At 48.9% G+C, this 71,628-nt stretch overlaps 1 protein-coding gene and 1 non-coding gene across 3 annotated transcripts; one reads left to right on the top strand and one right to left on the bottom strand.

Moving 5' to 3' along the window:
- Positions 1-13,156: 13,156 nt before the first annotated feature.
- Positions 13,157-13,263, bottom strand: LOC134932491 (U6 spliceosomal RNA). The gene has a single exon (XR_010179370.1). It is a non-coding gene; the product is annotated as a U6 spliceosomal RNA (small nuclear RNA).
- A 232-nt stretch (positions 13,264-13,495) lies between these two features.
- LOC134902310 (mediator of RNA polymerase II transcription subunit 16) lies at positions 13,496-67,948 on the top strand. 2 transcript variants are annotated; one of them, XM_063914378.1, is made up of 15 exons: positions 13,496-13,600; positions 13,793-13,950; positions 36,742-36,849; positions 38,625-38,794; positions 38,946-39,377; positions 39,945-40,050; positions 40,171-40,326; positions 41,596-41,804; positions 54,422-54,628; positions 54,753-54,963; positions 55,049-55,182; positions 55,320-55,512; positions 55,938-56,151; positions 66,478-66,561; positions 67,610-67,948. In XM_063914378.1, exons 2-15 carry the CDS (start codon positions 13,815-13,817, stop codon positions 67,734-67,736), a joined length of 2,487 nt encoding a protein of 828 aa, XP_063770448.1. In that variant the 5' UTR covers positions 13,496-13,600; positions 13,793-13,814; the 3' UTR covers positions 67,737-67,948. The 2 variants fall into 2 exon arrangements, with proteins under 2 accessions (XP_063770448.1, XP_063770449.1); XM_063914379.1 differs by lacking the exon at positions 38,946-39,377.
- Positions 67,949-71,628: the final 3,680 nt, after the last annotated feature.

The following is a 71,628-nucleotide window of genomic DNA, read 5'->3' as shown; positions in this document are numbered from 1 at the left end:
GGCGTTCCACATCGTGTCCGTGATCCTGTCTCCTTGATCCTGCCGACTACGCCAAAATGTAAGAGGTGCGGCTGCGGTGCGTGTGGTGGTGCCTGCTGCCGTGCAGATGTAGCTTCGGTACTCACCAGGCGCCGCTCTCTCTCACCTTCAGGTACCGGAACCTTCAACGGACCTGGCAATCTTCAATCGGATCCGGACACAGCGATTCCCTCTCGGAGCTGACCGATGACCGAGCTGAGGAGAGAATAGGTTACCTCAAGGGGGGTATCAACCCTTCTTCCACCGGAAAAGGGGATACCCCAGGGGTGACGGCGACCTTCACTGGTTGGGTGAAAGGTCATCACAGGCACAAAGCCTCAACCACCCAGATTTCACACACTCGCGCTCTCGCACGTAGTGTGATGAAAAGGATTCTCACGTCCGTGAGCAATCCCGACTCCGGCGCTCTGGGACAGACAAGGGACAAACGTACACGGATGCTACTCACCGTCACAAGTCTTGCACTCCGATCTTCTCCACTTACAGGTCCCTGTAAGGAGGCAAAGAGAAACAGCCGTGCAGGGCCAAGAACTACCCTAGTGTGCGTCCGCTATACTAGCTACATAAACAGAGCCCTCAAACTAGCTTGTTTGGGTGGTGCGACACAACTATGCACAACTTAAACAAACAGACACTTTGCCCTGCACGGTAACAACATACATCACAATATCGGAATACAAGATCACACGGTGCTGTCCCTTTAAATCCCTACCTGCCGCTGGAAGGGGGTGGGCGCCGCACGGCCTACCCACCTCCTGTGCCTTCCCTTATGTGGGCCTCAGGCCTGCCTACCTAAATACCTCAGGGTGGCCTGGGCCTAGCGCCCAGTGCCATCTTTATTCACCTCGGGGGTCTTATTCACTGGGCCTAGCGCCCCCTACCTGCACACAGGCCGGAGGCCTGACTTCACCCACGGGCCTAGCGCCCGCCTAACTTGTCGCCCTTTTGGTGACCTGGGCCTTGTGCCCAGGGTCACCTTATATATACCTACTGCCCAGAATACACTAGGGCCTAACGCCCTCTAATGCCCCACAGGCCTATTGCCTGATCTGCCCCTCGGGCCTAATGCCCGCATACAGCGCCGTCGGGGTGGCTTGGGCCTAACGCCCAAACCACCGACTATGAAGATGACCCCCCAACCTCCTATCTGCGCGACAGGTCTAGTGCCTGAATTGTGCCCCTGGGCCTAATGCCCGTCCCTGGTGGTCGAGGGAGGAAAAGGGAGGGGGTGAAGTTGCCTCACTGAGGCCTCACCTGCTCCAGGGATCTCCAGCGCCCTCTTCTGCCGCTGACCCGTCCTGGCCAGTGGCGTCGCCTCCGCTGCTCCGCGTCCAGCCGCCGCTGGACATCTTCCTTCAGGAGCCCAAGGTCTTCTGGCCTCTTCAGCGGCCACCGGAGCTCTTCTACCCACGGCCGCCGTCTTCTTCTCCGCGCCGGACTCTCTTCTCCGCTCCGGCGCGCCGACCCTCTTCTCCAGGACCCGGCTGCTTTCTGCTTCGCGCTCTTCCGCGCGCGCGGTGTCTTCGGCTCCCGCCCGGCGTCTGACGTCAGACGCCGGGGGCGGGGCCTATGACGCGGCGAGCGCCGATTGGCTCGCCGCGTCCCTCTCTGATTGGCCGCCGCTCCGGGAGCCGCGATTGGCTCCCGGAGGGCGCTAACATTCAAAGCCCTCCGCAGCCTCCGATCCGGTGCAGGGAAAAGGGTAATCCCTGCACCGGACACCCGCCGCCTCCACGCATCCAGCGCTGGGGACAGCCAAGCTGCCCCAGCGCTGTCCCCAGCCAGTGACAGCACCACTGATGTGCCCACAGGGCACATCTCTACATTTCCCCCCCCCTTTTTCCTTTGTAGTCCCTACAAAGTTCCTCACGATGTACCTTGTCCGCGGGTCAGGGAATTCCTGTCACGATCCGGGTATCTGGACGCCATTTCTTACCCATCAGATGCCTCCTAAGGCTGGCTCAGCGCTCCAGGACCGGATCCCATCTGTTATCCTGATGTGTACATTCCTGTATCCTCTCCTGTCACTCTGGGACGCTGTCACAGTAAACGCCACATTACACCTGGCATGGCGTCTCCCGCGGCCTCCGCCGCCGTCCCTGAACTTCTGCATGCAGAGTGTCTGAGTGGCGATTACGTCAGCCGCGGCCTCCGCTGTGTCCGCGTGGTTGGATGTGCATCTGTCAGCCTGGCGCCTCCTGTCTCCGGTGGCCGGCGCCGCCATTACTGTTTTCATTACCACATGGATTACAAACCAAACTTCCCTCCAAGTGTCTGCATGGGCGCAGCCATCTTGGATTCTGTCAGCTGATCATTTCCACCAATCTGTTCTCAGTATTGATAATCTGCATAATTGCCTAGCCAATCCCTTCCTTGCTGCGGGTATAAATACACTGTGCCTGAGCAAGGAAGGCGTCAGTGCTTTGGTTGTCAAACCTAGTTCCTGTTTGTCTCTCTCCTGTGATTGTCTTCCAGGTTCCAGCTCCTGTCTCAAGACTTCCACCATAGAGACCCGCACCAGCATTCCACCTGCGGTGTAGCCTGACTCTCCAATCCATTGTGGATTCATCTGTTTCCAGCTACAACATTACCTGCTTCCAGCTCAGCTTCCAGCAGAGTACAGCTTCCCTTAAAGGGCCGGTGTCCTTTCTACACTTTACCACTCTCCACCGGTATTATTATTTCTCCGCTCTCAAGTTCTACATTTCAGTTCATATTTCATCGCTCCCAAGTTCATTTATTATTTAACTGGTTCCAGCCAGTATCCACTCCGTGCTAACAACAGTCTGGTTCCAGCCAGTATCCACAGCAGCTGTTTTATCTTCAGCAACCCAGCTTTTCCTGGAACACCAGCTGGCACAATCCTGGGTTATCTCCATTGCTACAGTCGGGCCTGGTAAGGACTTTCCATCTAGAAGATCATAAGAACTATCTCACACTACCAGTGCCCTGTGGCTCCTGCCATCCTGTAGTACCCAGGAACTGTATTTATTCTTTGCTGACTTTTACGTTTTCTTTTACTGCTGCTGTGTTGCGGAGTTGTCATAATAAACATCATTGACTTTTATCCAAGTTGTCGTGGTCACGCCTTCGGGCAGTTATTATTCATGTTACTTACATGTCCAGGGGTCTGATACAACCTCCCAGGTTCCGGTACATCTCAGCCCCTACAACTGAGGCTGCCTCCCGTCAGCTCAGGCCCTCAGTTGTGACAGTAAGCACTGACCTAATGAATCCAGCCGGAGACCAGGATCAAGCGGCCAGGCCGATGCAAGAACTGGCAGCCCGACTAGAACATCAGGAGGCTGCACAGGGCCACATCATCCGCTGTCTCCAGGATCTCTCTACTCGGCTGGATGGGATTCAGACAACTCTCCGTGGATCAGGCGCGTCTGGTGCGTCAACCACAGTGACTCCAGCTATAACCCCACCCACCTTACCCATTTCTGCTCCACGTCTTCATCTTCCAACGCCAGCAAAATTTGACGGATCTCCAAGATTCTGCAGGGGATTTCTCAACCAGTGTGAGATTCAGTTTGAGCTACAACCTGGCAATTTTCCCAGTGACCGTACAAAAATTGCCTACATTATTTCTCTTCTCAGTGGCTCAGCCCTTGATTGGGCATCACCGTTATGGGAGAGGTCCGACACCCTGCTATCTTCCTACACTGCCTTCGTGTCAACATTCAGGCGCATCTTCGACGAGCCAGGCCGGGTAACCTCAGCTTCATCCGAGATTCTCCGTTTACGCCAGGGGTCACGTACTGTAGGACAATATCTGATACAGTTCCAGATCCTGGCATCCGAACTGGCATGGAACGACGAGGCCCTGTATGCTGCATTCTGGCATGGCTTATCTGAGCGTATTAAAGATGAGTTAGCTACCAGAGACTTACCTTCTAAGTTAGATGAGCTAATCTCACTCTGCACGAAAGTTGATTTACGTTTCAGAGAGAGAGCAACTGAGCGTGGAAGATCATCTGCTCCAAAATCTTCTGCTCCTCCTCCTCGTCAACTGTCACCATCTAAAGATGAGCCCATGCAACTTGGCCGTTCCCGTTTAACTCCTGCTGAGCGCCGAAGACGTCTCTCCGAGTTTCTCTGTCTCCATTGTGCAACTCCGTCTCACACCATTAATGCCTGTCCCAAACGTCCGGGAAACTCCAAATCCTAGCTCGCCAAGGAGAGGGCCGGCTAGGAGTAATGATCTCCTCTCCATCTCCTCAAGATTGTAATCTCCCAGTCTCGCTTCAAGTTGCTCAACGTTATCGGAACGTCATTGCCCTCCTTGATTCCGGAGCAGCTGGGAACTTTATTACCGAAGCCTATGTTAAACGGTGGTCCCTACCCACCGAGAGACTTCCTTCGTCCATTTCTTTAACTGCCGTGGATGGCAGCAAAATTTTTGATGCAGTTATTTCTTTAAGGACTCTACCAGTTCGTCTGAGAGTGGGAGTTCTTCATTCCGAACTTATTTCTTTTTTAGTGATTCCAAGAGCCACACATCCTGTGGTCCTGGGCCTTCCATGGCTCCGTCTTCACAATCCTACAATTGATTGGACGACTACGCAAATCCTGGCATGGGGTTCCTCCTGTGCTGAGACATGTTTGTTTAAAGTATTGCCTGTCTGTTCTTCCTCCCCCAGGTCGTCTGATGTTCCACCTCCTCCATATCAAGATTTCACGGATGTGTTCAGTAAAGCTTCTGCTGATATCCTTCCTCCTCATAGAGAATGGGACTGTCCGATTGATCTCGTTCCAGGGAAGGTTCCACCTCGAGGCCGAACTTATCCGTTGTCTCTGCCTGAGACGCATTCTATGGAGGAATATATTAAAGAGAACCTAGCAAAGGGGTTCATTCGACCTTCTTCTTCTCCAGCCGGCGCAGGCTTCTTTTTTGTAAAAAAGAAAGATGGTGGTCTGCGGCCGTGCATCGACTACAGAGGTTTGAACGACATTACCATCAAGAACCGTTATCCTTTACCCCTGATTACTGAGCTTTTTGACAGAGTTAGCGGAGCTACCATCTTTACAAAGATGGACTTGCGAGGTGCATACAATCTCATCCGGATCCGTGAGGGTGACGAGTGGAAGACCGCCTTTAACACCCGTGACGGACATTATGAGTACCTCGTCATGCCCTTCGGATTGAGCAATGCTCCAGCTGTCTTCCAGCATTTTGTCAATGAGATCTTCAGAGACATTCTATACCGTCATGTCGTGGTCTATCTAGACGATATCCTCATTTTTGCCAACGATTTAGAGGAACATCGTTTTTGGGTTAAAGAGGTTCTGTCCCGTCTCCGTGTCAATCATCTCTATTGCAAATTAGAAAAATGCGTCTTTGAAGTCAAGTCCATTCCGTTTCTAGGGTACATTGTGTCCGGTTCCGGACTAGAGATGGATCCTGAGAAACTACAAGCAATCCAAAATTGGCCGGTACCCTTAACCCTCAAAGGGGTCCAGAGGTTCTTAGGGTTCGCCATCTATTACCGAAAGTTTATACGAGACTTTTCCACCATTGTGGCGCCTATTACTGCTTTCACTAAGAAGGGTGCTAACCCGTCCAAGTGGTCTGAAGAAGCCATGCAAGCATTTCATCTTTTAAAACAAAGGTTCATCTCTGCGCCTGTTCTGAAACAGCCTGACATCGACTCTCCTTTCATCTTAGAGGTGGATGCCTCCTCCGTTGGAGTAGGAGCGGTGTTATCTCAGAGGGCTAAAGATGGCCATTTACACCCTTGCAGTTTCTTCTCCCGGAAGTTCTCCCCAGCTGAGCGCAACTATGCCATTGGCGACCAGGAGTTGCTAGCCATCAAGCTCGCTCTAGAAGAGTGGAGGTATCTGTTGGAGGGAGCTTCTCATTCAATCACCATACTTACAGACCACAAGAACCTTTTATACCTGAAGGGCGCACAATGTCTCAACCCTCGTCAGGCCAGATGGGCACATTTCTTTTCCAGGTTCGACTTTAAACTCCAGTTCTGTCCGGGCTCTCAGAATCGCAAGGCCGATGCCCTTTCCCGCTCATGGGAGCAAGAAAATGAGTCAGAGTCTTCAGACAAGCATCCTATTATAAATCCGTTGGCATTCTCCACGGTAGGGATGGACTCTACGCCCCCATCAGGGAAAAGTTTTGTGAAGCCGATGCTAAGGAAGAAGCTCATGCATTGGGCCCATGCTTCCCGTTTTGCCGGACATACAGGTATCCAAAAAACCCTGGAGTTTATCTCTAGGTCCTATTGGTGGCCAACTCTGAAAAAGGACGTCTTGGAGTTTATTGCATCTTGCCCAAAGTGTGCCCAACATAAAGTATCCCGCCAGTCGCCTGCGGGGCAACTGGTTCCACTATCCGTTCCCCGTCGACCATGGACCCACTTGTCGATGGATTTCATTACAGACTTACCCATGTGCAACAAGTTCAATACCATCTGGGTGGTAGTTGACCGGTTCACCAAGATGGCACACTTCATTCCTCTCACCGGTCTTCCGTCAGCTTCCAAGTTGGCTCAAGTATTCATACAAGAGATCTTCCGACTCCACGGTCTTCCTGAAGAAATTATCTCAGATCGAGGAGTTCAATTCACAGCCAAATTCTGGCGAAGTTTATGTCAAGTCCTCCAAGTCAAGCTAAAGTTTTCCACGGCTTACCATCCTCAGACCAATGGTCAAACCGAGAGGGTGAATCAGGACTTGGAGGCCTTCCTCCGCATCTATGTGTCCTCCTCTCAAGATGACTGGGTTCAATTACTTCCCTGGGCCGAGTTCTGTCATAACAACCAGTATCATTCTTCATCTGCTTCAACACCATTCTTCACTAACTTTGGATTCCACCCTAAAGTCCCTGAGTTCCAACCGCTTCCAGCAACTTCTGTTTCCGCAGTGGATATCACCTTGCATCAGTTTGCCAATATCTGGAAGAGCGTACGATCAGCTCTGCTCAAGGCATCATTCAGGTACAAGAAGTTTGCGGATAAGAAGCGTCGAGCAGTTCCTGCTCTCAAGGTGGGTGATCGGGTATGGTTATCCACGAAGAATTTGAGGTTAAGAGTTCCCAGTATGAAGTTTGCACCTCGCTATATCGGTCCTTTCAAGATTGAACAAGTCATCAATCCTGTTGCTTACAGACTCCAGTTGCCTCCCTTCTTAAAAATACCCAGGACATTCCATGTCTCCCTGTTGAAACCGCTGATCTTGAATCGGTTTCATTCCTCACTTCCTCCAACTCCGAAAGTCCAAACTCAACGAGGCGTTGAGTATGAAGTGGCCAAGATCCTGGACTCACGTCACCGTTACGGTCAACTACAATATCTTATTGACTGGAAGGGTTATGGTCCTGAGGAACGTTCATGGACCAATGCTTCTGATGTCCATGCTCCTGCCTTGGTCCGGAGATTCCATTCCAAGTTTCCTCAAAAGCCAAAGAAGTGTCCTGGGGCCACTCCTAAAGGGGGGGGGGGGTGCTGTCACGATCCGGGTATCTGGACGCCATTTCTTACCCTTCAGATGCCTCCTAAGGCTGGCTCAGCGCTCCAGGACCGGATCCCATCTGTTATCCTGATGTGTACATTCCTGTATCCTCTCCTGTCACTCTGGGACGCTGTCACAGTAAACGCCACATTACACCTGGCATGGCGTCTCCCGCGGCCTCCGCCGCCGTCCCTGAACTTCTGCATGCAGAGTGTCTGAGTGGCGATTACGTCAGCCGCGGCCTCCGCTGTGTCCGCGTGGTTGGATGTGCATCTGTCAGCCTGGCGCCTCCTGTCTCCGGTGGCCGGCGCCGCCATTACTGTTTTCATTACCACATGGATTACAAACCAAACTTCCCTCCAAGTGTCTGCATGGGCGCAGCCATCTTGGATTCTGTCAGCTGATCATTTCCACCAATCTGTTCTCAGTATTGATAATCTGCATAATTGCCTAGCCAATCCCTTCCTTGCTGCGGGTATAAATACACTGTGCCTGAGCAAGGAAGGCGTCAGTGCTTTGGTTGTCAAACCTAGTTCCTGTTTGTCTCTCTCCTGTGATTGTCTTCCAGGTTCCAGCTCCTGTCTCAAGACTTCCACCATAGAGACCCGCACCAGCATTCCACCTGCGGTGTAGCCTGACTCTCCAATCCATTGTGGATTCATCTGTTTCCAGCTACAACATTACCTGCTTCCAGCTCAGCTTCCAGCAGAGTACAGCTTCCCTTAAAGGGCCGGTGTCCTTTCTACACTTTACCACTCTCCACCGGTATTATTATTTCTCCGCTCTCAAGTTCTACATTTCAGTTCATATTTCATCGCTCCCAAGTTCATTTATTATTTAACTGGTTCCAGCCAGTATCCACTCCGTGCTAACAACAGTCTGGTTCCAGCCAGTATCCACAGCAGCTGTTTTATCTTCAGCAACCCAGCTTTTCCTGGAACACCAGCTGGCACAATCCTGGGTTATCTCCATTGCTACAGTCGGGCCTGGTAAGGACTTTCCATCTAGAAGATCATAAGAACTATCTCACACTACCAGTGCCCTGTGGCTCCTGCCATCCTGTAGTACCCAGGAACTGTATTTATTCTTTGCTGACTTTTACGTTTTCTTTTACTGCTGCTGTGTTGCGGAGTTGTCATAATAAACATCATTTGCTTTTATCCAAGTTGTCGTGGTCACGCCTTCGGGCAGTTATTATTAATGTTACTTACATGTCCAGGGGTCTGATACAACCTCCCAGGTTCCGGTACATCTCAGCCCCTACAACTGAGGCTGCCTCCCGTCAGCTCAGGCCCTCAGTTGTGACAATTCCGAGGCCCCTCCAGCGAGGTTGTGTTCGAGGGCCCGGCCTGGACCGGCCGAGACCCCACACCCTTCCTCCTCCAGCTCCGGGTTCCTCTTACGTCCTGACCTCCATCGGCGGATCCTCTGGGGGAGTGGCATCTCCTCATGGTCGCTCGACGTTGGCCACCAAGGGGAATCTTCCTCCATGGGGAAAACAGTCACCCACTCTTTACCCCCGATATCCTCTGTGGCTTCGTCCCTGTCTTCAGGGTGCGGTACCAACCACCACCCAACAGCGGAATCCTCCAGGGCATCCGTTTCCTCCCGGGCAACAACCACCATCTGTCGCATCTCCTCGTGGGGCATCTCCAAAGGTCCCATGTCTTCCTCTGGAACGGGTCCTCCCACGGCATCACAATCCTCTCCCCGTCCGTCCGTCCATTTCGGCACTTCCGGCAGGTCTTCTTGCCCCAGGACTATCTCCTCCTCTTCACGGAGGGCATTCAACTGGGAGCATGACTCCACCCGATCCTGCCAGTCACTCTCGTCGGCGCTTCCGATGCCAGAGTCCTTCATCTGTTCTTGGAGGGATTCGTCGGCGGACAGCTCACCGTAGTCCGAGTCTTCCTCCGATATCTGGACTGGGGAATTATTTTCCTCCTCAGCGTACTTAGTCTCTTCCGCTGGTACCTCTGCTTCCTCAGCGTACTCCTTCGCTTCCGCTGGCATCGTTACTTCCTCAGCGTACTCCTTCGCTTCCGCTGGCATCTCTAGGTACCCAGGACACATCTGTTCCGCACGTCCTGGACGTGGACGGTTCCATCGCGGGGAGATTCCGGACGTCTCCATCACTGGGTCTTCACGCTTCTCTTCACAGCGTGGTCTCTTCACCTCCCAGTCGCTTACCTCCGCCTTATGCGGGAAAGCATTCTGCCTAACTGGGGTCACTTTCTTGGGACAAAGTAGGTCCGCGGTATCTTCCCAGGGGCACTCACTGGCCGCATGTCCTGGTCGCCGACACTTCCAACAAGGGAGGGCCACTGCCACCTTCTCCAAGACGGGTTCCTTGTCCACCTCCTTCACTGGGGAATCTTCACCCGTTGGTTCCGGCTCAGAGGAAATGGGCACCTGCGAACTAACTTCAAGCAGGGTCTTCTGCTCCATTTCCCTGGTTTCCTTCTCCCATCTCTGGGCGTGACCATCCGCAATCATCCGGTCTTCATTCCACGGACAATCGGGAAGCGCATGTCCTCTCGCCTCGCAGAGCGCACACTCAGGCTCTGCAGCCACCCGGTCCCAAAGTTGCTGACGAGACTCCGTCATCTGCTTCACCGTGGCCTTGTAGTCCGTCCTGTCTTCCGTCCATGGACATTCCAGGAGCCGATGTCGGGGATCTCCACAGCTTTCACACCAGGAATCAACCTCATCTTGGCTCAACTCTTCGTCCCAGGGACAACTGTTGTGCTCATGCCCGTAGTTTCCGCAGAGCAAACACCAGGTCTCCTGCTTCGCTTGGCCCTTCTGACGTCTTCGGTCCGCTTCCTGGACCACCTTCTTTGGGGACGTCTCTCGCCAAGTACACTCGTCGGCAAAGTGCCCCGTTTGCCGAGATTTCTTGCAGGGCGTCACAGCGACCTTCTTGCGCCCTTTCTCCCGGCGCTCTTCTTTTCCACGCTGGACCGACCGCTGCACCATCTTCAGGAGGTCTGCCCCAGACACCGTCACCCAGTCGCTCTGGTCCGCACACATCCGGGGTTGAGTCTTCTCCGGAGCCGTCCGCAGGGAGGTCTTCTTGGTGGCGTTCCACATTGTGTCCGTGATCCTGTCTCCTTGATCCTGCCGACTACGCCAAAATGTAAGAGGTGCGGCTGCGGTGCGTGTGGTGGTGCCTGCTGCCGTGCAGATGTAGCTTCGGTACTCACCAGGCGCCGCTCTCTCTCACCTTCAGGTACCGGAACCTTCAACGGACCTGGCAATCTTCAATCGGATCCGGACACGGCGATTCCCTCTCGACGCTGACCGACGACCGAGCTGAGGAGAGAATAGGTTACCTCAAGGGGGGTATCAACCCTTCTTCCACCGGAAAAGGGGATACCCCAGGGGTGACGGCGACCTTCACTGGTTGGGTGAAAGGTCATCACAGGCACAAAGCCTCAGCCACCCAGATTTCACACAATCGCGCTCTCGCACGTAGTGTGATGAAAAGGATTCTCACGTCCGTGAGCAATCCCGACTCCGGCGCTCGGGGACAGACAAGGGACAAACGTACACGGATGCTACTCACCGTCACAAGTCTTGCACTCCGATCTTCTCCACTTACAGGTCCCTGTAAGGAGGCAAAGAGAAACAGCCGTGCAGGGCCAAGAACTACCCTAGTGTGCGTCCGCTACACTAGCTACATAAACAGAGCCCTCAAACTAGCTCGTGTGGGTGGTGCGACACAACTATGCACAACTTAAACAAACAGACACTTTGCCCTGCACGGTAACAACATACATCACAATATCGGAATACAAGATCACACGGTGCTGTCCCTTTAAATCCCTACCTGCCGCTGGAAGGGGGTGGGCGCCGCACGGCCTACCCACCTCCTGTGCCTTCCCTTATGTGGGCCTCAGGCCTGCCTACCTAAATACCTCAGGGTGGCCTGGGCCTAGCGCCCAGTGCCACCTTTATTCACCTCGGGGGTCTTATGCACTGGGCCTAGCGCCCCCTAGCTGCACACAGGCCGGAGGCCTGACTTCACCCATGGGCCTAGCGCCCGCCTAACTTGTCGCCCTTTTGGTGACCTGGGCCTTGTGCCCAGGGTCACCTTATATATACCTACTGCCCAGAATACACTAGGGCCTAACGCCCTCTAATGCCCCACAGGCCTATTGCCTGATCTGCCCCTCGGGCCTAATACCCGCCTACGGCGCCGTCGGAGTGGCTTGGGCCTAACGCCCAAACCACCGACTATGAAGATGACCCCCCAACCTCCTATCTCCGCGACAGGCCTAGTGCCTGAATTGTGCCCCCGGGCCTAATGCCCGTCCCTGGTGGTCGAGGGAGGAAAAGGGAGGGGGTGAAGTTGCCTCACTGAGGCCTCACCTGCTCCAGGGATCTCCAGCGCCCTCTTCTGCCGCTGACCCGTCCTGGCCAGCGGCGTCGCCTCCGCTGCTCCGCGGTGATCATGCCCCCCCTCGAATTGACCCTGGCTCAGGGATCAGGTATCAGGAACTGCACCCACCCCGCTTGGCACTGCAAAGATTTATTTTCTCCACTTTTTTCATAACTGGGCATGGCCACACCTCCCACGATTAGGGCACGCCCCCAAAACCTGTCGGCAGCATGGGATGTCGGCGGCAGCGGCGCTGTGTGTGGGCTGTGGCTGCACACTGTGTGCAGTGCAGTCTCTCTGGGAGGAGGAGGGGGGGAGCCGCGCTACAAGCTGCCAGTGCCGCTACCTGTCATCCAGTTTGACAGGCGCAGCCGGCAGCAGGGTAGAAAGGAGGAGAGAGCGCCTCTTCAGCTTGGCACCTCCCTGCTTTGCATACACTTGCTGAGCGGGTAGTGGCGGCTCTACGCGGCACCATGAAAGCCACATGCAGATGCCAGAGGGGGTGGTCTTCTCTATGCCGAATGTCGGGATCCCGGCGCACAGTATACCGGCGCCGGAATCCCGACACACAGCATACCGATAACTATTCTCCCTCGTGGGGGTCCACGACCCCCCTGGAGGGAGAATAAAATAGTGTGGCGCGCGTAGCGAGCCCGCAAGGGGCTCCATTGCGCTCGCCAAGCTGTCGGTATGCCGGTGGTCGGGCTCCCGGCGCCGGTATGCTGGTCGCCGGGAGCCCGAGCGCCGGCATACCATACTACACCCGCCAGAGGGTCTGTGCCCTGTGCAATAGCTCCGCTCTCTCACCCCTTGCTGTGGTCCTGCCCTGCACCAGAAACATACCCCACCGTGTGCAGGCACACCCCTATTCTATCTAAGGATGGCAACTAATGGTTTTGCAACCACTGATGGTCTGTGACTACTTGGAAATGTGAGGGGTCCCCCCCCACCCCCGTATTAATGACAGCGACGATGGACGACTGTATCGTTGAACAATATAGTGCATACACACTGAACGTTATTGTTCCACAGTAGCGTTCCGTGACGTCATAACCGCCATTCCTGGACATGCAGTTCAGCCCAACATGGGCTGAGCAGCTGCATGTCAGCTCAATATTGATGAACCTCCAGGAGCACGCATCATTTGACCCCCATACACACTGACTGATTACAAGTTAAAAATAAACGATAATGCTATAGATAAATGTCTTTAATGTTCATTTTGTTATGCAGAAAACGGCCAGAGTGTAGGCCCCATAGGACAAAAATATGGAACGCTTCACGAATTTGCGTGTCATCCTTGCGCAGGGGCCATGCTAATCTTCTCTGTATCGTTCCAATTTTAGTATATGTGCTGCCGAAGCGAGCACAAACGAAACTGTGGCACCAGCGATATTTATACTGCCTACATTCAGATTATTTACACTTATAGCGACCATATAAATACACTTATAGCGATCATATAAATTGTTATGGCCTAAACTCATTCTCCACCTGCACAGATGTATCACACAATGTGTTTAACGCAGATGCTTGATCAGAACTTTACAATTTTTTTTCAGTTTCTCCTATAGACAAATAACCCACCGCAAGGGATGCCGGGAAGGACGGACTACGCAAATTTCTTTGACATCATCGGAAGGAGACAATGCGACTTCGCAAAATGAGCCTCTGAGACACTGGACAGCGGCACTGAGGGAAGCACCGGTGTGTATGTGTGTTATATGTGGCAGGCATTGTTACGTGACGCGTATCCCCCTTGCATGCATGGCTGCTATTGCTCTGTCTCATCTCCTGGCCCAGATCCTGTATTACTCCGCCTGTATGCGTACCCCGGCTCACTTGTCTGTGCTCCCCCAGACTGCCCCGGTGATCGCTCTCCCACTCTCTGTCTTTCAGCTGTGCTGCGGCGGCCGCAGCCATGGACGTGGCGTACATTTGTGAGTGGGACAGGAGACCCCGGACCAGCCACTGCCCCTCCATCCCGCTGGTGTGTGCCTGGTCATGCCGCAACCTGATCGCCTTCACCACAGACCAGCGCAATGAGGAGGAGAAAGGTAACAACACAGCAGCCATTCCCGCCCCTGTCCCAGCCTCCTATCACAGTCACGCACATTATCACTGATTATGTCAAGTTGCAGCACTGATGTCATACGGAAATGCATTGGGAGTGAGGGGCAACAAGTCTGATTGCAAATTAGGCAGTGACCAGTGTGTCCTGTATGCTCATTATGGGTGGGATATATACTGTACAGTAACTGCTGTAAATTCAGGGCCCAGTATAAATGAGGGTGCTCGGGATCATGGCAGTCAGTCATAATACCGACGCCGGGATCCCAATGTTGGAAAGACCGGCAAGGTTGAGTGTGGGGTGTTGTCCCCACTCCCTAACTCTCTGTTCCTGCAGTCTGACCCTAACCACCCGCATGAGGTGCTGAAACCTGACCCTAACCCCTTCCCTGGGGGTTGCCAAACCCTAACCTACCCTCCCTATCCCTAAACCTAACTGGTGGTTATACTTACAGTCGGGGTGCTGGCATCGGTATCCTGGCCCTTTCAGAGTTCAGACGTCATGATTCTAAAGGGTGTCAGGATTCTGGTGTTTGTGTTATGGTTGCTGGAATCACTGAACCTGTGTGTTTACGGGTGTAAATGCACTTGTTACTCGGCGAGCTAATCAAATAGCCCGACCGCAGCACCCGAAGAAACAGTGGGGGGTATTTACGCCCGATGTCTCTTCGGGACATATTGAATATACCCCAATGTGTGGCCAGCTTAAGCGTCCTGTGTCCCTACTGCAGCAGCTGAACTCTCTGTGTTCCTCCAGCCCCCTTAACCTTCCTGTCTGCTGCAAGCAGGCTGGCAGGCACAGTGAGTGTGAGACAGAGGAATAACATGGAACCCGTCTGTACCTGAGAAGTGGGAGTTGGCCACAGCCTGATTGTGACACTAGTGCCTTCTGCATCATCTATTGATGATATCTGTGGGACTTATGGGCCCTACACATTGGCCGATCCGCCGGCGAGCTGCCCGACGGCGGATACGGGCGACATGCATGGGATAGACAGAAGGATATCCTTACAAAGAAATAAGGATCAAATAAGGTTAGAGATAAAAATAATGTAAAATAAAAAAGGGGGGGCAGACTAGATGGGCCAAGTGGTTCTTATCTGCTGACAAATTCTATGTTTCTCTGACGTCCTAGTGGATGCTGGGAACTCCGTAAGGACCATGGGGAATAGCGGCTCCGCAGGAGACTGGGCACAAAAGTAAAGCTTTAGGACTACCTGGTGTGCACTGGCTCCTCCCCCTATGACCCTCCTCCAAGCCTCAGATTTTTGTGCCCGGCCGAGAAGGGTGCACACTAGGGGCTCTCCTGAGCTTCTTAGTGAAAGTTTAGTTTTAGGTTTTTTATTTTCAGTGAGACCTGCTGGCAACAGGCTCACTGCATCGAGGGACTAAGGGGAGAAGAAGCGAACCTGCCTGCTTGCAGCCAGCTTGGGCTTCTTAGGCTACTGGACACCATTAGCTCCAGAGGGACCGAACACAGGCCCAGCCTCGGAGTCCGGTCCCAGAGCCGCGCCGCCGGCCCCCTTACAGAGCCAGAAGCAAGAAGAGGTCCGGAAAAATCGGCGGCAGAAGACATCAGTCTTCAACAAGGTAGCGCACAGCACTGCAGCTGTGCGCCACTGTTACTCAGTCACACTTCGGTCACTGAGGGTGCAGGGCGCTAGGGGGGGCGCCCTGAGCAGCAATGTAAACACCTTGGCTGGCGAAAATACACCACATATAACCCCCAGGACTATATGGATGTATTTTAACCCCTGCCAGAACTCACCAAAAAGCGGGAGAAAAGGCCGCCGAGAAGGGGGCGGAGCCTATCTCCTCAGCACACGGGCGCCATTTTCCATCGCAGCTCCGCTGGAAGGACGTCTCCCTGACTCTCCCCTGCAGTCCTGCACTACAGAAAAGGGTAAAAAAGAGAGGGGGCACTAATTTGGCGCAGTTCTAATAATAACAGCAGCTATAAAGGGAAAAGCACATTTTATAGTGGTATTCCTGTCTATATATAGCGCTCTGGTGTGTGCTGGCATACTCTCCCTCTGTCTCCCCAAAGGGCTAGTGGGGTCCTGTCCTCTATCAGAGCATTCCCTGTGTGTGTGCGTTGTGTCGGTACGATTGTGTCGACATGTTTGAGGAGGAAAATGAGATGGAGGCGGAGCAATTGCCTATTATAGAGTTGTCACCCCCTAGGGAGTCGACACCTGAGTGGATGAGCTTATGGAAGGAATTGCGTGACAGTGTCAGCTCCTTACGAAAGACAGTTGATGACATGAGACAGCCGGCTACTCAGCTTGTGCCTGTCCAGGGGTCTCAAACGCCATCAGGGGCTTTAAAACGCCCGTTACCTCAAATGGCAGACACAGACACGGATACTGACTCCAGTGTCGACGATGAAGAGACAAATGTGACTTCCACTAGGGCCACACGTTACATGATTGAAGCAATGAAAAATGTATTGCATATATCTGATAATACAAGTACCACTAAAAAGGGTATTATGTTTGGTGAGAAAAAACTGCCTGTAGTTTTTCCTGTATCCGAGGAATTAAATGAAGTGTGTGATGAGGCGTGGGTTTCCCCCGATAAAAAACTGATAATTCCTAAAAGGTTATTGGCATCATACCCTTTCCCGCCAGAGGATAGGGCACGTTGGGAAACACCCCCTAGGGTGGATAAAGCGCTCACACGCTTGTCTAAACAGGTAGCACTACCCTCTCCTGATACGGCCGCCCTAAAGGAACCTGCCGATAGAAAGCAGGAGAATATCCTAAAATGTATATACACTCACACGGGTGTTATACTGCGACCAGCAATCGCCTCAGCCTGGATGTGCAGTGCGGGCGTGGCGTGGTCGGATTCCCTGACTGAAAATATTGATACCCTAGATAGGGACAGTATATTACTGACTATAGAGCATTTGAAAGATGCATTTTTATATATGCGTGATGCACAGAGGGATATTTGCCGACTGGCATCAAGAGTTAGCGCGCTGTCCATTTCTGCAAGAAGAGGTTTATGGACGCGGCAGTGGTCAGGTGATGCGGATTCTAAAAGGCACATGGAAGTATTGCCTTATAAGGGGGAGGAGTTATTTGGGGTAGGTCTATCAGACCTGGTAGCCACGGCAACTGCTGGAAAATCCACATTTTTACCTCGGGTAGCTTCTCAACCTAAGAAGACGCCGTATTATCAGGCGCAGTCCTTTCGGCCCCATAAGGGCAAGCGGGCAAAAGGCGCCTCATTTCTGCCCCGTGGCAGAGGGAGAGGAAAAAGGCTGCAGCAAATAGCCAGTTCCCAGGAACAGAAGCCCTCTCCCGCCTCCGCAAAGTCCTCAGCATGACGCTGGGGCTTTACAAGCAGACTCGGACACGGTGGGGGCCCGTCTCAAGAAGTTCAGTGCGCAGTGGGCCCACTCGCAAGTGGACCCCTGGATCCTTCAGGTGGTATCTCAGGGGTACAAATTGGAATTCGAGACGTCTCCCCCTCGCCGTTTTCTAAAGTCTGCTTTAACGACGTCTCCCTCAGACAGGGAGGCGGTATTGGAAGCCATTCACAAGCTGTATTCCCAGCAGGTGATAATCAAGGTACCCCTCCTGCAACAGGGAAAGGGGTACTATTCCACACTATTTGTGGTACCGAAGCCGGACGGCTCGGTGAGACCAATTTTAAATCTAAAATCCTTGAACACTTACATACAAAGGTTCAAATTCAAGATGGAGTCACTCAGAGCAGTGATTGCAAACCTGGAAGAAGGGGACTATATGGTGTCTCTGGACATCAAAGATGCTTACCTACATGTACCAATTTACCCTTCTCACCAAGGGTACCTCAGGTTTGTGGTACAGAACTGTCACTATCAGTTTCAGACGCTGCCGTTTGGATTGTCCACGGCACCCCGGGTCTTTACCAAGGTAATGGCCGAAATGATGATACTCCTTCGAAAGAAGGGAGTTTTAGTTATCCCTTACTTGGACGATCTCCTGATAAGGGCAAGATCCAGGGAACAGTTGGAAGTCGGGGTAGCACTATCTCAGATAGTGCTGCGGCAGCACGGTTGGATTCTCAATATTGCAAAATCGCAGCTGATCCCGACGACACACCTTCTATTCCTAGGGATGATCCTGGACACAGTCCAGAAAAACGTGTTTCTCCCGGAGGAGAAAGCCAGGGAGTTATCCGAGCTAGTCAGAAATCTCCTAAAACCAGGCCAAGTCTCAGTGCATCAATGCACAAGGGTCCTGGGAAAGATGGTGGCTTCTTACGAAGCAATCCCATTCGGCAGATTCCACGCAAGAACCTTCCAGTGGGATCTGCTGGACAAATGGTCCGGGTCGCATCTTCAGATGCATCAGCGGATAATCTTGTCACCAAGGACAAGGGTGTCTCTCCTGTGGTGGTTGCAGAGTGCTCATCTTTTAGAGGGCCGCAGATTCGGCATTCAGGACTGGGTCCAGGTGACCACGGATGCCAGCCTGAGAGGCTGGGGAGCAGTCACACAGGGAAGAAATTTCCAGGGCTTGTGGTCAAGCCTGGAGACATCACTTCACATAAATATCCTGGAGCTAAGGGCCATCTACAATGCTCTAAGCCTAGCAAGACCTCTGCTTCAAGGTCAGCCGGTGCTGATCCAGTCAGACAACATCACGGCAGTCGCCCACGTAAACAGACAGGGCGGCACAAGAAGCAGGAGGGCAATGGCAGAAGCTGCAAGGATTCTTCGCTGGGCGGAAAATCATGTGATAGCACTGTCAGCAGTGTTCATTCCGGGAGTGGACAACTGGGAAGCAGACTTCCTCAGCAGACACGACCTCCACCCGGGAGAGTGGGGACTTCACCCAGAAGTCTTCCACATGATTGTGAACCGTTGGGAAAAACCAAAGGTGGACATGATGGCATCCCGCCTCAACAAAAAACTAGACGGGTATTGCGCCAGGTCAAGGGACCCTCAGGCAATAGCTGTGGACGCTCTGGTAACACCGTGGGTGTACCAGTCAGTGTATGTGTTCCCTCCTCTGCCTCTCATACCCAAGGTCCGGAGAATCATAAGAAGGAGAGGAGTAAGGACTATACTCGTGGCTCCGGATTGGCCAAGAAGGACTTGGTACCCGGAACTTCAAGAGATGCTCACAGAGGACCCGTGGCCTCTACCTCTAAGAAGGGATCTGCTCCAGCAGGGACCCTGTCTGTTCCAAGACTTACCGCGGCTGCGTTTGACGGCATGGCGGTTGAACGCCGGATCCTGAAGGAAAAAGGCATTCCGGATGAAGTCATGCCTACCCTGATCAAAGCCAGGAAGGATGTAACCGCACAGCATTATCACCGTATTTGGCGTAAATATGTTGCGTGGTGCGAGGCCAGGAAGGCCCCTACAGAGGAATTTCAACTGGGTCGTTTCCTGCATTTCCTGCAAACAGGACTGTCTATGGGCCTAAAATTAGGGTCCATTAAGGTTCAAATTTCGGCCCTGTCGATTTTCTTCCAAAAAGAACTGGCTTCAGTTCCTGAAGTTCAGACATTTGTCAAGGGGGTACTGCATATACAGCCTCCTTTTGTGCCTCCAGTGGCACCTTGGGATCTCAATGTAGTTTTGGGGTTCCTAAAATCACATTGGTTTGAACCACTCACCACTGTGGACTTAAAATATCTCACATGGAAAGTGGTCATGCTGTTGGCCCTGGCTTCAGCCAGGCGTGTGTCAGAATTGGCGGCTTTATCCTGTAAAAGCCCTTACCTGATTTTTCATACGGACAGGGCAGAATTGAGGACTCGTCCTCAATTTCTCCCTAAGGTGGTTTCAGCGTTTCACCTGAACCAACCTATTGTGGTACCTGTGGCTACTAGGGACTTGGAGGACTCCAAGTTGCTGGACGTAGTCAGGGCCCTGAAAATATGTTTCCAGGACGGCTGGAGTCAGGAAATCTGACTCGCTGTTTATCCTGTATGCACCCAACAAGCTGGGTGCTCCTGCTTCTAAGCAGACTATTGCTCGTTGGATTTGTAGTACACTTCAGCTTGCACATTCTGTGGCAGGCCTGCCACAGCCAAAATCTGTAAAAGCCCATTCCACAAGGAAGGTGGGCTCATCTTGGGCGGCTGCCCGAGGGGTCTCGGCGTTACAACTTTGCCGAGCAGCTACTTGGTCAGGGGCAAACACGTTTGCTAAATTCTACAAATTTGATACCCTGGCTGAGGAGGACCTGGAGTTCTCTCATTCGGTGCTGCAGAGTCATCCGCACTCTCCCGCCCGTTTGGGAGCTTTGGTATAATCCCCATGGTCCTTACGGAGTTCCCAGCATCCACTAGGACGTCAGAGAAAATAAGAATTTACTTACCGATAATTCTATTTCTCGTAGTCCGTAGTGGATGCTGGGCGCCCATCCCAAGTGCGGATTGTCTGCAATACTTGTACATAGTTATTGTTACAAAAATCGGGTTATTATTGTTGTGAGCCATCTTTCCAGAGGCTCCTCTGTTATCATGCTGTTAACTGGGTTCAGATCACAGGTTATACGGTGTGATTGGTGTGGCTGGTATGAGTCTTACCCGGGATTCAAAATCCTTCCTTATTGTGTACGCTCGTCCGGGCACAGTATCCTAACTGAGGCTTGGAGGAGGGTCATAGTGGGAGGAGCCAGTGCACACCAGGTAGTCCTAAAGCTTTACTTTTGTGCCCAGTCTCCTGCGGAGCCGCTATTCCCCATGGTCCTTACGGAGTTCCCAGCATCCACTACGGACTACAAGAAATAGAATTATCGGTAAGTAAATTCTTATTTTCTATGACCTGGCGGGGGGGGGGGGGGGGGGGGGGGAATTAAGTTACTTCGCCCCCCCCCCCCCCCCGTCACACTGCTCTGTAGCAGTGCAGAAGTATGTATGTATGTGTGTGTGTGTGTGTGTGTGTGTGTGTGTGTGTGTGTGTGTATATATATATATATATATATATATATATATATATTTATTTTGAAGATAACTAAATAGAATAGACCATTTTGGGCAAATCTGGAGTTCTATGGCTATTACATTGAGAACATAGGGGTCTATGTACTAAGCCTTGGAGAGAGAGAAACTACCAGCCACCCAGCTCCTAACTGTCATTTTTCAAGCACAGCCTATAACATGGCAGTTAAGAGCTGATTGGTTGGTGCTTTGTATTCATTCACTTACTTTATCTTTCTCCCAGGCTTAGAACATAGACCCCCCTATATCATTCTTTAGGTGTCACAACGGGGTGTTTATGTGGATCCGTTGGACTTTAGCCAACCGAAGGAGCAGATGCCCCAGAGTGCTGGAAGCAAGGAGGACGAAGATAATTCCTTCTCGTATATTTATTAAGATAATGCAGTGGTTCTCAAACTCTGTCCTCAGGACCCCACACAGTGCATGTTTTGCAGGTAACCCAGCAGGTGCACAGGTGTACTCATTACTCACTGACATATTTTAAAAGGTCCACAGGTGGAAATAATTATCTCTCTTGTGATTCTGTGAGGAGACCTGGAAAACATGCACTGTGTGGGGTCCTGAGGACCGAGTTTGAGAACCTGTGAGATAATGGATAAGAATGATACTTTTAGGAATACGGAGACTAAAGAGTTCTGGGTTTGTAAACTGCCGGAAAGGAAGTCACTGAATGATGCGAGGTCGAGACTGAAGAAGAATGATGAATATCCTTAGTTGGTACAAGACGTGGCCGAAGAATCGTGGTGTTGAGTTGCTGAGTTATACGAAGGTGAAGCTAAAGAACTGAGATGATTGTGTGCTGGATAATATAAAGACGTGGATGTGGAACTTGTGAAGACTGGTTGCTGGACGGTGCGAGGACGTGATTGGAGAACTTTGAAGATTAGTTACTGGATGATGCGAAGACGTGGAAGGAGGACTGTGAGGACTGGTTGCTGGATGATGCGAAGACGTGGATGAAGAGCATAGGCTGAAGCGAGAGAACCACCGCGGGAATCCTACGGTATCTGAAGGCACCTGGTAGGAGAGCGGGTGACCGTGCTGTGCTCTGGAGACCCGGCGAGATCCTTGCAGCGGGAGACGGCGGGCAATCACTGAGAGCGGAGATAGGACCAAACACTGGAGAAGCACAGATATAATCTGTAGGAGCACAGAGCTAGGGTACAGAGCATCTACAACATAGCACTGGCACAGAATGCAAAATTCCCAGCCTATTTATAGGTCACAAGAACGCAGGATTGGCTGACACTCCCCCATAGACGCTCATTGGTGCATACTCGGTCTCCAACATGGTCGCCCCCATGCCGCAGACGCACAATAGTGCTGCAGGCCACTGGATCCACACACTCCTGGCTCCCTGTAGCCGCGTTATCCCCGCCGATGATCGCGCCGTATCCCCCCGCGGGTGCACAAGATCCCCAGAAGCCGCATCGGTAGCGGACGGATCTGGGGACCCGCATAGGTAAGCGACCACTTCATGACATTAGGAAGGGGATAGCTCTTCTGCTTCTTATTCACTATTTAAATACAAGTAGTATGAATCTTTCTTTCACCTCACAATTTAGCAGATTTGCTATTAATTATGTACATGTAACCATCTCTTTGAGTGATGAGTCAACTTTAACAAAATATACAAAATCTGTAATTTTAGTCCCTATTTACACTATTGAAGTAGACACCATAATAGACCATGTATAAATAATCTGCAGAAGTCAGATGGGAAGCATAAGATGTAATTGTACCAAAGATGATGATGAATTTGAACTTCATGCAGAAACCTTGGAAACAAAATTTCTTGACAGTTGATTAAAGGAGTTAGATACCATTCTAATATGCATTTTGAAAAAAACTTTTATTTCTCTAACGTCCTAAGTGGATGCTGGGGACTCCGTAAGGACCATGGGGAATAGCGGCTCCGCAGGAGACTGGGCACATCTAAAGAAAGCTTTAGGACTATCTGGTGTGCACTGGCTCCTCCCCCTATGACCCTCCTCCAAGCCTCAGTTAGATCTTTGTGCCCGAACGAGAAGGGTGCACACTAGGGGCTCTCCTGAGCTTCTTAGTGAAAGTTTTAGTTTAGGTTTTTTATTTTCAGTGAGACCTGCTGGCAACAGGCTCACTGCATCGAGGGACTAAGGGGAGAAGAAGCGAACTCACCTGCGTGCAGAGTGGATTGGGCTTCTTAGGCTACTGGACATTAGCTCCAGAGGGACGATCACAGGCCCAGCCATGGATGGGTCCCAGAGCCGCGCCGCCGGCCCCCTTACAGAGCCAGAAGGCAGAAGAGGTCCGGAAAATCGGCGGCAGAAGACGTCCTGTCTTCAACAAGGTAGCGCACAGCACTGCAGCTGTGCGCCATTGCTCTTCAGCACACTTCACACTTCGGTCACTGAGGGTGCAGGGCGCTAGGGGGGGGCACCCTGAGCAGCAATAAAAACACCTTGGCTGGCGAAAATACATCACATATAGCCCCCAGGGCTATATGGATGAATTTTAACCCCTGCCAGAATCCATAAAAAAGCAGGAGAAAAGTCCGCGAAAAAGGGGCGGAGCCTATCTCCTCAGCACACTGGCGCCATTTTCCCTCAGCTCCGTTGGAGGGAAGCTCCCCTGGCTCTCCCCTGCAGTCACTACACTACAGAAAGGGTTAAAAAGGAGAGGGGGGGGCACTAATTACGCGCAGTATTAAAGATACAGCAGCTATAAGGGGAAAAACACTTATATAAGGTTATCCCTGTATATATATAGCGCTCTGGTGTGTGCTGGCAAACTCTCCCTCTGTCTCCCCAAAGGGCTAGTGGGGTCCTGTCCTCTATCAGAGCATTCCCTGTGTGTGTGCTGTATGTCGGTACGTTTGTGTCGACATGTATGAGGAGAAAAATTATGTGGAGACGGAGCAGATTGCCTGTAATAGTGATGTCACCCCCTAGGGGGTCGACACCTGAGTGGATGAACTGTTGGAAGGAATTACGTGACAGTGTCAGCTCTGTATAAAAGACAGTGGTTGACATGAGACAGCCGGCTACTCGGCTTGTGCCTGTCCAGACGTCTCATAGGCCGTCAGGGGCTCTAAAGCGCCCGTTACCTCAGATGGCAGATATAGACGCCGACACGGATACTGACTCCAGTGTCGACGGTGAAGAGACAAATGTGACTTCCAGTAGGGCCACACGTTACATGATTGAGGCAATGAAAAATGTTTTACACATTTCTGATAATACGAGTACCACCAAAAAGGGGTATTATGTTCGGTGAGGAAAAACTACCTGTAGTTTTCCTGAATCTGAGAAATTAAATGAGGTGTGTGATGATGCGTGGGTTCCCCCCGATAACAACTGATAATTTCTAAAATGTTATTGGCATTATATCCTTTCCCGACAGAGGTTAGGGTGCGTTGGGAAACACCCCCTAGGGTGGATAAAGCGCTCACACGCTTGTAAGGGCTCTACCCTCTCCTGAGATGGCCGCCCTTAAGGATCCTGCTGATAGAAAGCAGGAGGGTATCCTAAAATGTATTTACACACATACTGGTGTTATACTGCGACCAGCAATCGCCTCAGCCTGGATGTGCAGTGCTGGGTTGGCGTGGTCGGATTCCCTGACTGAAAATATTGATACCCTAGATAGGGACAGTATATTTTTGCCTATAGAGCATATAAAAGATGCATTTCTATATATGCGTGATGCACAGCGGAATATTTGCCGACTGGCATCAAGTCTAAGTGCGTTGTCCATTTCTACCAGTAGAGGGTTATGGACACGTCAGTGGTCAGGTGATGCGTATTCCAAACGGCATTTGGAAGTATTGCCTTAGTAAGGGGAGGAGTTATTTGGGGTCGGTCTTTCAGACCTGGTGGCCACGGCAACAGCTGGGAAATCCACGTTTGTACCCCAGGTCGCCTCTCAACATGAGAAGACGCCGTATTATCAGGCGCAGTCTTTTCGTGGACAAGCGGGCAAAAGGTTCCTCATTTCTGCCCCGTGACAGAGGGAGAGGAAAAAGGCTGCAGAAATCAGCCAGTTCCCAGGAACAGAAACCCTCTCCCGCCTCTGCCAAGCCCTCAGTATGACGCTGGGGCTTTACAAGCAGAATCAGGCACGGTGGGGGGCCCGTCTCAATGAATTTCAGCGCGCAGTGGGCTCACTCGCAAGTAGACCCCTGGATCCTTCAGGTGATATCTCAGGGGTACAAATTAGAATTCGAGACGTCTCCCCCTCGCCGTTTCCTAAAGTCGGCTTTACCGATGTCTCCTTCTGACAGGGAGACCGTTTTGGAAGCCATTCACAAGCTGTATTCCCAGCAGGTGATAATCAAGGTACCCCTCCTGCAACAGGGAACGGGGTATTATTCCACACTGTTGTGGTACCGAAGCCGGACGGCTCGGTGAGACCGATTCTAAATCTAAAATCTTTGAACACTTACATACAGAGGTTCAAATTCAAGATTGAGTCACTCAGAGCAGTGATTGCGAACTTGGAAGAAGGGGACTACATGATGTCTCGGGACATCAAGGATGCTTACCTTCATGTCAAAATTTACCCTTCTCACCAAGGGTACCTCAGGTTTATGGTACAGAACTGTCACTATCAGTTCAGACGCTGCCGTATGGATGGTCCACGGCACCCCGGGTCTTTACCAAGGTAATGGCCGAAATGATGATATTCCTTCGAAGGAAGGGAATTTTAGTTATCCCTTACTTGGATGATTCCCTGATAAGGGTAAGATCCAGGGAACAGTTGGAGGTCGGTGTAGCACTATCTCAGGTAGTGTTGCGGCAGCACGATTGGATTCTCAATATTCCAAAATCGCAGCTGGTTCCGACGACTTGTCTTCTGTTCCTAGGGATGATCCTGGACACAGTCCAGAAAAAGGTGTTTCTCCCGGAGGAGAAAGCCAGGGAGTTATCCGAGCTAGTCAGGAACCTCCGAAAAACCGAGCCAAGTCTCAGTGCATCAATGCACAAGGGTTCTGGGTAAAATGGTGGCTTCCTACGAAGCAATCCCATTCGGCAGATTCCACGCAAGAACTTTCCAGTGGGACCTGCTGGACAAATGGTCCGGGTCGCATCTTCAGATGCATCAGCGGATAACCCTGTCACCAAGGACAAGGGTGTCCCTCCTGTGGTGGTTGCAGAGTGCTCATCTTCTAGAGGGCCGCAGATTCGGCATTCAGGACTGGGTCCTGGTGACCACGAATGCCAGCCTGCGAGGCTGGGGAGCAGTCACACAGAGAAGAAATATCCAGGGCTTATGGTCAAGCCTGGAGACATAAATATCCTGAAGCTAAGGGCCATTTACAATGCTCTAAGCTTAGCAAGACCTCTGCTTCAAGGTCAGCCGGTGTGGATCCAGTCGGACAACATCACGGCAGTCACCCACGTAAACAGACAGGGTGGCACAAGAAGCAGGAGGGCAATGGCAGAAGCTGCAAGGATTCTTCGCTGGGCGGAAAATCATGTGATAGCACTGTCAGCAGTATTCATTCCGGGAGTGGACAACTGGGAAGCAGACTTCCTCAGCACGACCTCCACCCGGGAGAGTGGGGACTTCACCCAGAAGTCTTCCACATGATTATAAACCGTTGGGAAAAACTCGACAGGTATTGCGCCAGGTCAAGGGACCCTCAGGCAATAGCTGTAGACGCTCTGGTAACACCGTGGGTGTACCAGTCAGTGTATGTGTTCCCTCCTCTGCCTCTCATACCCAAGGTACTGAGATTGATAAGATGGAGAGGAGTAAGCACTATATTCGTGGCTCCGGATTGGCCAAGAAGGACTTGCTAACCGGAACTTCAAGAGATGCTCACGGAGGATCCGTGGCCTCTACCTCTAAGAAGGGACCTGCTCCAGCAAGGACCCTGTCTGTTCCAAGACTTACCGCGGCTGCGTTTGACGGCATGGCGGTTGAACGCCGGATCCTGAAGGAAAAAAGGCATTCCGGATGAAGTCATCCCTATCCTGATCAAAGCCAGGAAGGATGTAACGGCAAAACATTGTCACCGCATTTGGCGAAAATATGTTGCGTGGTGCGAGGCCAGTAAGGCCCGACGGAGGAAATTCAACTGGGTCGATTCCTACATTTCCTGCAAACAGGAGTGTCTATGGGCCTGAAATTGGGGTCCATTAAGGTTCAAATTTCGTCCCTGTCAATTTTCTTCCAAAAAGAACTAGCTTCAGTCCCTGAAGTTCAGACGTTTGTAAAAGGGGTACTGCATATACAGCCTCCTTTTGTGCCTCCAGTGGCACTTTGGGATCTCAATGTAGTTTTTGGGTTCCAAAAGTCACATTGGTTTGAACCACTTAAATCTTTGGATTTAAAATATCTCACATGGAAAGTGGTCATGCTGTTGGCCCTGGCCTGGGTCAGGCGCGTGTCAGAATTGGCGGCTTTATCCTGTAAAAGCCCTTATCTGATTTTCCATTCGGACAGGGCGGAATTGAGGACTCGTCCTCAGTTTCTCCCTAAGGTGGTTTCAGCGTTTTACCTGAACCAACCTATTGTGGTGCCTGCGGCTACTAGGGACTTGGAGGACTCCAAGTTGCTAGACGTTGTCAGGGCCCTGAAAATATATGTTTCCAGGACGGCTGGAGTCAGGAAATCTGACTCGCTGTTTATCCTGTATGCACCCAACAAGCTGGGTGCTCCTGCTTCTAAGCAGACTATTGCTCGTTGGATTTGTAGTACAATTCAGCTTGCACATTCTGTGGCAGGCCTGCCACAGCCAAAAATCTGTAAATGCCCACTCCACAAGGAAGGTGGGCTCATCTTGGGCGGCTGCCCGAGGGGTCTCGGCTTTACAACTTTGCCGAGCAGCTACTTGGTCAGGAGCAAATACGTTTGTAAAATTCTACAAAATTGATACCCTTGCTGAGGAGGACCTGGAGTTCTCTCATTTGGTGCTGCAGAGTCATCCGCACTCTCCCGCCCGTTTGGGAGCTTTGGTATAATCCCCATGGTCCTTACGGAGTCCCCAGCATCCACTTAGGACGTCAGAGAAAATAAGAATTTACTTACCGATAATTCTATTTCTCGTAGTCCGTAGTGGATGCTGGGCGCCCATCCCAAGTGCGGATTGTCTGCAATACTGGTACATAGTTATTGTTACCAAAAAAAAAAAAAAATCGGGTTATTGCTGTAGTGAGCCATCTTTTCTAGAGGCTCCTCTGTTATCATGCTGTTAACTGGGTTCAGATCACAAGTTGTACGGTGTGATTGGTGTGGCTGGTATGAGTCTTACCCGGGATTCAAAATCCTTCCTTATTGTGTACGCTCGTCCGGGCACAGTATCCTAACTGAGGCTTGGAGGAGGGTCATAGGGGGAGGAGCCAGTGCACACCAGGTAGTCCTAAAGCTTTCTTTAGATGTGCCCAGTCTCCTGCGGAGCCGCTATTCCCCATGGTCCTTACGGAGTCCCCAGCATCCACTACGGACTACGAGAAATAGAATTATCGGTAAGTAAATTCTTATTTTTTTTATTATTATTAACAGTTTCTTTTATAGCGCAGCAAATTCCATTGTGCTTTACCACTGGAAACTCTTCAACAAATAATTCAGATGATTAATTAGTAAAGCTTTTAATCCAGGTCTTTAAAAAAAAATATCTGATACAAATTCATCTCTTGTACACACGGTGAGATAAATCTGTAAGAGTTTGACTATATAGTCAAAATCTTATGAAAAGTTAGTGCATATCTCAAGGTGTTAGGGTGTGTACACATGGTGAGATCCTTGCTATACCCGATTTTCACTTGCGATTTCCCTTAAACTCCCCGGAGCCCAGCACCACCGGTTTTGACTAACTTTTCTTGAGATATGGACTATGTATGCTTACGATTTTGGCTTATGTGAGATGTCATTGACATGTGAGATGTAATAGATAGTACACCGATCTAGCAAGGATTGACTTGCCTGCACAGTCTAACTTTTCTTGCGATGCCGACCTGGCGGGACCGCGAATCGGGATCGCAAGGTGACTTTTCTTGCGATTTTGACTATATATAAATATCTCACCGTGTATACACACCCATAGGCAGCTTGGGATACAGATTCGATCCCGATGCGCACTCCCGTGGGGTCCGTATCGTAAGGCTAGATAGAATGTACAGGCAAGTCAATCTTGACTATCTAGTACAAAGTAAAGTCAAAATTGGCACTGAAGTCAAAATCGTACATAGAGAAAATCTCAAGCACAGAGTCAAAATCTGTACTATCTGGGCTCTGGGGGAGGGAGTTTAAGGGAAATGGCATAGTCAAAATTAGGGGTGGGGGGCGTAGTAAAAATGAAATTTCTGCTGTGGGGTACACTGGGCTCCACAAGGATTAACATCGGGGTGTAGAGTAAGATCTTGATCCGAGGCACCAACAGGCTCAAAGCTTTTGACTGTTACCAAGATGCACAGCGCCGCCTCCTCTATAACCCTGCCTCCGTGCACAGGAGCTCAGTTTGTAAGTTGGTGCCATGCAGTAAGCAGGCACTTAACAAGCACTTAGGCAGCCTATTGATAGCTTTATTTGAAAGAAAAGACTGAAGATTCTTCTGACAGACTACAGGGCTGCAGCAGGCAAAGTATCATAGACTTTTCTGACTGCAGCTCCGTCACCCCCAGCGGCGCTGTATACTCCCGCGCTCTGGTTGCCTGGTTACTGCTGCAGAGGCTCCGGTTCCTTCAAAACATCAGTCACACACTCCGCCGTCCTCCCGGATTGTGGGGGTACGGGGGAGGTATGGGGTCTCTTTGGCCGCACTTTACCGCGATCCAGAGTCGCCGCAGGAGGCGGGCCGCGCGTGTGTGCTGGCGTGGACACTGTTATTGGGCAGCCGCTCCACTAGCCACCAGGGACAACTACAGGGCACAGGTCTGGTTTTTAAAAAAAAAAATATATATAACCCCGTTTTTCACTGCCCGCAGCGCCCGGTGGGGGTGCCAGCAGGGGGAGCAGGTCTGACCTGTGGACCCTCCCCCCAGCACCAGGGCGCCATTTCTGCAAATGTTTTCTCCCTGGAGCTGCATTTCTCTCCTTCACTCCCGGCCAGCAGCCATCACAGACGGAGCTGAGCTGTTCTTGAGACTGCTGGGGCAAATCCTCCTCTGTAGAACCGCCTGATTGCCAGTGCTGTGCTTCATACAGGTCGCTTACGTATTCTACCTGTCACTGGGACAGTGTTGTTAAGAAAGAGTGCATACATTCAGGTTTGTGTGGTACAAACACCCTGTGATATACATCCAGTATCTACTGTGCTTTGTTATATCTTTTGTAAACACATATAGCCATACTGAGTATTACTTTGTATTGCTAGTCCAGTGCAGTTTTATGGTGCATAATTTCTGCATGGTACGCTTGTGACTATATATGTGTGTGTATGTAGCTGCTGCGTGGTTGCCTTATTACAGTGTATTTCACTCAGTGGGCTACTCCTATATTGATATACCTGAGGGGGTTAAGTGTATCAGGTTTCTTTCTGTATAATATAGGATTGTATCACAAGATATACTTGCTGTGTATTTTTACTTGTGATTTATAGTCACCATATAGATTTATATCTCTTGAACTCCCGGTTTGTGCTGTCATAGTCACACTTCACCGAGTGTTCTTGCTGGGTATATTGCTGCTACACTTTGTACCAGGTTGCCCGATATTGTCCACATTCTTATGTCTGCTACACGTGTCAACGACGCTGGGGCTTCTCCCACATTGCGTGGTAGTGAGGCCACAGACGTGATGGAGGAGAATATGGCAGCTGAGAGTTCAGGTTCAGTGGGTTCCTTACCCCCCCAGTGGGTCGGTAGCACCTGAGGCATCACAGGACCCACCTTGGGCTACGTTTTCCACGCTGTTAAACATGCTTGTAACTAAATTGGCGCCCCCCTGTGGGACCACCTGTGCCAATGCGGAAGTTTATGGTCCCTGCTATTAATCCGCCATGGGCAGATCAAATCTCCACTCAGTTACAGCATTTGAACCGGTCACTAACTAAATCTAAGTGTCACTTTCGCCCGCCTAAGACTAAGTCGTCTTCTAAATGGGCCATTACCTCCTCCCAATCCACTGCTATCCCAGACACGTCCTCTGAGGAGTATGGTGCATATACTGATCCCACAGACACTGACACAGATGTTTCTGATGGGGAAGGGAAGTCATTGGTGGATGTCCCGGATTTGATTGAAGCAATTAGGCACATTCTTCAGGTGTCTGATGATCCTGAGCCTGAGGCTGTCTCTAAGAAACTGGATAGGTTTAAACGTAAGAAGAAATAAATATACAGATGGAGTGCGCTGTCAACGGCAGCCTGTACTGGGAAGGTCAATTCCCTGGGTAATTTAGGCAAAAAAGGAAGAAATAGATACTGGCGCCGGCTGAAATTCAAAATAGGATGAACGACTCAATAAATGAATAATTAAGTAAAAAGGTACATTTAATGAACATTCATAAAGGAGAGGTTATCCTACCCCTCAAAGGTAAAACATAAGCAACTGCTTAACGATAATAAGAACAATTAGTAGGATCCCACAGGGTTAACCCTTTCAAGTAAAATGTCCACAATTCCTGGCTAGGACGCTATTCCACATTTGCCCACAAGTTCAATTAGATGTAAGGTAATTTACCAGACTGGATTCCAAATAAGTCCCCTAGGTGTCTCTTGCAGTTAGGAACCAAATGGCAGATGGGGGTGAGTCTAGGTCATATGAAGAACTTGTGTCGGAATTTCATCCAGTGGAAACTATAAGTCCAAAATTTGCCAGGAGGTGGATGAGGGTTCTGATACTTGTGGTCCTACAATCTGAAGCCCAACGCGTTTTGCTGGTCTGATGGGTGCCAGCTTCATTCTATTTTGAATTTCAGCCGGCGCCAGTATCTTAAACGTAAGAAGGTGGTTAAACAAGTTTTACCTCACTCTGAACACCTGGTTGACATACTGCAAGAATCTTGAGAAAATCCAGGGACAAAATTCACACCGAATAAGAGACTGTTGGCTCGCTATCCTCTCTGCGGAGATATGTAAGAATTGGGAAACTCCTCCACCCGTTGATTCTCATGTGGCGCGTATGGTTGTTTCCTCTGCTCTACCAGTAACTACCGTCACCTCTCTGAAGGAACCGACGGATAGACGTGTGGAGGGTTTAAAAGCGATTTATACACTAACGGGGGCTGTGCATAGGCCAACCCTTGCAGCAACGTAGGCTGCTGAAGCTGTTTAGGCGTGGGCACAGGAGCTTGAGGCGGAACTGCCTTCCAACGCATCTGAGCATGCTTGACAATGTCTCACATATATTACCACGGCTTCTCTGTACCTTAAGGAGGCGGCCTCCGATGCCGGGGTGCTCGCATCCAAGGCTGCTACTACGTCCGTCTTGGCCAGACGTATTCTTTGGTTGAGATCCTGGTCGGTGGATATGGATTTCAAGAAAACCCTGGAGGTGCTCCCTTTCAAGGGCGACATTCTCTTTGGAGAAGACATCCATAAGATTGTGGCTGATCTGGCTACTGCTAAAACAGCTTGCCTACCTAGTACGGCTCCTTCCGATCAGAAGGCTAAAAGTACTGTCCCTCTGCCCTTTCGTCCTCCATGAAAAGCGAAAGGTCAGGCGTACCTAAAGCAAGCTCGTGCTTCCAGACCTGCCAAACCCAGACCGAAGCGTGCCTGGGCCACCCGTCAGCCAGCTTCCAAAACTGACAAGCCTGCCACATGACGGGCCGGGCCTCCATCTGGGGGATCCAAGGGGTGGGGGCCGACTTCTAGGTTTTGCCCAGGAATTGTTGAAAGCACTTCAGATACCTGGGTGAGGGAAGTTGTCGCTCGAGTCCCCCTCATCGATTTTGCCTGACGGATGTGTCTCTGGATCCGGCATAAGCAAATACTTTGCACTCGGTGGTACATTCCTTCTTAACACAAGAGTGGTAGTACAGGTACCTCTGGCTCAGAGAGACAGGGGGTACTATTCACTGCTGTTCCTAGTCCCGAAACCGAATGAGTCTTTGCGGCCCATTCTCAATCTGAAGTCCTTGAACAAGCATGTGCGGGTCTCCAAGTTTCGTATGGAAACGCTGCGCTCTGTTGTTCTGACCTTGGTGCCTGGGGACTATATGGTCTCCCTGGACATACAGGATGGCTACCTACATATTTCTATTGCTGTATCTCATCTGCAGTACCTGAGGTTTGCGGTGGGCAACCTTCATTACCAATTTCGGGCATTACCCTTTGGTTTGACAACGGCTCCCCGAGTTTTCACCAAAGTTATGGCAGTCATGGCGGCTACACTCCGCCGTCAAGAGGTCAGGATACTACTGTACTTGGACGATTTGTTGATCCTGGCAAATTCCCCAGAACTTCTGTGTCATCTCGATCTGACGGTCCAGTGCATGAAAGCCCACGGGTGGCTGATACACTGGAAGAAGTCCTCCCTGGTTCCTGCTCGGAGCATGTTACATCTGGGAGCGTTATTGGACACTCCCAACCAACGGTTGTTCTTGTCTCAGGATAAAGTCCTGAAGCTTCAGGACAGGATTTGATGATTCCTATCTCGTCCGCAAGTGTCGATACATTCTGCAATGCAAGTACTAGGTCTCATGGTGTTGGCTTTCGACATGGTGGAGTATGCTCAATTCCATTCTCGCCCTCTGCAGAAGTTAATTCTGATCAAGTGGGACGGCCTGCCTCCCCGGATCAGATCTCGCATGATCTCCTTGTCTCCGGAGTGCCGCGTGTCACTGAGCTGGTGGCTTCTGGACCAACGATTGAGCAGGGGCTGTCTCTTCTGGATATCCAACTGGGCCCTTCTGCCAACGGATGCTAGTCTGAGAGGTTGGGGCGCAGTGTTGGAACAACACTCTCTTCAGGGTCGGTGGAGCAAGGAGCAGTCTCTACTCCCGATAAATATTCTGGAACTGCGGGCAGTGTTCAATGCAGTGACAATGGCCCAGCATCTGATACAGAACAGACCTGTTCAAGTACAATCGGACAACGCCACCACGGTGGCATACATCAATCATCAAGGCAGCACTCGAAGCCGCATAGCAATGAGGGAAGTATCACGGATTCTTCAGTAGGCAGAGCGCCATCTGCCGGCCATATCCGCAGTGTTCATTCCGGGCGTTCTGAACTGGGAAGCGGACTATCTCAGTCGTCAGGACGTACACGCCGGAGAGTAAAGCCTCCATCCGGAGGGGTTTCAACTTCTCGTGAACACGTGGTGTCTTCCAGATGTGGATCTGATGGCGTCTCGACACAGTCACAAGGTTCCGGTCTTCGGAGCAAGGACAAGGGATCCTCAAGCTGCGTTCGTGGACGCTCTGGCAATTCCATGGAACTACCGTATGTGTTCCCTCCGGTGTCACTCCTGCCCAGAGTAATACGGAAGTTCAAGCAAGAAGGAGGAGGAAACCTGCTTCTGGTCGCTCCAGCGTGACCCAGACGGCACTGGTTCTCCGATCTACTGGGTCTCTCGTGGGATCGTCCCCTTCTACTTCCACAACGACCAGACCTCCTCTTTCAGGGCCCTTGTGTTTACCAGGTTTTGGCCCGTCTGGCTTTGAAGGCATGGCTCTTGATGCTTCCGTCCTGAGGGCTAAGGGTTTTTCTGAGGCGGTCTGTAAGCCGGCTTCTGCTCGGATCTACCATAGGGTCTGGAATGCTTACTTTACTTGGTGTGCGTCTCACAATCATGACGTTTTCAAGTTTAATACGGCCAAACTATTGGCCTTTCTACAACAGGGCCTGGACTTAGGCCTGCGTCTGGCCTCCCTCAAGGTTCACATTTCTGCCTTGTTGGTTTGGTTTCAGAGAAAAATTGCTACCCTACCTGATGTACATACATTCACTCAGGGTGTGTTGCGGATTCAACCTCCTTATGTGCCACCTGTGGCCCCTTGGGACCTGTTGGTGGTTTTGGATGCCTTACAAGAGTCTCCGTTTGAGCCTCTTGCCTCTGCTGACCTTAAGTGGCTTTCCCTTTTAAGGTGCTATTCTTGCTGGCTATTGCTTCAGCTAGAAGGGTCTCGGACTTGGGTGCCTTATCCTGTAAGTCTCCCTATTTGATTTTTCACCATGACCGGGCGGTTCTTAGAACACGGCCAGGTTATCTACCCAAGGTGGTGTCTTCCTTCTACCTTAACCAGGAGATTGTGGTTCCGGCCTTCAATTTACTGAGTTGTCTACCAAAGAGCGATCTTTGGATGTGGTACGGGCTCTCCATATCTATGTGAAGAGAACTTCCTCCATTCGGAAATCTGATTCTCTTTTTGTACTGTGTTTGGACAAACGTGGCTGGCCTGCTTCCAAGCAGACTTGGGCCAGATGGATTAGAATGGTGATTGCATATGCTTATGTATAAGCTGGTCATCCGATTGCTGCTACCATCAAAGCCCAGCCTTCTCGGGCGGCCCACCGTGGTGCGACCCTTGAACAGTTGTGCAAGGCGGCTACGTGGTCCTCAGGGAACACGTTCATTAGGTGCTATGCATTCGATACTTCCGCCTCCTAGGATGCTTCCTTTGGACGCCGGGTTCTTGTGCCAGCTACAGTGCGTCCCCTACCATAAGGAACTGCTTTAGGACATCCCCGATGTTAATCCTTGTGGAGCCCAGTGTACCCCGCAGCAGAAAACGAGACTTATGGTAAGAACTTACCGTTGTTAAATCTCTCCCACCCTGACGCACTCTCCCACCCTGACGCATTTGGCTTCTTTGTGTTGGTATGGCATAGCCACTGATACCCTCTTCTATGGTGAGTGTGTGGTGTATTTGGGTACGAGCGATTGTCGTCTCTGGTACCTGCTACTGCATTGGGCTGGTTAACGAAACTGAGCTCCTGTGCACGTTAGCGGGGTTATAGAGGAGGCAGCGCTGTGCATCTTGGGAACAGTCAAAGCTTTGAACCGGTTGGTGCCCCGGATCAAGGTCCTACTCTACACTCCGATGTTAATCCTTGTGGAGCCCAGTGTACCTCGCAGAAAGAGATTTAACAACGGTAATTTCTTACCATACATCTCGTTAGTCACATGTTGACTTCTGCTAATTGTGACTTTTTGCACCTGGGTGTCTGTTTAGGTGTATATTAGCAGACAAAGTGGATACATACAGTATGTAATCATAGTGTGTGTGTGTGTGTGTGTGTGTTTTCATTTGTAGTAAGAAAATTCCATTGACTTTTTTCATTTTATAGTACAATATTTGTTGTTCATTTCTAAATATTTTACAATCCATTTTGATTTCATGTTCTAAGTGACTAAAAATGACAAAGGAGATTTACTTTTTTTAGCCACTGTATACCCATTTTCTAGCATGATAGTGCAGCTTTAAGATAGCCCTTATTCATTGTATAACATGAGCAAAAGACCAGACCCTCTCATGGCCATGGATCATCTGTATATGCTACAGTCACAATCTCGACACTGGAATGTAACAATAGTGTTAGATATTGCTGATCAGATATGCAGCTGGTTTATTACCATGAATTAAGTTAAAACATCTGCTTTAATTCATACTGTCTTCTTTGCTTTGAAGTGCACCTTAACCATATACATTTTGTGGGGAGTAGTCTGTAATTGTATGTTACTGTGTGCCAAGTGAACATTCCGCAGTAATAATAGATCTGCAATTTGCCATTTAAAATGCAGGGAAATCAGCCATGTTAAATGTTGTGGCCCTCTTTGTAAGGGTAGCTTTGTTAAAATAAAACTTCAGGAACTGAGATTAGGTGTTCCAATTTTGGTAGCTTTTCTGTGAACAAAGCCTACGTTTTAGATATGGTGCATTGTGTGCAATGCAATTTTGTGTGTGTGTGTATTTGTAAATTGATATGTAAGATTTCTGCTATGTTTGTTTTTAAGATCTTACCCACATGATCCACATCCTGGACACTGAACATCCTTGGGATGTCTATTCCATCAATTCTGGTCACCAAGAAGTCATCACTAGCTTGGAGTGGGACCAGTCTGGTAAGTGTAGCAAGCTGGGTGCTGTAGTAAGAGGTCTTACGGGAGGGGGTGATCACACTGCGCCTTTCCCTATGGATCTGGTCCTGGATTTGTGTAGTTTGTAGGGTTACAAAGATTGTGTAGTAGCCATAGGGGTATATTCAATTAGTGTCAAAAGCTGCCGTCTGTCGAAAAGACGTCAGTTTTCGACTTTTTAATGTCGAATTGTGATTCGACCTATTCAATCCCCAGCATTTTTATTCAACAAGTCGGGGAATTCGACTTCTCAAATAGTACGTGATAGTGTTCACTCTAGGATTTTTTTAGGGCAGGGTGCTGATCATTGAAGAGGGCACATTTTTATTTTGAAGGGCACTTTTTTGATGTGACACTTTGCGCACAAAGCATAGCGGACATGTTTATAGTTTTTGTACATACATGTTGCCCTTAGTAAATCATATACCCATACATACATATAAGACACCTAACATCTGTACTGAGAAACATACTGTATATGTCCAGTCTTCTTGAAAGATCGGCTGTAGCATATACATAAGTAGATAATTATAAATGTCTTTTCCAGTGCAGAAATGGTTATAATCCTTGTGCTATAAAACAGAAAAGTTAAACAATTGGTTAAAATATATAGGAAAAAAATAAGTCTGTTCTAAAAGGGAAATACTGTAAGCCAGTGGTTTCCAAACTTTTTTTTGAATCACGGCGCCCTAGAATATCAAAATTTATTTCACGGCACCCCTAGGCCAAAAATTTCTTATTGAGAAATTTAGAAAGAAAGAAATATTACATTAAGTAGATTTTTATGTGTCATCCTTGGGGTCAGTCGTGTGGAGAGGGACAATATATGCTTCTGTTTGGCCACATATTTTATGACTGGCAGCCACCAGCACTGGTTTTGCCTATTCTATTGACCATGAATAATTTGAATTGGTCCTGGACCACCAACCCAGGGCACCCCTGCAAGTGTCCCGAGGCACCCCAGGGAGTCACGGCACACAGTTTGGGAACCTCTGCTGTAAGCAGTACATGCTCACAGCTTACCCTGTTCTTTCCCTCTTTATCAGAGTGCTGTGTTATTTACAGTGCCTCCTCTGCCATCCAGTTCGCTAAGTATAGAAATTGTGTTCCAATTTCAGAGGTAGGCAAGGAGTAGACAACTATATTGTAACATGCACTCTGACTGTTGTATTCTGTTTACAAGGGGGCAATTTATGGTCCTGCAGGGTGCACTGAAAAAAGGGCAGGGTGCTTTTTCACATTTCAGAAATGGGCAGGGTGCAGCACACTGCTGAAACAGCCTAGAAGGAACACTACGTGAATCAGAGGTATAGCTGCCGATTCACGTACTTTTGAGGGAAACCGGGCCAAATTCAAGGTCCCGCTTTCTGGAGCCGGGTGGATGCTGCAGTGAGCGGCGGCTGTGACATCCTCCAGCTACGCTGGCAGCTGCTGTAGCGCTGCGCTCCCGTCTCTCACCCGTCTCTGCTCTTCCCTCGTGCCCGCGGCTCTCCCGTTTCCTCCGGCGCTGCTCTCCCCCTGTGCCCCCACCGTCTCCTCCGACGCTGCTCTCCCCCTCTGCCCGCATCTCAATTCGAGATTGCTTTGAATAGCACAGGTTGGATCCATTCCGACAAATGAATGTCGGAATGGATCCGACTTCAATTGAATATACCCCTAAATAAACCAAGTTATGCGTAAACATTTTAAATAAATATTAATCGCAATCATGTGTTTAAATATCAAAGTTATATGTTTTGTTTTTTAATTCCGTGTCCTAGGCTCCCGTCTGCTCTCAGCTGATGCAGATGGCTGCATCAAATGTTGGGGCATGACTGACCATCTAGCAAATAGCTGGCAAAGCCTAGTGGGCAGTGAAGTGGATGGTGATCCCATTGTTGCTCTCTCATGGCTTCACAATGGTGTGAAACTAGCACTCCACGTGGAGAAGGTGAGCAGCAAACTTGCTTATTATGGCTTTTTCTTCACTGGGATTAAATCATCTTTATAACCCTTCTTCTCGGTTTTATTTTCTTGTCTGGTCATTATTCTGTCATCTGCTGTCCAACATACTTACTTTTGTTATTTCTATTGTCCTGCAGTCTGGTGTTTCCAGTTTTGGGGAAAAGTTCTCTCGTGTAAAGTTCTCTCCTTCCCTCACCTTATTTGGGGGAAAGCCTATGGAAGGTTGGATTGCTGTAACTGTCAGCGGACTGGTGACTGTGTCCTTGTTGAAGCCCAATGGGCAAGTGCTGACAGCTACGGAGAGTCTATGTCGGCTACGATGCCGGGTGGCGTTGGCTGACATTGCTTTTACAGGCGGTGGGAACATTGTGGTGGCCACATGTGACGGTAGCAGCACGTCCCCTGTGCAGTTCTATAAAGTTTGTGTGTCTGTTGTGAATGAAAAATGCAAAATTGACACGGAGATCTTACCTTCACTCTTCATGCGCTGCACCACAGACCCTGCCCGGAAGGACAAATTTCCCGCTGTTACACACCTCAAATTCCTCGCCCGAGATATGTCTGAGCAGGTAATGGGAAAGGCAGGGTATGTACTATACAGAAGTAGTGGGAGTTGCATTGAATTATAAATTTAGCTTTATTGAAACTGTTAGCAATAGCTAGTGTTGCATGTTGAAAGACAATGAAACCTCCAGAAACTGCTCAAACTTTCTATACAGGACAAGTGAAGGTGTTGCCCATAGCAACCAATGCTGGTTATGCTACATTGACTATTTAGTAGTAGATTTTTATTTAACTTTAAGAATCAGAATAATCCTGACCTTCAGGTGATGCTGAATGAAAAGAGGGAGAGCTAGTCGGTAGTGTCCCACCAGTACATCATGAAGGCAGCCATTTTGTGGATTATTGATAGGAATACAATACAGCGTTTGTACCAAAGTGATGACTATAAGATGTACCCACAAAATGGTTGTCTCGGTTGCATGCATCAGACAGTTGCACTTGAATAAATAAAAAATCTAGAATTTCTGTATCCATTTTTATTTTATAACCTTTTCTATTCTCTAAATGTTTTTTGTGACCTTTACAGTAATTTAACAGAGAGCACAATGGTTAAAGTGTTCTGCTTTGGTTAGGTTCTCCTCTGTGCCTCTAATCAGTGTTCAAGTGTGGCAGAATGTTGGTCTCTGCGGAAGGAGGGGCTTCCCCTTAATAACATCTTCCAGCAGCTATCCCCGGGAGGTAAGTACTTGCACCATTTACCTTCTCTAGTGTAATGGCAAATTGTATACTTTTCTCCTGCCTAAACTATTCATTTGTTTTCTGTCGCTGAACCTCGCTCTGCTTACTTCTCTATTACAGTAAGTGATAAGCAGCCTATGATACTGAAGTGGCGGATTTTGTCAGCTACCAATGAATTGGAGCGAGTGTCTGCCGTGGCACTGCCCAAACTACCAATTTCACTCACCAACACGGACATCAAAGTTGCAAATGATACAAAGTTCTGTCCTGGTCTAGGTATGTTACTTCTTGATCATTTTTGTCATGCTTCAATGGCTAGTATAAAATGTACAGTATTTAGAATATTTGACTGTGAATACCAATCAGCGCTTTGTGTCACACTGTTGCCAACAATTTTACAGAGACTCATAAAAAATGCATAGAGAAATACATAGTAAAGTAAATGCTATACGTTTATACACCCTAGTGACTTTAATAAAAGGGACGGTGTAGAAGAAATTCTTCTCTTGAGCAAATAGACGTCACTTGGTCAGAAAGCAGTGGGATTTTATACTCTGCACCCCTTTCACACTGAGCGAAAGCCCAGGGATATTGCCAGGGCAACCCTGGTCTTCTCTTCTGTGTGACAGCGTTTACCCTAGTTCAGATTGCTGGGACCACAATCCTGGTTGCTACCAGGATTATATCTGGGACCTGCAGTGTGAATGGTCCAACCCAGGTTATTCTCCCGGGGTAACCTTTCAAAGCTGCTAAATGTCTGTGAATCTGGAGGCCCGCCTCAAAGGAGTGTCTACAGTGACATGCTATGTAGACACGGGTTCAGTGTGAAAGAGGTCAACCTGAGAATAACCCGTGACCAAGATGCAGTGTGTAAAAGGGTATAGAAGCTAAGTCTTGGGTCAAACCCATATTTAATAACCTGGGGAAAAAGCAGGGTTGACGCTCCACCTTTGGCCTGAAAGTGGTATTGCTTTAAAATCACTTGGGGGTAGAGCAGATCATGTAGTCTTCAGTTCATTAACGTACGTCTGTATATGCCAACATGGACAGATAAAAAAAAAAAAAACATGTGTAGTACAATATTGATTTATAGTAGAACACAATAGGTTTGAATAAATTGCACTCTTGTAAAATACTGAAAGAACAAGAATGAAATGTGCTATTAAGCGCTCAGAAATGTATTGTTACTGATGGTAGCTGTATAGCCGCTACCTGCTTAGAAACTGAACTGTAATTGTGGTGTTTGGAAAACTCTCCTATACTGTTTATTTCTTTATGAGCCTCTACAAAATAGTTTAGAATAGTGTGAGATACAGCGCTGAGCAGTATTCACGATCAAATATTATTTATAATTCAAAATGTATTTAAAATGTCACAAAAGATTGTCATTTAGCTGCATTGTGGTGTGCTGATTTGTATGTTGTTCATATATTACAAAATGTATTTAGTATAGTATTAAGACGAGTAGGATTGATTTGTCCGAAGTGGTGGTGTATCATTCAGACGTATGTTCTGTAATTATCAGACCTTGGTCTCATTTTCTAGGTCTTGCTCTGGCATTCCATGATGGTAATGTGCACATTGTACACAGATTATCTCTGCAGACAATGGCTGTGTTATTTGGCTCCTCCATGCGGCCTTCTGAAGAGCCCAGTTTGAAACGTCAACGGTCACCTACCCCATGTGTTCACTTCAAGGCTTTGCAGATGTCCTGGACTTCGCTGGCATTAGTTGGATTGGATACTCAGGGCAAAGTGAGTGGGAAATAAAAGGAAGAAGTTCTCATTGTAACACTACATGTTTGGACTGCCCAGTCATGTGAAAGGGATACATTGGTGTTTTATACTGACTGAGTCAAGTTCTGCACGGGTGTGGTATGGAGGGTCGACCGCACTTAGTTTGAGAGTGTCTAAGTTAACCACTATTGGTCGACAAGGTTTCTAGGTCGATATGGTCTAGTTCAACAGGTCAAAAGGTTGACGGGAGTAAAAAAAAAAAAAATTGGTGTCGCTTTCTCCGTATAGTGACCGGGAACCCCAATTAGTGCACCGTGTCCCCTCGCTTCGCTCGCTATACTTCGGGCAAGGGGTTCCTATTCCCAATTGTAGTCCACATGGATCGTTAAGTATCAAAAAGTAAAAAAAAAAAAAAAAGACATTAATTGTGAAAATCTCATATCGACCTAGTTACTGTCGACCAATAGTGGTCGACTTGGGCATTTTCGACCTAAGTGTGGTCGACCCAGAGACCGGATACCCCCCTGCACAGTCTTGGGCTTCCCTGACTGGTAACTGTAATAATCTCCCGCTCAGTTGTTCTGGAAGTAGAGAATAATATATTGTAGAGGAATAGCAACACAGATGTAGCTCCAGTCTCAGTGCTCTAAGCAATGCAGTATTTCTAAAACCATTGTGATGCTGATTGGGTATTCAGAAAATATTAAGTTACAAGTACCAAAGTCTCTTCAGCCCCCTTTGAACTCGAACTGTCCACTCCAGTATTGGTGCATGATGAGGAGCAAGATGTTTTCTCGTTTCTCTTAAATACTTGAAACTGGGTTGTCCAGGTGATGCAAATGCATGATGCAAGGTACATGATAGCAGATGCAGCAATAAAAAGGTATATATTGAAAATGTAGTGTGAGATAGAAAATGCGTTACAAAGTGATTGGCTGGGCATTTTACCACATAGCTAACTATACCTTGGTGTTATCTGCTGCTGAGTAAAAGGTCCTGGACACTGAGGGAGATACTCGGTTAACACACACTTAACTAGTGCTGACTCTGTTGTTGGTCTAAAAATACCTTTTCTTTTTCATCCACTAGGGGTCACTGGAGTACTCTTGGGATATGGACGGCTTAGCAGAAACAAAGGCACTGAATATTTAAATTTAGAACTCTCCACCCCTCCATATCCCAGAGTACCTCAGTGTACGACCTCTGTGTTTTTTCCGTGCTCGCAGCACTAACAAGGCTTGTGGGAACTTCCCACACTTGGTGGAAGATTTTATTAATTTTTTATTTTTACTTTTTACACTTAGCACATCCCTTCCCAGTTTCTGTGTGGGGTCCGTGGGTAAAGCCGACCGCTCACTGCCGCTCATAATAGCCGCCCCAGCCGCTCCGTCCAGCGCTCCGTCTGCCGCTCCGACCGCCCGCCCCAGGCGCTCCGTCCTCCCGCCAGGCGCTCCGTCAGCGGTACACCGCTCAGAGAGGGAGACCCGCCGCAGCTTGCCTAGCGACGCCGCGCTCTGGCCAGCCGACCTCAGCTGCTCTGAACTATGTGTCCCTCGCCTCCCTGCAATGAGCTTCCCGGTTCCCCGCTGAGACACAGCGCTACAGGGAGTACAGGGAGTACAGAAGGTATTAATGCTGCAAGGGGAAAAATCACGGTATAATAGGCTGTTGAGCCTATATATATATATATATATATATATATATATATATATATATATATATATATATATATATATATATATTAACAGGCTGCCATATCTATAGAAGATATTAATATTAACAGGCTGCCATATCTATAGAAGATATTAATACAGAATTAACTGCAGGCAGAGCTTATATTAAATGTGACCTGCCTGTGATTGTATTGTAACCTGCATGTGATTATCAGTGTATACTAGACTGTGATTATTATCAGTGTATACTAGACTGTGATTATCACTGTATAATAATCTATTGAGCCTATATTAACTGCAGCAGGTATTGTAACCTGTCCTGTGAGTATCAGTGTAAGCATGGCATGGGGGCCATTTTAATCATGTTTCCTGTTTCTTCCAGTGGTAATTCCAGAACATTCCTGCCCTACATCTCTACGCCACCGGAGGCGCAGGGGTGTTAGTGGGAATTTTGGTTCAGGTTTCACATAGGCTGCCCATGTGAACTGTATTTCGGCTATATATATATATATATAAAACGCACCTTAAGTAAAGATTTTACTGAGTCGTGCAAGTGTCTGTCCTTTTGGCTATTGTGGTGTCTGTCTGTATAAGGGGTAAGGCTCCAACACAGACTAAATATAAGGTTTATTACAATGTCTGTACATAAATCTACCACAGATTCCGTTGTTTTGTAGGGTTCCACTCCGGAAGCCGGGTCAGTCCCAGATCCTATGTTAAGCATTGGCAATTCAAATTGACTCCGCTCGACAGGAGCGGTAAGATCGGAGTCTCGGAAGTTACTCCGCCAGCTCTAACGGAGGAGTCTCAGCCTTTCCAAAGGTCCAACTTCCCTTTGGGTACCAGGGTGTTAATTTAACTGGTCTTATAATTTAATGCAGTCTGACAATTCTATGTCAAACCTCACAGCGATAACTACGAGTGAGAAGGGCACATTAAACCAGCAGTCAGGTAGTGCGGGTTTTGACAACCATACATTGCTAAGGACCAGTGAGTCAATGTCTCAATTTTTACAGAGACTAAGGAGACTAACATCTAATCCGTCGAATTTAATAAACGACAGATCTTCAATGAGTTTCTTATTTAGAATATCTGACTAAGATTTAACTCTATTTACCCGTTTCCACATCTAAATGGGAGAATCCGCCATTGGTGAATTCGTCTGTGTCAAACATTATAAAGACCCAAGATACATTTGGGTCACTAGGCGCTCTATGTATGGAAACAATGACGATCACGTTAGACTTATCGTTAATGAGAAGCTGCAGAGTATCTCTGTAAAGCTTCTGCTGACGCCTGTTACCTCGACTCTCGCTTTTCATCGTCGCTAGTTTCAGCACGACAAGGCCAGAAGTTGTTTGGTCCTAAATTTGATATTCAGGCCAAGGCGGGGGGGTAAAAACTAGCCATTGCCTCCTCCGGTATCAAAACGGAAATACTCTGGTCCGGCGTTTAAAGCCTTTAGACTTCAGTCTTTTCAAGGCTGTGGTACAAAAACAGTCACGCCTTGTAACGCCAGGGCGCTAAAGTCAACAAGCCAGTGGCTTGACGGCCTCTCAGGCCATCTCGAGTTTCCAATTGTGGAAGCGCGCCTTTACACGTTACATTTGCCGGGTTTCCAGACATCCACTCATGGATGTATCCGCTATTTAAAGGTTAAAAGACAAGACTGCCTCTGTCGAACGAAATTAGGCGTTTTGGCAGGTTGCCATTCAGTCTCTGCTGGTTTCAGCTGTTTTTATTTCCAGGCCTGGTACACCAACAGAGGCAGGGTTATTTATTCCCCTCTGTTTGGGGTACCGAAGCCGGAGGGCTCCGTCGCAGTCTCAATCAGCAAGTCACTTACTACAGTTTGAAAATGGATTTTCTGCGGTTAGTATTTGCATATTTGGAGCCACAAGATTGCATGATTGCGCTTGATCTTCAGGATGCGTATTTACCCATTCCGGTTTGGTCACCGCATCACAGGTTCTTGCGTTTTGCAATACGCCACAACCATTAACCGTTTCAGGTTCTACCGTTTGGCCTCTTGTCAGCGCCTCGGGTATTCGCCAAAGTGATGTTGGTGATGATAGCTCATCTCAGAGCCCTGGCAGTGACAATCGTTCCATACTTAGACGATCTGCTCATAAGAGCTCTGTCTCAACAGAGGTTCCTCTTACTTGCGCTGCTAACGTACACCACGGTTGCAGTGTCAAGTTCAAAAACAATCGCATCTAATTCCGTCTGAACGACTTCAATTCCTAGGTATGATTACAGATACGGTAAATCAAAGATTTACCTACTACACCAGAAAGAACAGATTATACCATCTGGTACAATTAGTGCAAAAGCCACGCACACTAGCGGTACATTGGTGTATTCGCCTATTAGGAACAATGATGTGTTTTCGAAGCGCTTCAGTTCGGCGGGTTTCACTCGCGTTTCCCACAGGGGGGCGAGGGTGTGTCTACTCTGGGCGAGAGTCTCAGAGGTTGAGGAGTTGTAGTTTAAAAAGGTCAGCGACAGGGTTTCTAAAACGGATTACAACAGATAGCTGTCTATAAATGTCCTGGAACTCCGTGCAATTTACAATGCACTACATGCTTCGCTTTCAGTCTGTCCAAGTGCAGTCAGACAACGCAACGGGAGTTGCATACACAACAACCAGGGAGGACCGAGAAGCCGCATGGCAATGCGGGAGGTAGCTCGAATCCTCAATTGCCCAGAATACCACAAGGTGATATTGTCGACTGGGTTCATTCCGGGAGTGGACATCTGTTAGACAGATGATCTCAGCCGTCGGGATTTTCATCCAGGAGACTGGGCATTAAATCCAGAGGTGTTTCACATGTGGGTCCACAGGTGGGGTTACCCTCAGGTGGACATGATGGCATCTCGCCACAATTACAAACGCTCAGTATGTGTACAGAACGACAGATCCCAAGGGCAGTGGCGGTGGATGCTCTCACATTCGCGTGGTCGTACAGCCTCGTGTATCTGGGTCCACCGTTTTCCGCTGCTCTCTCCGTTGCTAAAACGGATCATAAGACAGTTCGTCACAGTCATACTAGTGATATCTCATGGGTTTCGGAGAGCTTGCTTCTCGAATCTCCAAGGAATACTCGCACACGATCCTTGGCCGCTCATACTATGTCCAACCTGTTACAACAGGGACCGTTCTTTTACCCCTATTTACCTATTTACCGCGGCTGCGGTTGACGGGGTGGTTGTTGAGACCGCCCTCTTAAGAAAAGAGATAGGGCATTACAGTATCGGTTATACCAACCATGTTATGAGCTAGGAAGCCGGTTACGGCAGCTCATTATTACAGAATTTGGCGTGCCTATATAGGTTGGTGTGAAGCTCGGAAGTTTCCGACATCTTTCAAGTTACCCGTATTCTGTTATTTTACAGACGGGGTGGGATGGAGAACTGCGTTTATCTACACTGAGGGTGCAGGTATCGGTGTTGTCAATTTATTTTCAAAGACGATTGGCTCTATTGCCGTCGGTACACACCTTTCTACAGGGTGTCCTCAGAGTGCAGCCTCCATTTATCCTACCTACAGCGCCATGCGACTTGAAGCTGGGTTCAGATTTCTTACAGTTTTCATATTTTGAACCCTTACAACAAGTGGGGATTAAGTTTCTCACTTGGAAAACGTTTTTTCTTCTAGCCTTAGCTTCGGCAAGGCGTTTTTCAAATTTGGGTGCCTTGTATTGCAAGCCACCGTATTTGGGTTTCCTGATGACAGAGCGGAACTTCGGACGAATTCCGATTTCTTATTTTTCACATCAATAAACCAATAGTGGTTCATGTGTTGACAGCACATTCTAGAATTCTGAATGTGGTACGCGCATTATGTCCAGAACGTCTACAGTTCGTAATACGGATACGTTGTTTGTTCTCTATGATGCTGCCAAGTGGGGTTAGCCAGCTTCTCAGCAGACATTATCCAGTTGGATAAAACTGACTACACGTCAGGCTTACCTTAAGGCTAAGTTACAGTCGCCTACGTCAGTAATAGCTCATGGTCTTCAGTGCACACGTTTGTGCGCGTTTACAAGTTTGAAACGTTTGCGGCATCAGCATCTAGCTTTGGCCGCCTACTGTTACAGGTGTCAAACAGCTCTCCCGCCCACGAGGGAAGCTTTGGTACGTCCCAAGAGTACTCCAGTGACCCCTAGTGGATGAAAAAGAAAATAGGATTTTGGTACTTACCAGGTAAATCCTTTTCTTTGAATCCATAGGGGGCACTGGACGCCCACCCAGAGCAGTTTTACCTGGGTTGTATTAAGCTCAGAGGAGCTTATGGTAACACATTTTCACCGATTTTGGTTCAAATTATAAAGGTTTATCGGTTATGGTGTCAACTGTTTAGTTGTCAGTAACGTTGTGTGTCAACTTTGTTGTCCGTTATGTTATAGGAATTCTCCATTGTCAACCTCTCTATAGTTCCTGTTCGGCTCAGTAAAAAACACTGAGGTCGTACACTGAGGTACTCTGGGATATGGAGGGGTGGAGAGTTCTAAATTTAAATATTCAGTGCCTTTGTTTCTGCTAAGCCGTCCATATCCCAAGAGTACTCCAGTGCCCCCTATGGATTCAAAGAAAAGGATTTACCTGGTAAGTACCAAAATCCTATTTTTGTGCCCACAGTGCATTGAGGTAAAACTTGCAGCAATCGGTGTTCAGATTGTTTTAAATGTTTCTTTGGATACTAGACTAACTTGTTGTGCAAATAATCCTGTTACATTGCAGTGACTGCAGCCTTGTGCCGAATGCATCAGATTGTTCATCTTTCCTGGCCATTCAATTATTTGTACTACTGTATTACAGCTTTGGATAGCAGTATTGCCATTAGTACAGTGGATATTGCTTGGCAACATGCTCTCTGACCTACTCGTATAAAAAAAATTCTACAGTATTGCTATCCATAATCCTTGGGGTTGGACGCAGCTGATGATGGTGACCACTCATTCCTGAGAATTAAATAAGGGCCTATATATATTTTCTCTCCTGAGGGAAATGCTTTTCAAAATGATAGTCTGTGACTAGATCTTATTGGCTGAAAACTGCATTAGCTTGTGCACATGTGTATATTCAGCAAAGTTCTTGTATTAAACTCTGTGTTCAGGCACTTAAGCCCCCACGGGGTGTAGGGGAACCATCAGGCCTATTGGGCCTGGCCCAAAGTTAAGACTTATGCTTCACAAGACTAACTTGGGATGCCCTAAACATATCCTCTTTTCTCTGACGTCCTAGTGGATGCTAGGAACTCCGAAAGGACCATGGGGATTAGCGGCTCCGCAGGAGACTGGGCACAACTAAAGAAAGCTTTAGGTCACCTGGTGTGCACTGGCTCCTCCCCCCATGACCCTCCTCCAAGCCTCAGTTAGATCTTTGTGCCCGGCCGAGGCAGGATGCACACTAGGGGCTCTCCTGAGCTTCTAATAAGAAAGTATATATTTAGGTTTTTTATTTTCAGTGAGACCTGCTGGCAACAGGCTCACTGCACCGAGGGACTAAGGGGAGAAGAAGCGAACCTACCTGCTTGCAGCTAGCTTGGGCTTCTTAGGCTACTGGACACCATTAGCTCCAGAGGGATCGACCGCAGGCCCGTCCTTGGTGTTCGGTCCCGGAGCCGCGCCGCCGTCCCCCTTACAGAGCCAGAAGCAAGAAGAGGTCCGGATAATCGGCGGCAGAAGACATCAGTCTTCACCAAGGTAGCGCACAGCACTGCAGCTGTGCGCCATTGCTCCTCATACACACTTCACACTCCGGTCACTGAGGGTGCAGGGCGCTTGGGGGGGGGCGCCCTGAGCAGCAATAAAAACACCTTGGCTGGCAAAAATACCACAATATATAGCCCCAGAGGCTATATATGTGATAATTACCCCTGCCAGAATCCATAAAAAAACGGGAGAAAAGTCCGCGAAAAAGGGGCGGAGCTATCTCCCTCAGACACACTGGCACCATTTTCTCTTCACAGTGCAGCTGGAAGAAAGCTCCCCAGGCTCTCCCCTGTAGTTGTCAGGCTCAAAGGGTTAAAAAGAGAGGGGGGGCACTAAATTTAGGCGCAATATTGTATATACAAGCAGCTATTGGGGAAAATTCACTCAGTTATAGTGTTAATCCCCACATTATATAGCGCTCTGGTGTGTGCTGGCATACTCTCTCTCTGTCTCCCCAAAGGGCTTTGTGGGGTCCTGTCCTCAGTCAGAGCATTCCCTGTGTGTGTGCGGTGTGTCGGTACGGCGGTGTCGACATGTTTGATGAGGAGTTTTATGTGGTGACGGAGCAGATGCCGATAAATGTGATGTCGCCCCCAGTGGAGCCGACACCAGGATGGATGGGTGGACGGTAGGAATAAAAGCTGTGGGACAGCCGGCTTCTCAGCCCGCGCCTGCCCAGGCGTCTCAAAGGCCATCAGGGGCTCAAAAACGCCCACTCCCTCAGATGGCAGACACAGATGTCGACACGGAGTCTGACTCCAGTGTCGACAAGGTTGAGACATATACACAATCCACTAGGAACATCCGTGATTTGATCCCGGCAATAAAAAATGTGTTACACATTTCCGACATTAACCCAAGTACCCCTAAAAATGGGTTTTATGTTTGGGGAGAAAAAGCAGGCAGTGTTTTGTTCCCCCATCAGATGAATGAGTGAAGTGTGTGAAAAGCGTGGGTTCCCCGATAAGAAACTGGTAATTTCTAAAAAGTTACTGATGGCGTACCCTTTCCCGCCAGAGGATAAGTTACGCTGGGAGATATCCCCTAGGGTGGATAAGGCGCTCACACGGTTGTCAAAAAAGGTGACACTGCCGTCTTAGGATACGGCCATTTTGAAGGTACCTGTTGATAAAAAGCAGGAGGCTATCCTGAAGTCTGTATTTACACACTCAGGTACTAGATTGAAACCTGCAGAGCGTGCTGCTGCAGCGTAGTCGGTGACCCTGTCAAACATACTAGTTTGCTAACATGAGAACATATTAAAGACGTTGTCTTATATATGAGGGATGCACAGAAGGATATTTTGCCGGCTGGCATCCAAAATGAATGTAATGTCCATTCTGTCAGGAGGATATTAGAGACCTGTCACTGGACAGGTGATGCTGACTTTAAAAGGCGCATAGAGATTCTGCCTTATAAGGGTGAGGAATTATTTGGGGATGGTCTCTGGGACCTCGTATCCACAGCAACAGCTGGGAAGAAATATTTTTACCTCAGGTTTCCTCACAGACTAAGAAAGCACTGTATTATCAGGTACAGTCCTTTCGGCTTCAGAAAAGCAAGCGGGTCAAAGGCGCTTCCTTTCTACACAGAGACAAGGGAAGAGGGAAAAAGCTGCACCAGTCAGCCAGTTCCCAGAATCAAAATTCTTCTCCCGCTTCCTCTGAGTCCACAGCATGGCGCGGGGGCTCCACAGGTGTAGCCAGGTACGGTGGGGGGCCGCTTCGAAAAATTTCAGTGATCAGTGGGCTTGCTCACAGGTGTATCCCTGTTCCATTCAAGTAGTATTTCAGGGGTACAAGCTGGAATTCGAGATGTCTCTCCCCTCCCCCCCCGCCGTTTCCTCAAATCTGCCTTGCCGACAACTCCCTCAGGCAGGGAGGCTGTGCTAGAGGCAAATTAACAAGCTGTATTCCCAGCAGGTAATACTCATGATGCCCCTACTTCAACAAGGACGGGGTTACTATTCCACACTGTTTTGGGGTACCGAAACCGCATGGTTCGGTGTGACCCATTTTATATTAAAAATCCTTGAACACATAAATAAAAAATTTAAGTTCAAGATGGAATCGCTCAGGGCGGTTATTGCAAACCTGGACGAGGGGGATTACATGGTATCCCTGGACATCAAGGATGCTTACCTGCATGTCCCCATTTACCATCCTCACCAGGAGTACCTCAGATTTGCGGTACAGGATTGCCATTACCAAGTCCAGACACTGCCGTTTGGACTGTACATGGCACCGAGGGTGTTTACCAAGGTAATGGCCAAAATGATGATACTCCTTCGAAAAAAGGGACTTTTAATTATCCCATAATTGGACAATCTCCTTATAAAGGCGAGGTCCAAGGAGCAGTTGTTAGTCGGGGTAGCACTATCTCGGAAAGTGCTACAACAGCACGGTTGGATTCTAAACAGTCCAAAGTCACAGCTGGTTCCTACGACACGTCTGCTGTTCCGGGGGATGGTTCTGGAAGACCAGAAAAAAGTGTTTCTCCCGGAGGAAAAAGCCAAGGAGCTGTCATCTCTAGTCAGAGACCTCCTGAAGCAAAACCAGGTATCGGTGCATCAGTGCACGCGAGTCCTGGGACAAATGGTAGCTTCCTACGAAGCAATCCCATTCGGTAGGTTCCATGCAAGAACTTTTCAATGGGACCCGTTGGACAAGTGGTCCGGATCGCATCTTCAGATGCATCGACTGATAACCCTGTCTCCAAGGACCGGGGTATCTCTACTGTGGTGGCTGCAGAGTGCCCATCTGCAAGAGGGCCGCAGGTTCGGCATACAGGACTAGGTCCTGGTGACCATGGATGCCAGCCGTTGAGGCTGGGTCGCAGTCACACAGGGAAGAAACTTCCAGGGACTTTGGTCAAGTCAGGAGACTTCCCTACACATAAATATTCTGGAACTGAGGGCCATTTACAATGCCCTGAGTCAGGCAAGGCCTCTGCTTCAAAACCAGCCGGTACTGATCCAATCAGACAACATCACGGCAGTCGCCCATGTAAATCAACAGGGCGGCACAAGAAGCAGGATGGCGATGACAGAAGCCACAAGGATTCTCCTATGGGCGAAAAATCACGTGTTAGCACTGTCAGCAGTGTTCATTCCGGGAGTGGATAACGGGGAAGCAGACTTCCTCAGCAGGCATGACCTCCACCCGGGAGAGTTCGGACTTCATCCAGAAGTTTTTCAACTGATGGTAAACCGTTGGGAAAGACCACAGGTGGCCATGATAGCGTACCGCTTAAACAAAGAAAAATATTGCGCCAGGTCAAGAGACCCTCAGGCAATAGCTGTGGACGCTCTAGTGACACCGTGGGTGTACCAGTCGGGTTATGTGTTCCCCCTTCTGCCTCTCATACCAAAGGTATGGAGAATAAGAAGAAGGAAAGGCGTAAGAACGATACTCGTGGTTACGGATAGGCCAAGAAGGGCTTGGAACCCAGAACCTCAAGTAATTATATCAGAGGACCCATGGCCTCTGCCACTCAGACAGGACCTGCTGCAGCAGGGGCCCTGTCTGTTCCAAGACTTACCGTGGCTGCGTTTGACGGCATGGCGGTTAAACGCCGGATCCTAAAGGAAAAGGGCATTCCGGAGGAAGTCATTCCTACTCTGATTAAAGCCAGGAAAGTTGTAACTGCAAAACATTATCACCGCATATGGCGGAAATATGTTGCTTGGTGTGAGGCCAAAAAGGCCCCAACAGAGGAATTTCAACTAGGTCGATTTCTGCACTTCCTACAAGCAGGAGTGATTATGGGCCTGAAATTAGGCTCCAATAAGGTACAGATCTCGGCTCTGTCGATTTTCTTCCAGAAAGAACTAGCTTCACTACCTGAAGTTCAGACGTTTGTGAAAGGGGTGCTGCATATTCAGCCCCGTTTGTGCCTCCAGTGGCACCTTGGGATCTCAACGTGGTGTTGAGTTTCTTAAAATCACATTGGTTTGAGCCACCTAAAACTGTGGATCTAAAATATCTCACGTGGAAAGTGGTCATGTTATTGACCTTGGCTTCGGCCAGGCGTGTGTCAGAATTGGCGGCTTTGTCATGTAAAAGCCTTATCTGATTTTCCATATGGATAGGGTGGAATTGAGGACTCGTCCCCAGTTTCTCCCTAAGGTGGTATCAGCTTTTCACTTGAACCAACCTATTGTGGTGCCTGCGGCTACTAGGGACTTGGAGGTTTCCAAGCTACTGGACGTAGTCAGGGCCTTGAAAATTTATGTTTCCAGGACGGCTAGAGTCAGGAAAACTGACTCGCTATTTCTCCTGTATGCACCCAACAAACTGGGTGCTCCTGCTTCTAAGCAGACTATTGCTCGCTGGATTTGTAGCACAATTCAGCTGGCGCATTCTGCGGCTGGACTGCCGCATCCTAAATTAGTAAAAGCCCATTCCACAAAGAAGGTGGGCTCATCTTGGGCGACTGCCCGAGGGGTCTCGGCTTTACAACTTTGCCGAGCTGCTACTTGGTCAGGGGCAAACACGTTTGCTAAATTCTACAAAATTGATACCCTGGCTGAGGAGGACCTGGAGTTCTCTCATTCGGTGCTGCAGAGTCATCCGCACTCTCCCGCCCGTTTGGGAGCTTTGGTATAATCCCCATGGTCCTTTCGGAGTTCCCAGCATCCACTAGGACGTCAGAGAAAATAAGAATTTACTCACCGGTAATTCTATTTCTCGTAGTCCGTAGTGGATGCTGGGCGCCCATCCCAAGTGCGGATTGTCTGCAATACTTGTAAATAGTTATTGTTGAGCCATCTGTTGAGAGGCTCAGTTGTATTTCATACTGTTAACTGGGTATAGTATCACGAGTTATACGGTGTGATTGGTGTGGCTGGTATGAGTCTTACCCGAGATTCAAAATCCTTCCTTATTGTGTCAGCTCGTCCGGGCACAGTGTCCTAACTGAGGTCTGGAGGAGGGGCATAGAGGGAGGAGCCAGTGCACACCAGGTGACCTAAAGCTTTCTTTAGTTGTGCCCAGTCTCCTGCGGAGCCGCTAATCCCCATGGTCCTTTCGGAGTTCCCAGCATCCACTACGGACTACGAGAAATAGATTTACCGTTGAGTAAAATCTTATTTTTTTCATTGCCTAACCTACCTGGGTCATGAGATTGGTACCAATCTGTCATCTTTCCTCACTGATGAGCTAAAGATACAATAAATGTGTTTTTTTTACAAAAAAAGATAAATAAAAAAAAGATGGATTCAGGACTTTAATCTCTGCCTTAACAGCTCAGCATGCTTCGAGTATCCCCATCAATGGGACATGCCCTTGATATGACCACTTCACTACGTCATCTTCTCTTCTTGCTGGAGTATTGTATGGTGACAGGGTATGATTGGTGGGATATCCTGCTTCATGTACAGCCAAATATGGTACACAATTTAGTAGAAAAGCTGCACGAGGAGTACACAAAACAGAATGCAGCATTACAACAGGTGAGGCATAGTAACATAGTTTTGTTGCACACCATCTAGTTCATAGGTGTGTAGTGTATGTGGAACTTGCGCTTAAGCGGGGACATGTAAGCAAAATAATTGACATCATTACTATTCTTTCCAGGTCCTTTCCACGCGGATCCTAGCCATGAAGGCATCACTTTGTAAATTGTCCCCTAGCACAGTTACTCGGGTCTGTGACTACCATGCCAAACTCTTCCTCATCTCTATTAGCTGCACCCTAAAGTCCCTACTTCGCCCCCACATTCTTAACACCCCCGACAAAAGTCCAGGAGACCGGCTTACGGAGATCTGCAATAAATTCCCTGATGCTGGTAAGGGCCTCTCTGAGAATCTGAGGTTAAAGTGTTGGTGCACTGTGTTTTTGGGTTGGCTGTAAACAACTCTCTCTTTGTTTAGATATAGACAAGGTTATGATTAACTTGAAGACAGAGGAGTTTGTGCTAGACATGCCAACCCTTCAGTCATTGCAGCAGCTTATTCAGTGGATCGGTGACTTTGTACTGTATCTGCTGGCAAGTCTTCCCAATCAGGTAACCTACTATCATCAAGAGGCCCCAGCACAGTCTGCTGTTAAATGTTTCCTTTCATATTGGATTTGTACACTTGAGTCAATCCTTTGATTGTCCAGTGTGACCCTTCTACACAGTACTCACTATCTTTTCAACAGGGCTCCTCATTTCGACCAGGGCACAGTTTTTTACGTGATGGGGTCTCACTGGGGACACTGCGTGAAATGATGGTAATGATCCGAATTTGGGGTCTTTTGAAACCCAGCTGTCTTCCAGTGTACACAGCCACTTCCGATACGCAGGACAGCATGTCCCTACTTTTCCGTCTACTCACCCGCCTTTGGATGTGCTGTAAGGATAATTACGCTGCTTTTAGTTTGTTGAATCTCTTAATCATTTTACCGTTTATAACCTCTAAGTATTTATTTTCTCATATGTAGCACTCTTTTAAAAGTAGCTTAACCCACAGACCACTGCCGAGCATAAAACATCTATACAAACAGAAGTGTAAACCTGTCCACACCACATAACTGTACCGAAGGATGACTGTTGAGCACGATTTACTTAATCATTTTTCTCAATAACCTCGCTGCTGTGGCCAGAATTCTGATTCTCAAGAAAGTTTAGGAATCACGGATCTAATTTTTCATAACTTTACTATGCATTGTTTGCAATAGAAGGACCAATTTAACAGTAGTAAAACTGTATAGCATTTTGATTTTTCGTGGAATGACTTTAAGCTCTTACACCTTGTATATAATGTACTTGCTGCACAGGCCGTGATGAAAATCATCCCTGTGAACCAGATGAGACATTAATAGACGAGTGTTGCCTGCTACCTAGTCAGCTTCTCATCCCTAACATGGACTGGCTGCCACTCGGCAACGGGCTGATTAGTCGTCTGCAGAGCAAGCTGCCTCTGCGTCTACAGTTCAACAGACCTCCTGGTGCACCCAGCCATGCCTCTGTGCAGTATGAGGCTTATACAAGGTGATTTCAAACTTTGACAAATAGTTACAAATCCCTGTGTTTACATAATACCAAGATGCACACAAACATGTTTTCTCTTACGTCCTAGAGGATGCTGGGGTCCACATAGACTGGTCCATTAGGAGCCATGGGCACTTTAAGAGTTTAATAGTGTGGGCTTGTTCTTCCCTCTATACCCCACCTAGCAGACTCCGTTTAGAAAATGTGCACGGGGGAGCCGGACACAGCTAGGGGAGCTCCATAGGAGTTTTTCTATTTTCTTGTTTTCTCTGACGTCCTAAGTGGATGCTGGGACTCCGTAAGGACCATGGGGAATAGCGGCTCCGCAGGAGACTGGGCACAACTAAAGAAAGCTTTAGGACTACCTGGTGTGCACTGGCTCCTCCCTCTATGACCCTCCTCCAGACCTCAGTTAGAATTTTGTGCCCGGCTGAGCTGGATGCACACTAGGGGCTCTCCTGAGCTCTTAGAAAAAGACAGTTTATTTTAGGTTTTTTATTTTCAGTGAGATCTGCTGGCAACAGACTCACTGCTACGAGGGACTAAGGGGAGAAGAAGCGAACCTACCTGCTTGCAGCTAGCTTGGGCTTCTCAGGCTACTGGACACCATTAGCTCCAGAGGGATCGAACACAGGGCCCGACGTCGACCGTCCGTTCCCCTTACAGAGCCAGAAGCAAGAAGAAGGGTCCTGGAAATCGGCAGCAGAAGACTTCGGTCTTCACCAAGGTAGCGCACAGCACTGCAGCTGTGCGCCATTGCTTCCCATGCACACCTCACACTCCGGTCACTGATGGGTGCAGGGCGCTGGGAAGGGGGCGCCCTGGGTTGCAATATTAAGTACCTTGGCTGGCAAAATACACATAATATAGTCATAGAGACTATATATGTGAAAAATACCCCTGCCAGATATACATAGAAAAAGCGGGAGAAGTCCGCCGAAAAAGGGGCGGGGCTATCTCCCTCAGCACACTGGCGCCATTTTCCCTCACAGCTCTGCTGGAAGGATCGCTCCCATGCTCTCCCCTGCAGTTTCCAGACTACATTGGGTAAAAAAGAGAGGAGGGGCACTAAATTTAGGCGCAATATTGTGTATACAAGCAGCTATTGGGAAAAATCACTCAGTTATATTGTTAATCCCTGTGTTTTATATAGCGCTGTTGGTGTGTGCTGGCATACTCCCTCTCTGTCTCCCCAAAGAGCAATCCCTGTGTGTGTGTGTGTGTGTGTGTGTGTGTGTGTGTGTGTGTGTGTGTCGGTACGGCTGTGTCGACATGTTTGATGAAGAGGCTTATGTGGAGGTGGAGCAGGTGCCGATAAATGTAATGTCACCCCCTGCGGGGCCGACACCTGAGTGGATGGACTTGTGGAAGGAATTACGTGAAAGTGTCAACTCCTTACATAAAAGGTTTGACGACATATCAGATGTGGGACAGCCGGCTTCTCAGCTTGTGCCTGCCCAGCTGTCTCAAAAGCCATCAGGGGCTCTAAAACGCCCGCTACCTCAGATGGTGGACACAGATGTCGACACGGATACTGAATCCAGTGTCGACGACGATGAGACTAATGTACATTCCAATAGGGCCACACGTTACATGATTGAGGCAATGAAAAATGTGTTGCACATTTCTGATATTAACCCAACAACCACAAAAAAGGGTATTATGTTTGGGGAGAAAAAACTACCAGTGGTTTTTCCCCCATCTGAGGAATTAAATGAAGTGTGTGAAGAAGCTTGGGCTTCCCCCGATAAGAAACTGGTAATCTAAAAGGTTACTAATGGCGTACCCTTTCCCGCCAGAGGATAGGTCACGTTTGGGAAACATCCCCTAGGGTGGATAAAGCACTCACACGTCTGTCAAAAAAGGTGGCACTACCGTCTCCGAACACGGCCGCCCTAAAGGAGCCTGCGGATAGGAAGCAGGAGGCTATTCTGAAGTCTGTATATACACACTCGGGCATTATACGGAGACCAGCTATTGCTTAAGCATGGATGTGCAGTGCTGCAGCTGCGTGGTCAGATTCCCTGTCAGAAAATATTGATACCCTAGACAGGGTCACTATATTACTAACCGTAGAGCATATAAAAGACGCAGTCTTATACATGAGAGATGCACAGAGGGATATTTGCCGGCTGGCATCAAAAATAAGTGCAATGTCCATTTCTGCCAGGAGAGGGTTATGGACTTGGCAGTGGACGGGTGATGCAGATTCTAAAAGGCACATGGAAGTTTTGCCTTATAAGGGTGAGGAGTTCTTTGGGGATGGTCTCTCGGACCTCGTTTCCACAGTGACAGCTGGGAAGTCAGCATTTTTACCCCATGTTCCCTCACAGCCAAAGAAAGCACCGTATTATCAGGTACAGTCCTTTCGGCCCCAAAAAGGCAAGCGGGTTAGAGGCGCGTCCTTTCTGCCCAGAGGCAGAGGTAGGGGGAAAAAGCTGCAGCATACAGCCAGTTCCCAGGAACAAAAGTCCTCCCACGCTTCCTCTAAGTCCACCGCATGACGCTGGGGCTCCACAGGCGGAGCCAGGTACGGTGGGGGCCCGTCTCAAGAACTTCAGCAATCAGTGGGCTCGCTCACTGATGGATCCCTGGATTCTTCAAGTGGTATCTCGGGGTACAAATTGGAATTCGAGACGTCTCCCCCTATCCGTTTCCTCAAATCTGCCTTGCTAACAACTCCCTCAGACAGGGAGGCAGTGCTGAAGGCAATTCACAAGCTGTATTCCCAGCAGATGATAGTCAAGGTGCCCCTCCTTCAACAAGGACAGGGTTACGATTCCACAATGTTTATAGTACCGAAACCGGACGGTTCGGTGAGACCCATTCTAAATTTGAAATCCTTGAACACATATATAAAAAAAATTCAAGTTCAAGATGGAATTTGCTCAGGGCGGTTATTTCAAGCCTGGACGAGGGGGATTACATGGTATCCCTGGACATCAAGGATGCTTACCTGCATGTCCCCATTTACCATCCTCACCAGGAGTACCTCAGATTTGTGGTACAGGATTGTCATTACCAATTCCAGACGTTGCCGTTTGGTCTGTCCACGGCACCGAGGGTATTTACCAAGGTAATGGCCGAAATGATGATACTCCTTCGTAAAAAAGGAGTTTCAATTATCCCGTACTTGGACGATCTCCTGATAAAGGCGAGGTCCAGGGAGCAGTTGTTGGTCGGGGTAGCACTATCTCGGGAGGTGCTACAACAGCACGGTTGGATTTTAAATATTTCAAAGTCACAGCTGGTTCCTACGACACGTCTACTGTTCCTGGGGATGGTTCTGGACACAGAACACAGAAAAGTGTTTCTCCCGGAGGAGAAAGTCAGGGAGCTGTCATCTCTAGTCAGAGGCCTCCTGAAACCAAAACAGGTGTCGGTGCATCACTGCACGCGAGTCCTGGGAAAGATGGTAGATTCTTACGAAGCAATTCCATTCGGCAGGTTCCATGCAAGGACCTTTCAGTGGGATCTGTTGGACAAGTGGTCCGGATCGCATCTTCAGATGCATCGGCTGATGACCCTGTCTCAAAGGACCAGGGTGTCTCTGCTGTGGTGGCTGCAGAGTGCTCATCTTCTTCAAGAGGGCTGCAGATTCGGCATACAGGACTGGGTTCTGGTGACCACGGATGCCAGCCTTCGAGGCTGGGGGGCAGTCACACAGGGAAGATACTTCCAAGGTCTATGGTCAAGTCAGGAGACTTCCCTGCACATAAATATTCTGGAACTGAGGGCCATTTACAATGCCCTAAGTCAGGCAAGACCCCTGCTTCAAAACTAGCCGGTACTGATCCAATCAGACAACATCACGGCAGTCGCCTATGTAAACCGACATGGCGATGGCAGAAGCCACAAGGATTCTCCGATAGGCGGAAAATCATGTGTTAGCACTGTCAGCAGTGTTCATTCCGGGAGTGGACAACTGGGAAGCAGACTTCCTCAGCAGGCACGACCTCCACCCGGGAGAGTGGGGACTTCATCCTGAAGTCTTCCAAATGATTGTAAACCGTTGGGAACGGCCACAGGTGGACATGATGGAGTCCCCCCCCCCCTAAACAAAAAGCTAGAAAGATATTGCGCCAGGTCGAGAGACCCTCAGGCAATAGCTGTGGACGCACTAGTGACACCGTGGGTGTACCAGTCGGTTTATGTGTTCCCTCCTCTTCCTCTCATACCCAAGGTACTGAGGATAATAAGGAAAAGAGGAGTAAGAACTATACTCATTGTTCCGGATTGGCCAAGAAGAGCTTGGTACCCGAAACTTCAAGAAATGATCTCAGAGGACCCATGACCTCTGCCGCTCAGACAGGACCTGCTGCAGCAGGGGCCCTGTCTGTTCCAAGACTTACCGCGGCTGCGTTTGACGGCATGGCGGTTGAACGCCGGATCCTGAAGGAAAAGGGCATTCCGGAGGAAGTCATCCGTACGCTGATAAAAGCTAGGAAAGAAGTGACCGCGAACCTTTATCACCGCATATGGCGAAAATATGTTGCGTGGTGTGAGGCCAAGAAGGCCCCAACGGAGGAATTTCAGCAGGGCCGATTTCTGCACTTCATACAGTCAAGGGGTGACTGTGGGCCTAAAATTGGGCTCCGTTAAGGTCCAAATTTCGGCTCTGTCGATTTTTCTTCCAGAAAGAACTGGCTTCTCTACCTGAAGTTCAGACATTTGTTAAGGGAGTGCTGCATATTCAGCCCCCTTTTGTGCCTCCAGTGGCACCTTGGGATCTCAACGTGGTGTTGGATTTCCTGAAGTCACATTGGTTTGAGCCACTAAAAACCGTGGAATTAAAATATCTCACGTGGAAAGTGGTCATGCTGTTGGCCTTGGCTTCGGCCAGGCGTGTGTCAGAATTGGCGGCTTTGTCATGTAAAAGCACTTATCTGATTTTCCATATGGATAGGGCAGAATTGAGGACTCGTCCCCAATTTCTCCCTAAGGTGGTATCAGCTTTTCATTTGAACCAACCTATTGTGGTGCCTGCGGCTACTAAAGACTTGGAGGATTCCAAGTTGTTGGACGTAGTCAGGGCCCTGAAAATTTACGTTTCCAGGACAGCTAGTGTCAGGAAAACTGACTCGCTGTTTATCCTGTATGCACCCAACAAGCTGGGTGCTCCTGCTTCGAAGCAGACTATTGCTCACTGGATTTGTAGTACGATTCAGCTTGCACATTCTGCGGCTGGACTGCCGCATCCTAGATCAGTGAAAGCCCATTCCACGAGGAAGGTGGGCTGTTCTTGGGCGGCTGCCCGGGGGGTCTCGGCTTTACAACTTTGCCGTGCAGCTACTTGGTCGGGGTCAAACACATTTGCTAAATTCTACAAGTTTGATACCCTGGCTGAGGAGGATCTAGAGTTTGCTCATTCGGTGCTGCAGAGTCATCCGCACTCTCCCGCCCGTTTGGGAGCTTTGGTATAATCCCCATGGTCCTTACGGAGTCCCAGCATCCACTTAGGACGTCGGAGAAAATAAGATTTTACTCACCGGTAAATCTATTTCTTGTAGTCCGTAGTGGATGCTGGGCGCCCATCCCAAGTGCGGATTGTCTGCAATACTTGTATATAGTTATTGTTAACTTAAGGGTTATTGTTGAGCCATCCGTTGAGAGGCTCAGTTATATTTCATACTGTTAACTGGGTATAGTATCACGAGTTCTACGGTGTGATTGGTGTGGCTGGTATGAGTCTTACCCAGGATTCAAAATCCTTCCTTATTGTGTCGGCTCTTCCGGGCACAGTATCCTAACTGAGGTCTGGAGGAGGGTCATAGAGGGAGGAGCCAGTGCACACCAGGTAGTCCTAAAGCTTTCTTTAGTTGTGCCCAGTCTCCTGCGGAGCCGCTATTCCCCATGGTCCTTACGGAGTCCAAGCATCCACTACGGACTACGAGAAATTGATTTACCGGTGAGTAAAATCCTTTTTTTTTTCTTCTTCTTTTTTTTTTTTTTTTCTTAGTTATGCACCGGGAAGCTGCTGGCAACAGTCTCCCTGCTTTGTGGGACTTAGGGGGGACGGAGTAGTGTCCAACCCTCAGAGGTTAATGGCCACTCGCTCCCGCAGCACTACCGCCACCCCCTAACAGAGCCAGAAAACGTCGGTGGTGGGATGAACGCCGGTGACCTAACAAGCGGGGATCCGGTGAGAATGGCAGCATCAGGGTGGGAGCGCAGCGTTGCGGCTGTACTCCAGAAGGCTCAGAGGTAGAAAGTGCAGCGCTGTGAAGGGCGCCCTGGGCCGGCGCAGACACCCTTAAAACTGGTCACAGCAGCTATCAGGCACTCTGGGCTTCTGCTAGCATCATTTACCTCAGGCCAGTATAATCTCTGCAAGTGCGGGAAGACGCGCCATTTTAGGGGGCAGATATTCTCCTCAGCGGATCCAGCACTCACCGTGCCATTTTCTCCCTGCAGATCACACTACAGAGATGCTGACCGGGAGCGCTGACCCTCCTCCATAACTCCAGCTATCCTGTGCAGTACTAGGGGGTTATAGAAGAGGGGGAAAGTGTTATTCACATTACTGTGTAGTTTATTAAAGTTACACAGTCAGCGCCAGGCATTATTATATATCTGTCTATTGGGGTGCTGTGTGGGATGGCTCCATAACTCAAAGAAATCCTTTTCTGCATCTACCATGCAGTCCTTTCGGACCGCAAAGGTTAATAAGTCCAAATCCCCGACCACCTTCTTCAGAGGTGGTCGGGGACAATCCAGAAAACCTGCACCGACAGGTTCCCAGGAACAGAAGCCAAGTACTGTTTCCTCAAAATCCTCAGCATGACGGTGGACCTCCCAGCCTGGAGGTCGGGCAGGTGGGAGCACGACTGCGAAATTTCAGTCAGGCCTGGGCGTCCTCAGGCCTGGACCCCTGGGTACTAGATATAGTATCTCAGGGGTACAGACTGGAGTTTCAAGAGCTCCCACCTCACAGATTTTTCAAATCGAGCTTACCAGCTTTGCTGACAGAAAGGGCTATCTTACAAGATGCCATTCAAAAATTGGAAAGGGCAAATGTCATTGTTCCAGTTCCATCTCAGCTGGAAAACAATGGTTACTATTCAAACCTTTTTGTGGTACCGAAGCCGGATGGTTTGGTCAGGCCAATACTGCACCTCGAATCATTAAATCCATATTTGAGGGAATTCAAGTTCAGGATGGAATCTCTGAGAGCGGTGATCTCAGGTCTGGAGGAGGGGGAATTCCTGGTATCCTTGGACATCAAGGATGCTTACCTTTACATTCGTATTTGGCCGCCACACCAGGCTTACCTCAGGTTTGCATTGTTGCGCTGCCATTTGGCTTATCCATGGCTCCGAGGGTGTTCACCAAGGTAATGGCGGAGATGATGCTTCTACTACGAGAACAGGGTGTGAACATAATCCCATATCTGGACGATCTGTTGATAAAAGCATCGTCCAGGGAGAAGTTGTTGCAGTCCATTGCTCTCACAACTCCACTGCTCCGGGATCATGGTTGGATTCTGAATCTTCCAAAGTCACATCTGGAGCCGACGAGAAGACTGTCCTTCCTGGGAATGATTCTCGACACGGAAGTGCAGAAGGTGTTTCTGCCGGTGGAGAAAGCGTTGGTGATCCAATCAATGGTACGGGATGTCCTGAAGCCAGCCCGAGTATCTGTTCATCAGTGCATTCGCCTTCTGGGGAAGATGGTTGCCTCCTACACGGCTCTACAGTACAGAAGATTTTATGCACAGTCTTTCCAGCTGGATCTCGTGGAAAAATGGTCAGGATCTCATCTTCACATGCACCAGAGGATACGTCTGTCACCGAAATCCCGAATTTCGCTCCTCTGGTGGCTGCAGACTTCTCACCCCCTGGAGTGCTGCAGGTTCGGGATTCAGAATTGGATCCTTCTAACCACAGTTGCCAGTCTCAGGGGTTGGGGGGAGCAGTCATCTTGGGGGTAACCTTCCAAGGATGGTGGTCAAGCCTGGAATCCAGCCTTCCAATAAACATTCTGGAACTAAGAGCCGTATACAACGGTCTTCTACAGGCGGCTCATCTGCTAAAAGATCGGGCTATGCAATTTCAATCGGACAATGTAACGACAGTAGCCTACATAAACAGACAATGCGAAACGAAGACCAGAGCTGCAATGTCAGCGGTAACAAGAATCATCCTCTGGGCGTTGTCTGCAATCTTCATTCTGGGAGTAGACAGCTGGGATGCGGACTTCCTCAGCAGACACCATCTCCATCCAGGAGAGTGGGGCCTCCACTCAGAGCTGTTTGCAGAGGTGACAAGTCTTTGGGGCGTACCTCAAATAGACATGATGGCCTCACGCCTCAAAAAGAAGCTTCAGAGGTATTGTTCCAGTTCGAGGGACCCACAGACAGTGGCGGTGGATGCCCTGGTAACTCCGTGGGTGTTCCAGTTAGTGTATGTGTTCCCTCCACTTCCGCTCATTCCAAGGATTCTCAAATTGATTAAGAGAACAAGAGTTCAGGCGATCCTCATTGCTCCAGACTGGCCAAGCAGGGCTTAGTACGTGGATCTTCTGGATTTACTACTGGAAGATCAGAGGCCTCTTCCTCTTCGAGGGGACCTTCTTCAACAGGGGCAGTTTACTTATCAAGACTTACCACGGCTACGTTTGACGGCATGGAGGTTGAACGCCAGAACTTAGCTCGGAAGGGCATTCCGAACAAGGTTATTCCTACCCTGATACAGGCTAGAGCAGGGCTGGCCAAACCGGTCCTCGAGATCTACCAACAGTTCATGTTTTCCAGGCCTCCTGGAGATCTGTAGAATTGTCAGTTAGGAATGAATGCATCACATCTTAATTAGTAATGTCTACACCTGTGCACCAGCTAGGTGGTCTGGAAAATGTGAACTGTTGGTAGATCTCGAGGACTAGTTTGGCCAGCTCTGGGCTAGAGGATTAACGTCTAAGCACTACCATCGCATTTGGAAAAAGGTATGTTTCTTGGTGTGAGTCCAAGAAGTTTCCTATGGTGGAGATTCAACTTGGGCAGTTTCTCCTCTTCCTGCAAGCAGGTGTGGATGTGTGCTTACGTTTGGGCTCCATAAAGGTCCAGATTTCGTCCTTGTCCATTTTCTTCCAGAAACAATTGGCTTCCGTCCCTGAGGTTCAGACTTTATTGAAAGGGGTGTTGCACATCCAGCATCCCTTTGTGCCTCCCACGGCACCTTGGGATCTTAACGTGGTGTTGCAGTTCCTGCAATCAGATTGGTTCGAGCCTCTACAGGAGGTTGAGGTTAAGTTTCTCACTTGTTGGCGTTAGCTTCGGCTAGGCGTGTTTCTGAATTGGGGGCATTGTCCTGCAAGAGCCCCTTCTTTAATTTTCCATGAAGATAGAGCTGAGCTCAGGAGGCGCCAGCAATTTCTTCCAAAGGTTGTGTCGGCTTTTCACATCAACCAACCTATTGTAGTGCTAGTGGCTACTGACTCCTCAATTCCCTCAAAGTCCTTGGATGTTGTGAGGGCTTTGAAGATTTATGTGAAAAGGACTTCACGTTACAGAAGGTCGATCAGGTTCACTATCCAGCATGCTTATTCTACGGCAGGCTGGCCGTGTCCAAAATCTGTTAAGGCACACTCTACTCGTAAGGTGGGTTCTTCCTGGGCGGCTGCCCGGGGTGTCTCGGCTTTACAACTTTGCCGAGCGGCTACTTGGTCAGGGTCGAACACGTTTGCTAAGTTCTACAAGTTCGATAATTTGACCAAACTTTTGGTCCTCAGAGGCCAATCAGTTCTGCAGGTGCTTCCGCGCGCTCCCTCCCGTACGGGGAGCTTTGGTACATCCCCATGGTACTAATGTGGACCCCAGCATCCTCTAGGACGTAAGAGAAAATAGGATTTTAATTACCTACCGGTAAACCCTTTTCTCGTAGTCCGTAGAGGATGCTGGGCGCCCGCCCAGCGCTTCGTTATCCTGCTGTGGTTAAATCAGTACTGCTTTGTTCCTGGTTTAGTACTGTTATTACTTGGTTAAGTAACGTTATTCAGCAGTTGCTGAGTTGTCAAGCTGGATAGCTTGGTTTGGCTTGTATGTATGAGCTGGTGTGAATCTTGCTACTATCTGTTTAAATTCCTTCTCTCAAAGTTGTCTGTCTCCTCGGGCACAGTTTCTAGACTTAATCTGGTAGGATGGGTATATAAGGAGGAGCCAGCCCACACTATTAAACTCTTAAAGTGCCCATGGCTCCTAGTGGACCCATCTATACCCCATAGTACGAATGTGGACCCCAGCATCCTCTATGGACTACGTGAAAAGGATTTACCAGTAGGTAATTATAATTCTATTTTTATGTCTGACATTATCCGTCTCCGTTCACCCAGGTCACCTACACAGCCAAAAATTGATCATCTTAGAAGACTCCATTTGGGCACCTTTCCCACTGAGCCCTGCAAGTCCTGCACACGGTGAGTAGCAGACTGATCCCTGTTTATATAGCGTAGTGCTTTTGGACACACTACATTTGTAGATCAGACTTTTGATATGTATACATCATTTGGGTATCTTGCCTCATGCAACATTTTTTATAATCTCGATAGCAATAAGATTTATATCTGTTTTAAAAATGTTATCCAACAAAAAATATAAAGAAGACTGTAATAATAAATTATAGACATTAGAGCTGGGTGTAGTGCTACTATACAGACTCTGATAATATGTAGAGGTAGTGAATGGCTCTGACATTTCGCATAGTAAAAGCTCAAGTGTTGACAATAAGGCATTATGCTCATTCTATAAATCTAATTCAGATGGTCAGTGTTTCTGACCTCTCAGGCAATTGTCAGTAATTCTTTCATTCCCATTGTGGAATGGTGGTGTACACTACAATTTGCCAGGGATGATTAATATATCCGATTTTAGTGCCTAGTAGGGCAGGAAACAGATACTATTGACAGTAAGACAGAATTTGCACCCTTTAATCCTGCAGGTATCAACTTCCACACTATCACCCCCTTCCGGGGGTCCCACAAATCACTGCCCAAAAAAAAGCTTACCAGGATATACCAAATCACGGTTGTCTGATTTATATGTTAAGAAGCTAGAATTAGTACTGTATAATGTAATCAAAGCACCGATGAAGTAGTATTATCTGCTCGCGTGGTTTCAGGGGCCTGGAAATGTTTGTAGTACTTTTCAACCTCTGATAGCAAAGCTGTAAACTGTATTATTCACCATTGTGCAGGGAGAGCCCAGGATCTGGGCAAAATCCATCCAAATCTATGGCAGCAAATCATATGCAAGATATGGTCAACGTTTTAATACCTGAAGCTACAAAAACTATAATATGTTAAGGAGGAACCAGGGAAAGGAGAGAAGTTACCTTTTTAGATGCAGTATTTCCCTTTATGAGTATGGTGCTGGTTTCTTCTTTCGGGAGTTGTGCAGTTACTTATCTAGTATTCTTATAATTGGACACTTACTGTTGGAAACCAATCTCTTGTTTCTGGTCCCCAGGTGTGGCTGTGTAACAATGCTGAAGTCCCCTAATAAGGCAACTGCTGTGAAACAGTGGGAGCAGAGGTGGATCAAAACCTGTCTATGTGGCGGACTGTGGCGAAAGATGCCACACACGTACTCCTGATCATCATCATCCTCAGAAGAAGAACATGGAGTGCGAGTCTATGCCTGCTCCCATCCTTTCTACTATTGATGACCTGAACAACGTCCCCGTAACTAGCGAGACAAAAACTGCATCTCGGTCCATCTTTTATTACGCTGTGCACCCAGAGATGATGTATGGTGTGCAACACCAGTTGTAAATATGTCCTTTCTATTAATAAAATTTTACACTTATTACTTGTGGGCAACTATTGGAAGGAAAAGACAATGCTGGAGCAGAGGTACGTAGGTAAGTTAGGAAATATACTCTGCTGGCAATAAGCAAGACAGGATGTATTAGGAAACCGCTGTAGAAACTGGTTTCAGCTACGCTGGAAATTCCTCTAGCGTTTTGACAATTAATGGCACATGGTCACAGATCTTACCTGGTGCCTCAGCACTGCTCCTTGCACAGTACCTGGAGCAACACCCTGGAAACACGTGTCATCAGCGCTGAGAGAACCACTTGTGTGGCAGACACTGAGCACGTCCAATTTAAATAAATGACTGTATATTATTATTATACTTTATATGGTACCACAAAGGTCTGCAGCAGAAAGTGTCTTACACTACAGATTGTTCTAGGACATGTGGTTTATACACATTGCAGCATAATACCCTAATAAGCAGCAGTGTGGCAGAAGGGTTTGGTGCCGTAGTAGGCAGTGGGGAGGATATGATGGTATAAGTGGGTCAGTGAAGGAAAAGCACGTGAGGGAAGAGGGCATGTCCCACATGAAGTGGACTATGTGAGAATCCCAGTAGGAAACTAGGATTCCTATATTTCATGAAAACATAAGTGTGCTATCACTAACAATCTAATATCTCATTTGGTTGAACTGGTGCAGTCCACTTTCTCTGACGTCCTAGTGGATGCTGGGGACTCCGTAAGGACCATGGGGAATAGACGGGCTCCGCAGGAGACTGGGCACTCTATAGAAAGATTTAGTACTATCTGGTGTGCACTGGCTCCTCCCCCTATGACCCTCCTCCAAGCCTCAGTTAGATTTCTGTGCCCGGCTGAGCTGGATGCACACTAGGGGCTCTCCTGAGCTCCTAGAAGAAAGTATAGTTTAGGTTTTTTATTTTCAGTGAGACCTGCTGGCAACAGGCTCACTGCAACGAGGGACTAAGGGGAGAAGAAGCGAACCTACCTAAGTGGTGGTAGCTTGGGCTTCTTAGGCTACTGGACACCATTAGCTCCAGAGGGATCGAACACAGGACCCGACCTCGTCGTCCGTTCCCGGAGCCACGCCGCCGTCCCCCTTACAGAGCCAGAAACAAGAAGGTGGTCCGGAAAATCGGCGGCTGAAGACTTCTGTCTTCTCCAAGGTAGCGCACAGCACTGCAGCTGTGCGCCATTGCTCCTCATGCACACCACACACTGCGGTCACTGATGGGTGCAGGGCGCTGGGGGGGGGGCGCCCTGAGCAGCAATAGTAACACCTTGGCTGGCAAAACTAACACCATATATAGCCCCAGAGGCTATATAGGTGTATATTAACCCCTGCCAGAAACGATAAAATAGCGGGAGAAAGCCTGCCAAAAAAGGGGCGGAGCCAACTCCCTCAGCACACTGGCGCCATTTTTCCGTCACAGCTCCGCTGGAAGGAAGCTCCCTGGCTCTCCCCTGCAGTCCTGCACTACAGAAAGGGTAAAAAAGAGAGGGGGGGCACAATTTAGGCGCAGTATATATATGTATTATAGGCAGCTATAGGGGAAAACACTCTATAGTGATATCCCTGTGTTATATAGCGCCCTGGTATGTTCTGGCATACTCTCCCTCTGTCTCCCCAAAGGGCTTTGTGGGGTCCTGTCCTCTGTAAGAGCATTCCCTGTGTGTCTGCTGTATGTCGGTACTGCTGTGTCGACATGTATGATGAGGATAATGATGTGGAGGCGGAGCAAATGCCTGTGAATGTGATGTCACCCCCTGCGGGGTCGACACCAGTGTGGATGGACTTATGGAAGGAATTACGTGACAGTGTCAGCTCCTTACATAAAAGGTTTGACGACATAGGACAGCCGGCTACTCAGCTTGTGCCTGTCCAAGCGTCTCAAATGTCATCAGGGGCTATAAAACGCCCGCTACCTCAGATCAGATACAGACGTCGACACGGATACCGACTCCAGTGTCGACGATGATGAGACGAGTGTACCCTCCAATAGATCCACCCGTTATATGATTGAGGCTATGAAAAATGTATTACACATTTCTCTGACGTCCTAAGTGGATGCTGGGGACTCCGTCGGGACCATGGGGATTAGCGGCTCCGCAGGAGACAGGGCACAAAAGTAAAAGCTTTAGGATCAGGTGGTGTGCACTGGCTCCTCCCCCTATGACCCTCCTCCAAGCCTCAGTTAGATTTTTGTGCCCGGCCGAGAAGGGTGCAATCTAGGTGGCTCTCCTAAAGAGCTGCTTAGAGTAAAAGTTTGTTAGGTTTTTTTATTTTCAGTGAGTCCTGCTGGCAACAGGCTCACTGCTACGAGAGACTTAGGGGAGAGAAGTGAACTCACCTGCGTGCAGGATGGATTGGCTTCTTAGGCTACTGGACACCATTAGCTCCAGAGGGAGTCGGAACACAGGTCTCACCCTGGGGTTCGTCCCGGAGCCGCGCCGCCGACCCCCCTTGCAGATGCCGAAAAGTGAAGGTCCAGAAACGGCGGCAGAAGACTCTTCAGTCTTCATAAGGTAGCGCACAGCACTGCAGCTGTGCGCCATTGTTGTCAGCACTCTTCATAGCAGCGGTCACTGAGGGTGCAGGGCGCTGGGGGGGGGGCGCCCTGGGCAGCAATGATAGTACCTTATTCTGGCTAAAAATACATCACATATAGCCCCTGGGGGCTATATGGATGTATTTAACCCCTGCCAGGTCTCAGAAAAACGGGAGAAGAAGCCCGCCGAAAAGGGGGCGGAGCCTATTCTCCTCAGCACACAGCGCCATTTTCCCTCACAGAAATGCTGGTGGGAAGGCTCCCAGGCTCTCCCCTGCACTGCACTACAGAAACAGGGTTAAAACAGAGAGGGGGGGCACTTATTTGGCGATATGTATATATATATTAAAATGCTATAAGGGAAAAACACTTTTCTCTATCGTCCTAGTGGATGCTGGGGTTCCTGAAAGGACCATGGGGAATAGCGGCTCCGCAGGAGACAGGGCACAAAAAGTAAAGCTTTAGGATCAGGTGGTGTGCACTGGCTCCTCCCCCTATGACCCTCCTCCAAGCCTCAGTTAGATTTTTGTGCCCGGCCGAGAAGGGTGCAATCTAGGTGGCTCTCCTAAAGAGCTGCTTAGAAAAGTTTAGCTTAGGTTTTTTATTTTACAGTGAGTCCTGCTGGCAACAGGATCACTGCAACGAGGGACTTAGGGGAGAAGAAGTGAACTCACCTGCGTGCAGGATGGATTGGCTTCTTTGGCTACTGGACATTACCTCCAGAGGGACGATCACAGGTACAGCCTGGATGGTCACCGGAGCCTCGCCGCCGGCCCCCTTGCAGATGCTGAAACAAGAAGAAGGTCCAGAATCGGCGGCATGAAGACTCCTCAGTCTTCTAAAGGTAGCGCACAGCACTGCAGCTGTGCGCCATTTCCTCTCAGCACACTTCACACGGCAGTCACTGAGGGTGCAGGGCGCTGGAAGGGGGGCGCCCTGGGAGGCAATGAAAACCTATTTTTGGCTAAAAATACCTCACATATAGCCTCCGGGGGCTATATGGAGATATTTAACCCCTGCCAGAATCCGTTAAGAGCGGGAGACGAGGCCGCCGAAAAAGGGGCGGGGCCTATCTCCTCAGCACACCGCCATTTTCCCTCACAGAAAGGCTGGAGGGAAGGCTCCCAGGCTCTCCCCTGCACTGCACTACAGAAACAGGG

Source organism: Pseudophryne corroboree, chromosome 1 (assembly GCF_028390025.1).
Source record: "Pseudophryne corroboree isolate aPseCor3 chromosome 1, aPseCor3.hap2, whole genome shotgun sequence".
In the NCBI taxonomy this organism is placed as follows: domain Eukaryota; kingdom Metazoa; phylum Chordata; class Amphibia; order Anura; family Myobatrachidae; genus Pseudophryne; species Pseudophryne corroboree.
Note: the sequence above shows the minus strand (reverse complement) of the source record. Positions and strands in the feature narration are given on the sequence as shown.

Bases quoted from the DNA above. Each gene is read 5' to 3' on its own strand.
- LOC134902310 (XM_063914378.1), top strand. From the start codon at position 13,815: ATGGACGTGGCGTACATTTGTGAGTGGGACAGGAGACCCCGGACCAGC. The intron at 41,805-54,421 runs GTGAGTGGGAAA...CTGCCTTAACAG, and splicing joins GATTGGATACTCAGGGCAAA to CTCAGCATGCTTCGAGTATC. The intron at 55,513-55,937 runs GTAAGGATAATT...CTTGCTGCACAG, and splicing joins CACCCGCCTTTGGATGTGCT to GCCGTGATGAAAATCATCCC.